This window comes from Cololabis saira, chromosome 16 (genome assembly GCF_033807715.1).
Source record: "Cololabis saira isolate AMF1-May2022 chromosome 16, fColSai1.1, whole genome shotgun sequence".
NCBI lineage: Eukaryota > Metazoa > Chordata > Actinopteri > Beloniformes > Belonidae > Cololabis > Cololabis saira.
The window spans coordinates 43607950-43679666 of NC_084602.1; the positions used below are offsets into that span (position 1 = coordinate 43607950).

The 71717-nt window shown below is 45.1% G+C and overlaps 1 protein-coding gene across 1 annotated transcript; it reads right to left on the bottom strand.

Annotated features, from left to right (window-relative positions):
- Nucleotides 1-8665: 8665 nt before the first annotated feature.
- gsc (goosecoid) lies at nucleotides 8666-24013 on the bottom strand. Its single transcript, XM_061743358.1, has 3 exons — nucleotides 23644-24013; nucleotides 19054-19307; nucleotides 8666-8863 (listed from the first exon to the last, which is right to left on the bottom strand). The coding sequence occupies exons 1-3, from the start codon at nucleotides 23927-23929 to the stop codon at nucleotides 8666-8668; spliced, it is 738 nt and encodes a 245-aa protein (XP_061599342.1). The 5' UTR covers nucleotides 23930-24013.
- Between the last annotated feature and the right edge of the window lie 47704 nt (nucleotides 24014-71717).

Sequence of the window (71717 nt, forward strand, 5' to 3'; positions counted from 1 at the left end):
ACACTAACTAGAGGTTTACTAACACTAACTAGATGTTTACTAACACTAACTAGAGGTTTACTAACACTAACTAGAGGTTTACTAACACTAACTAAAGGACTAGAGATCCAGTTTGATCCAGAGCAGAAATAAACATTTACAAACCGTTTTGGTCCCAGTCTCTTGATTTCTTTTCATTGTGAATACTTTTGTGCGACGCTTGGAGAGTTTAGATAGACCATTCATTTATTTCTAATGTGATTGATTGACAGTTAGCTCAGCCAATCACTTCCTGGTCTGTCGTCTCCGCGCCGCGGCTGCAAAGTTAGCAGCATTAGCCCACAAACGCAACACTAGTTTGTTATTCCACCGTTTTGTCGACATATTAGACGGTATATCAGCCCTAAATGTGGCGGCAGCTCTGCAGATGTTTCGCTGGGGATCAGCTTTGATTGTGAAGAACAGGCTCCAGTCCACCTTCTAGGAACTAATGGGTCATGTGACGTATAGAGGGTATGCGTTGATGTCACTTCCCCACTGGACCACGTCCCTTACTCTGGACCACGCCCCCTCACTCCCACTGAGTGGCAGAAACATCTGCAACTATTGTGTTGGACGGGATTACAGCGGATTCTGGGCTTAAATTAGCGTCAGTGGGACTTAACAGTGACCCGTACAGTTACCAAGAACCAGTGGTCCATGGACATTAATATTTGGTACAGTTACCAAGAACCAGTGGTCCATGGACATTAATATTTGGTACAGTTACCCCAAGAACCAGTGGTCCATGGACATTAATATTTGGTACAGTTACCAAGAACCAGTGGTCCATGGACATTAATATTTGGCACAGTTACCAAGAACCAGTGGTCCATGGACATTAATATTTGGTACAGTTACCAAGAACCAGTGGTCCATGGACATTAATATTTGGTACAGTTACCAAGAACCAGTGGTCCATGGACATTAATATTTGGTACAGTTACCCCAAGAACCAGTGGTCCATGGACATTAATATTTGGTACAGTTACCCCAAGAACCAGTGGTCCATGGACATTAATATTTGGTACAGTTACCCCAAGAACCAGTGGTCCATGGACATTAATATTTGGTACAGTTACCAAGAACCAGTGGTCCATGGACATTAATATTTGGTACAGTTACCCCAAGAACCAGTGGTCCATGGACATTAATATTTGGTACAGTTACCAAGAACCAGTGGTCCATGGACATTAATATTTGGTACAGTTACCAAGAACCAGTGGTCCATGGACATTAATATTTGGTACAGTGAACCAGTGGTCCATGAACATTAATATTTGGTACAGTTACCCCAAGAACCAGTGGTCCATGGACATTAATATTTGGTACAGTTACCCCAAGAACCAGTGGTCCATGGACATTAATATTTGGTACAGTTACCCCAAGAACCAGTGGTCCATGGACATTAATATTTGGTACAGTTACCAAGAACCAGTGGTCCATGGACATTAATATTTGGTACAGTTACCCCAAGAACCAGTGGTCCATGGACATTAATATTTGGTACAGTTACCAAGAACCAGTGGTCCATGGACATTAATATTTGGCACAGTTACCAAGAACCAGTGGTCCATGGACATTAATATTTGGTACAGTTACCAAGAACCAGTGGTCCATGGACATTAATATTTGGTACAGTTACCAAGAACCAGTGGTCCATGGACATTAATATTTGGTACAGTTACCCCAAGAACCAGTGGTCCATGGACATTAATATTTGGTACAGTTACCCCAAGAACCAGTGGTCCATGGACATTAATATTTGGTACAGTTACCCCAAGAACCAGTGGTCCATGGACATTAATATTTGGTACAGTTACCAAGAACCAGTGGTCCATGGACATTAATATTTGGTACAGTTACCCCAAGAACCAGTGGTCCATGGACATTAATATTTGGTACAGTTACCAAGAACCAGTGGTCCATGGACATTAATATTTGGTACAGTTACCAAGAACCAGTGGTCCATGGACATTAATATTTGGTACAGTTACCAAGAACCAGTGGTCCATGAACATTAATATTTGGTACAGTTACCCCAAGAACCAGTGGTCCATGGACATTAATATTTGGTACAGTTACCCCAAGAACCAGTGGTCCATGGACATTAATATTTGGTACAGTTACCCCAAGAACCAGTGGTCCATGAACATTAATATTTGGTACAGTTACCAAGAACCAGTGGTCCATGGACATTAATATTTGGTACAGTTACCAAGAACCAGTGGTCCATGGACATTAATATTTGGTACAGTTACCAAGAACCAGTGGCCCATGGACATTAATATTTGGTACAGTTACCCCAAGAACCAGTGGTCCATGGACATTAATATTTGGTACAGTTACCAAGAACCAGTGGCCCATGGACATTAATATTTGGTACAGTTACCAAGAACCAGTGGCCCATGGACATTAATATTTGGTACAGTTACCCCAAGAACCAGTGGCCCATGGACATTAATATTTGGTACAGTTACCCCAAGAACCAGTGGTCCATGGACATTAATATTTGGTACAGTTACCAAGAACCAGTGGTCCATGGACATTCATATTTGGACAGTTTCCTGATATTTCTATGTACTTAATTTCTTGTTTAGGTCCCGTCAAGGTCCAGTTACATAACATCTAGAATATCTAGTTTAGCAAAATAAAATCTAGTAAACAAAGTTTAGTTTAATTAACAAAGTTCAGTAAAATAAAGTCAAATTAAGTAAGGTCTAGTTAAAGTCCAGTTAAAGAAAGTCCAGTTAAACAAAGTCTAGTTAAAGTCTGGTTAAATAAGGTCCAGTTAAATAAAGTTTTGTTAAAGTCATGTTACATAAAGTCGAATTAAATAAGGTCTAGTGAATAAAGTCTAGTTTAAAGGTTTAGTTAAAGTCCAGTAAAAGAAAATCTAGTTAAAGTCCAATTAAAGAAAGTCCAGTTAAAGAAAGTCTTGTTAAAGTCCAGTTAAAGAAAGTCTTGTTAAAGTCCAGTTAAAGAAAGTCCAGTTAAAGAAAGTCTTGTTAAAGTCCAGTTAAAGAAAGTCTAGTTAAAGTCCAGTTAAAGAAAGTCTAGTTAAAAGAAGTCTAGTAAAAGAAAGTCCACTTAAAGTCCAGTAAAATAAAGTTCAGTAAAAGAAAGTCTTGTTAAAGTCCAGTTAAAGAAAGTCCAGTTAAAGTCATGTTACATAAAGTCGAATTAAATAAGGTCTAGTGAATAAAGTCTAGTTAAAGTCCAGTAAAAGAAAGTCTGGTTAAGGTCCAGTTAAGGAAAGTCCAGTTAAAGAAAGTCCAGTTAAAGAAAGTCCAGTTAAAGGAAGTCCAGTTAAAGAAAGTCTAGTTAAAGAAAGTCCAGTTAAAGAAAGTCCAGTTAAAGAAAGTCTAGTTAAAGAAAGTCCAGTTAAAGAAAGTCCAGTTAAAGAAAGTCTTGTTAAAGGAAGTCCAGTTAAAGAAAGTCCAGTTAAAGAAAGTCTAGTTAAAGAAAGTCTTGTTAAAGGAAGTCCAGTTAAAGAAAGTCCAGTTAAAGAAAGTCTAGTTAAAGTCCAGTTAAAGAAAGTCCAGTTAAAGAAAGTCCAGTTAAAGAAAGTCTAGTTAAAGTCCAGTTAAAGAAAGTCCAGTTAAAGAAAGTCCAGTTAAAGAAAGTCCAGTTAAAGAAAGTCTAGTTAAAGAAAGTCCAGTTAAAGAAAGTCCAGTTAAAGAAAGTCCAGTTAAAGAAAGTTTAGTTAAAGAAAGTCCAGTTAAAGAAAGTCCAGTTAAAGAAAGTCTAGTTAAAGAAAGTCCTGTTAAAGAAAGTCCAGTTAAAGAAAGTCTAGTTAAAGAAAGTCCAGTTAAAGAAAGTTTAGTTAAAGAAAGTCCAGTTAAAGAAAGTCCAGTTAAAGAAAGTCTAGTTAAAGAAAGTCCTGTTAAAGAAAGTCCAGTTAAAGAAAGTCTAGTCAAAGAAAGTCCTGTTAAAGGAAGTCCAGTTTAAGAAAGTCTTGTTAAAGTCCAGTTAAAGAAAGTCTTGTTAAAGAAAGTCCAGTTAAAGAAAGTCCAGTTAAAGAAAGTCCAGTTAAAGAAAGTCTAGTTAAAGAAAGTCTTGTTAAAGTCCAGTTAAAGAAAGTCCAGTTAAAGAAAGCCCAGTTAAAGAAAGTCTTGTTAAAGTCCAGTTAAAGAAAGTCCAGTTAAAGAAAGTCTTGTTAAGGTCCAGTTAAAGAAAGTCCAGTTAAAGAAAGTCCAGTAAAAGAAAGTCCAGTTAAAGAAAGTCCAGTTAAAGAAAGTCTTGTAAAGAAAGTCTTGTTAAAGTCCAGTTAAAGAAAGTCTTGTTAAAGTCCAGTTAAAGAAAGTCCAGTTAAAGAAAGTCTTCTTAAAGTCCAGTTAAAGAAAGTCCAGTTAAAGAAAGTCCAGTTAAAGAAAGTCCAGTAAAAGAAAGTCCAGTTAAAGAAAGTCCAGTTAAAGAAAGTCTTGTTAAAGTCCAGTTAAAGAAAGTCTTGTTAAAGTCCAGTTAAAGAAAGTCCAGTTAAAGAAAGTCCAGTAAAAGAAAGTCCAGTTAAAGAAAGTCCAGTTAAAGAAAGTCTAGTTAAAGAAAGTCTTGTTAAAGAAAGTCCAGTTAAAGAAAGTCCAGTTAAAGAAAGTCCAGTTAAAGAAAGTCTAGTTAAAGAAAGTCCAGTTAAAGAAAGTCTAGTTAAAGAAAGTCTTGTTAAAGTCCAGTTAAAGAAAGTCCAGTTAAAGAAAGCCCAGTTAAAGAAAGTCCAGTTAAAGAAAGTCCAGTTAAAGAAAGTCTTGTTAATGTCCAGTTAAAGAAAGTCTAGTTAAAAGAAGTCTAGTAAAAGAAAGTCAACTTAAAGTCCAGTAAAAGAAAGTCCAGTTAAAGAAAGTCCAGTTAAAGAAAGTCTTGTTAAAGTCCAGTTAAAGAAAGTCCAGTTAAAGAAAGTCCAGTTAAAGAAAGTCCAGTAAAAGAAAGTCCAGTTAAAGAAAGTCCAGTTAAAGAAAGTCCAGTTAAAGAAAGTCCAGTTAAAGAAAGTCTTGTTAAAGTCCAGTTAAAGAAAGTCCAGTTAAAGAAAGTCTTGTTAAAGTCCAGTTAAAGAAAGTCCAGTAAAAGAAAGTCCAGTTTAAGAAAGTCCAGTTAAATAAAGTCTTGTTAAAGTCCAGTTAAAGAAAGTCCAGTTAAAGAAAGTCTTGTTAAAGTCCAGTTAAAGAAAGTCTAGTTAAAAGAAGTCCAGTTAAAGAAAGTCCAGTTAAAAAAAGTCCAGTTAAAGAAAGTCCAGTTAAAGAAAGTCCAGTAAAAGAAAGTCCAGTTTAAGAAAGTCCAGTTAAATAAAGTCTTGTTAAAGTCCAGTTAAAGAAAGTCCAGTTAAAGAAAGTCCAGTTAAAGAAAGTCTTGTTAAAGTCCAGTTAAAGAAAGTCTAGTTAAAAGAAGTCTGGTAAAAGAAAGTCCAGTTTAAGAAAGTCCAGTTAAAGAAAGTCTTGTTAAAGTCCAGTTAAAGAAAGTCCAGTTAAAGAAAGTCCAGTAAAAGAAAGTCCAGTTAAAGAAAGTCCAGTTAAAGAAAGTCTTGTTAAAGTCCAGTTAAAGAAAGTCCAGTTAAAGAAAGTACAGTTAAAGAAAGTCTTGTTAAAGTCCAGTTAAAGAAAGTCCAGTTAAAGAAAGTCCAGTAAAAGAAAGTCCAGTTAAAGAAAGTTCAGTAAAAGAAAGTCTTGTTAAAGTCCAGTTAAAGAATGTCCAGTTAAAGAAAGTCTTGTTAAAGTCCAGTTAAAGAAAGTCTAGTTAAAGAAAGTCCAGTTAAATAAAGTCCAGTTAAAGAAAGTCTAGTTAAAGAAAGTCCAGTTAAAGAAAGTCTAGTTAAAGAAAGTTCAGTTAAAGAAAGTCCAGTTAAAGAAAGTCTTGTTAAAGTCCAGTTAAAGAAAGTCCAGTTAAAGAAAGTCCAGTTAAAGAAAGTCCAGTAAAAGAAAGTCCAGTTAAAGAAAGTCTGGTTAAAGTCCAGTTAAAGAAAGTCTAGTTAAAAGAAGTCTAGTAAAAGAAAGTCCACTTAAAGTCCAGTAAAAGAAAGTCCAGTTAAAGAAAGTCCAGTAAAAGAAAGTCCAGTTAAAGAAAGTCCAGTAAAAGAAAGTCTTGTTAAAGTCCAGTTAAAGAAAGTCCAGTTAAAGAAAGTCCAGTTAAAGAAAGTCTAGTTAAAGAAAGTCTAGTTAAAGAAAGTTCAGTTAAAGAAAGTCCAGTTAAAGTCCAGTTAAAGAAAGTCTAGTTAAAAGAATTCTAGTAAAAGAAAGTCTTGTTAAAGTCCAGTTAAAGAAAGTCCAGTTAAAGTCATGTTACATAAAGTCGAATTAAATAAGGTCTAGTGAATAAAGTCTAGTTTAAAGGTTTAGTTAAAGTCCAGTAAAAGAAAGTCTTGTTAAAGTCCAGTTAAAGAAAGTCCAGTTAAAGAAAGTCCAGTTAAAGGAAGTCCAGTTAAAGAAAGTCCAGTTAAAGAAAGTCCAGTTAAAGAAAGTCCAGTTAAAGAAAGTCTAGTTAAAGAAAGTCCAGTTAAAGAAAGTCCAGTTAAAGAAAGTCTAGTCAAAGAAGTCTAGTTAAAGAAAGTCCAGTTAAAGAAAGTCCAGTTAAAGAAAGTCTAGTTAAAGTCCAGTTAAAGAAAGTCCAGTTAAAGAAAGTCCAGTTAAAGAAAGTCTTGTTAAAGTCCAGTTAAAGAAAGTCCAGTTAAAGAAAGTCCAGTTAAAGAAAGTCCAGTTAAAGAAAGTCTTGTTAAAGTCCAGTTAAAGAAAGTCCAGTTAAAGAAAGTCCAGTAAAAGAAAGTCCAGTTAAAGAAAGTCCAGTTAAAGAAAGTCCAGTTAAAGAAAGTCTTGTTAAAGTCCAGTTAAAGAAAGTCTAGTTAAAAGAAGTCTAGTAAAAGAAAGTCCAGTTAAAGAAAGTCCAGTTAAAGAAAGTCCAGTTAAAGAAAGTCCAGTTAAAGAAAGTCCAGTTAAAGAAAGTCTTGTTAAAGAAAGTCCAGTAAAATAAAGTCCAGTTAAAGAAAGTCCAGTTAAAGAAAGTCCAGTTAAAGAAAGTCCAGTAAAAGAAAGTCCAGTTAAAGAAAGTCCAGTTAAAGAAAGTCTAGTTAAAGAAAGTCCAGTAAAAGAAAGTCCAGTTAAAGTCCAGTTAAAGAAAGTCTAGTTAAAAGAAGTCTAGTAAAAGAAAGTCTTGTTAAAGTCTAGTTAAAGAAAGTCCAGTTAAAGAAAGTCCAGTTAAAGAAAGTCCAGTTAAAGTCCAGTTAAAGAAAGTCTAGTTAAAGAAAGTCCAGTTAAAGAAAGTCCAGTTAAAGAAAGTCTAGTTAAAGAAAGTCCAGTTAAAGAAAGTCCAGTTAAAGAAAGTCTAGTTAAAGTCCAGTTAAAGGAAGTCCAGTTAAAGAAAGTCCAGTTAAAGAAAGTCCAGTTGAAGAAAGTCCAGTTAAAGAAAGTCCAGTTAAAGAAAGTCCAGTTAAAGAAAGTCCAGTTAAAGAAAGTCCAGTTAAAGTCCAGTTAAAGAAAGTCTAGTTAAAGAAAGTCCAGTTAAAGAAAGTCCAGTTAAAGAAAGTCTAGTTAAAGAAAGTCCAGTTAAAGAAAGTCCAGTTAAAGAAAGTCTAGTTAAAGAAAGTCCAGTTAAAGAAAGTCCAGTTAAAGAAAGTCTAGTTAAAGTCCAGTTAAAGGAAGTCCAGTTAAAGAAAGTCCAGTTAAAGAAAGTCCAGTTAAAGAAAGTCCAGTTAAAGAAAGTCTTGTTAAAGGATGTCCAGTTAAAGAAAGTCCAGTTAAAGAAATTCTTGTTAAAGGATGTCCAGTTAAAGAAAGTCCAGTTAAAGAAAGTCCAGTTAAAGAAAGTCTTGTTAAAGTCCAGTTAAAGAAAGTCCAGTTAAAGAAAGCCCAGTTAAAGAAAGTCTTGTTAAAGTCCAGTTAAAGAAAGTCCAGTTAAAGAAAGTCCAGTTAAAGAAAGTCCAGTTAAAGTAATGTTAAATAAAGTCTAGTTAAAGTCCAGGTAAAAGTCAAACAGAAACCAGTTTTAATCCAGTTTATTGCAAATGAACTGCTAAAATTCCTGAAATCCTTTTCATATCTGACTTTAATTTCTTGTTTTTCCTTGTTTTTCTCGGTTCTTTTTAGAACCGGGTCAGGATCAGGTTTTAGATGGAAACTTTTATATGTCACTTCATCCATCACTTTACGGAAGCAGCCTGACACACACATGCACACGCACACGCACGCACACGCACGCACGCACGCACGCACGCACGCACGCACGCACGCACGCACGCACGCACGCACGCACGCCGCACGCACGCACGCACGCAGGCAGGCAGGCAGGCACACACACACACACACACACACACACACACGTGCACGCCCGTCATAAACACACTCGTCTCTTTGACTTTAATGAGTTTATTACATGCGCTCGTGCGTGTATCCTCTCACACGCACGAGCGTAACGTCTAACATCACGGTCACATGACAACATGACGTCACTCGGACACGCCCACCGCGTCCCGGCGCCAGAAAAACGTTACATTTCATAAAAAACAAAAGATCCAACGTTTAAATTAAATATAAATAAGAGTCACGTGATCAGTCCTTGACGCAGATATATGTACACCTGTGCAACGTCACCAGTCCAAGCCCCGCCCCCCTGTGCAACGTCACCAGTCCAAGCCCCGCCCCCCTGTCTCCAAGCCCCGCCCCCTTCTCTATCAGCTGTCGGAGTCCCGCAGGACCCCCGTCTGCGCGGCCGGCTCCGCGTCCCGATCCGCGTCCACGTCCACGCTGCCGCTGCTCCACTTCTGCTGCTCCGTGTCCTCCGCCGGGACTCGCTTCTGAGCATGCTCAGACTCCTCCGACGAGGAACGCTTCTGTCTCCGCCACTTAGCGCGGCGGTTCTTGAACCAAACCTGGAAAACAGAGGACAAATGTCAGACCCGCGTTTCTATCCAAAAACTATAAAAAATATAAAAACTATAAATAACAATAAAAACAACTAGACACAAAATTCCCTTCACAAAAGTGCCACGGGACTACTGCCGGATGATTGAGATTTTGATGATGATTTTGATGATTTTGATTTCCTATATCAAACATTCAAAAGTTATTGCAGAAAATAGAAACTATCACATATCGACCAATCAGAAGAAGCAGCGGGGCCAATTTGCACTAATTATGGTCAAGGACTCAATACCGAGTCCAATGACACCACCCACGACTCTCTATGTCAAACCATTCAAAAGTTATAGCATTTACTCTGGGTTATTTACGGTGTGTGTGTGTGTGTGTGTGTGTGCGTGTGTGCGTGCGTGCGTGCGTGCGTGCGTGCGTGCGTGCGTGCGTGCGTGCGTGCGTGCGTGCGTGCGTGCGTGCGTGCGTGCGTGTGTGTGTGTGTGTGTGAGGGGGTGTATTTAATATATATAAAATATATATTTTTCACAGAATTCACAGAATTCTTTGAGCCATCTCCATTTTACAGGTTAAAGTATCGGTGCGTCCGAAATGCCATACTAAACAGTATATACTAAAAAGTATACTCAAATTCGGCACACTTTTGAGTAAATGTAGTGTGCATTAATTCGGACGTACTATTAAGAGCGCACACGGCACTTCCTGCCGTTGGGAAGGGGGGGGGGGGGGGTTGTTACCATGGTAACCTGTCACAGCAGCGGTAGCAGCTCCGCTATTTCCTGTTTATTCTGGCCCAAACAAGATGACATTATATAATATTATTAAATACGAATATTATAATATTAATATTATATAATAATATTATTATACTTAAAGGAGCTGTCTGTAAGAAATGTCCAAAACTGGTACTGCAGTCACTTTCAAAATATTGTTGAGCGGCGTGTACCCTCCCCCTCCTCCCCCCGACCAGAGGTTGCTAGGTAGGCTGCAGAATGCAGCAGGAACGTAGGCTGCCATGGCTGCTATAATTAGAGCCGAGCTGGCAACCCCACACTAAAAAAATTCTCCGGAATGAGTATGGATAGTACATACTATTGAGTACGTTCTAATTTTTCGGACGCACTAAAAAATCTCACACACTCATTTTGCATACTCATTAGGGTGGAAGTGTGCGATTTCGGACGCAGCCCATATGAAGTCTTTATTGACTGAGTCATCTGACCAGTTCTGGCTGAATGAGTCCGCAGCTGACTTCTGGTTGCCCCGGCAACAAGAACCTCTCTTCAGAACCTTCCGGTTTGGCTATGAGAAAAACCCAGATTTTGGCTTCTGACAAGTTCTCAAATCACTCAGATTTGTAATCAAACCGTAGCTCGTAGCAGAAAAAAAAAAACATTGTGAGAGACACAGAAGCCGGCAGATTCTGACAAACTTAATTTTATTCAGATATTCCTTAAAATGTGAGTAAGGTCAGTGCGAAGTCAGAGTGAGATTCTTTTGAAGAAAACGTTTGATTACATTACAGTCAATGGGGACTGAGGTAGGTAGGACCAGGTATTGGCGCCGCTCTATCCCTCCCCGTTTAAATTTTGTGCATACCCCGCCTGTCAAAGTCATATTTTATGAATCCCAACACCTATGTCTACATTCTGACCAAAGATTATTTGTCTCCTTTTTACGGTTTGGCTGTGAGCTCGAGCTACAAATAAAAATTCAGGTTATTTTTTTACTGTTTCTCCCACTCGAGCAACCGACATCCGCACTCTAGATTTGACGAAAAAGTGATTTCCAGTCCTCGCTTGAGTGCTCATATCTTGAAAAGTTTACATCTTAGGAAAAAACTGTTTGGGGTTTGGAGAGGGAAGAGAAGTTTTCCTCCGTTTTGAAGTTTGAATGACATTTCTACATGCAAGTATGAGAAAGTTAGATGACTCAGAAAAAAGGTGAATTTTGGCTTTTTTTACCTCATCCCATCCACAGTGTGATATTCCGCACCACACACATACATGGGAAAATCTCCCCATTAGTTTGGAAATTTGGAAATGTTTTTGCACTTCGTGCCAAAACTATTTGTGCGATCGCTCTGAAAATTCACAGGACTGTAGTTAAATTCAGGGCCTACAACTTTCTAAATCGGTTCAGAATTTTTCAAGTAACGGTGTGCGAGTGGTGAGCGCAGAGGCATTCCTCCTCCATTGCTATGGCATAGCTATGGAGGAGGAGTGCCTCGTGTCGCAGCCGTGGCACTAATAAAAACAAGGTTCTGAATCAGAATCAGAATCAGCTTTATTGGCCAAGTTTGAACATTGTCCAACAAGTAATTTGACTCCGGTTATTTCGCTCACTGTACCCAGATTTAAAAATAGAAAACAGTAAATAAACAGATGTGGCACTTATTAACATATATACAATTTAAAAGTGAAAGGTGCAGCAGTATGAGGCAAACATGATTATTGTTGGAAGGTGCGTTGTTACAGCATATGATAGTGTTATTAAAATTACTGTTATTATTAGGGCCCGAGCACTTACAGTGCAGGTACACACCTGCATCATGTCACAACTTAAAGAAAAGTCTCTTGGTGCCATGGCCCAAACCCAACAGGAAGTCGGCCATTTTTAATTAATCGTGTAATTTTGGCGTTAATACGGCCCGAACCGTAACGTGCACCCAGGTGTGTTATACATCAAAATGTGCGTCTCCATCCTGCGACAACGTGCATTACTTTTCTCTTTCAAAAGTGTTACCGTGGCGACGCTAGACGCCAAAAAGCGCACCCCCCCTTCATCTGATTGGTCCATATTTGATAGTTCCTACTTTCTGCCATAACTTTTGAATGGTTTGATATAAAGAGTCATGGTGGTGTCATCGGACTCTGTTTTGAGTCTTTGATCTTTATGGGTGAAAATTGCACGCGCGAGGGCCCGTTCATCGCTGCTTGCAGCTTTAATTATTTATTGTTATTATTGTTATTGTTATTATTGCACAGTGATTGATTCTCTGAGACTCTATTAATTGTGAGATTCATCAGAGGGAGAAGAAACTGTCTCTGTGTCTGGAGGTTTTAGCATACAGAGCTCTGTAGACCTGGTCCTGGTCCTGGACCGGTACAGGTCCAGGTCCTGGTCCTGGATAGATGGCAGTTAGTCCCAGTTCTCTGCAGACCTGATTCTCCTGTCCAGTCTAGTTTGGTGGATCTGAACCAGACAGTGATGGATGTGCAGAGAACAGAATGGATGATGGAGAGTAGAAGGTGAAGGTGAAGGAGACAATCGTTCTGTTTAGACCCCAGAGATCCATCTCTGCTGGAACCCGGAACTCTGAGATCCTCCAGACCTCTACATACCTCCAGACCTCCAGACCTCTACAGGACCTACAGACCTCTACAGGACCTCCAGACCTCTACAGGACCTCCAGACCTCTACAGACCTCCAGACCTCCAGACCTCTACAGGACCTCCAGACCTTTACAGGACCTCCAGACCTCTACAGGACCTACAGACCTCTACAGGACCTCCAGACCTCTACAGGACCTCCAGACCTCCAGACCTCTACAGGACCTCCAGACCTCTACAGGACCTCCAGACCTCTACAGGACCTCCAGACCTCTACAGGACCTGCAGACCTCTACAGGACCTCCAGACCTCCAGACCTCTACAGGACCTCCAGACCTCTACAGGACCTCCAGACCTCTACAGGACCTCCAGACCTCTACAGGACCTCCAGACCTCTACAGGACCTCCAGACCTCTACAGGACCTGCAGACCTCTACAGGACCTCCAGACCTCCAGACCTCTACAGGACCTCCAGACCTCTACAGGACCTCCAGACCTCTACAGGACCTCCAGACCTCCAGACCTCCAGACCTCCAGACCTCTACAGGACCTCCAGACCTCTACAGGACCTCCAGACCTCTACAGGACCTCCAGACATCCAGACCTCTACAGGACCTCCAGACCTCCAGACCTCCAGACCTCCAGACCTCTACAGGACCTCCAGACCTCCAGACCTCTACAGGACCTCCAGACCTCCAGACCTCCAGACCTCTACACATTTGTTGTCTTTGGACGGGCTGAACTGGAATGTATTTTGTTGTGACAATGACTACGTTTCCAGCATCAATAATCCTTTTCTAACCGGAATATCAGCAATAACCCGGTTCCACGGCCATGTAAACACCAATAACCCCTTTGAATAACCGGAATTTGCTCATATTCCGGTTTCTAAAAACCCCAATATGACCCCTGGGTTCCTCCTTTTCTAACTGAAAATTTAGTTTAGTTTTTGATCCGTTTCCGCTCTACTTCCTAAGTCCTCCCGTTGTGCAGAGTGGTGACATTGCTGTGACAAAGAGAAACTAAATGGATATTTCGCAGAAGGAAAGTGGTTGGGGAACGACGTGTGCGGTGGTTGGTTGAAAGAACTGGAGAAAGCACCTGAACGAGTGGTTGGATAGAGATTAGATAGGTTATATAGAGAGTTCTACGACCACAAACCAGCTACGAAGATCAACGTCCAAGCCTGATACCGACTCGGAATCAAGGACCTGGCTGAAAGCATTGAATCTAAAAAAACCACTGTGCAACATTTTCTGTTCGCATCACTTTGTTGGCAAAAAACCAACAAAGGATAAATATTTCCCTGAGCTGTGATTGGTTACAATCGCTCTCCCCAGCCAGAAAGGAGTAAACTCTCCCGGCAGATCCGCTGCCCCCCCCCCCCGGAGAAACAAACACTTGAATCTGAGGGAAAGTTCAGCAACTTTAGCTATGAAGCTACAATACTGTTAAATACTATATACTATACTAAATACAATACTGTTAAATACTATATACTATACTAAATACAATACTGTTAATAATGAAAAAGTTTCATACACTAACATTGATACTGGTATTTTGCTAAGGCAGTTGATGGTTTTGGAGACAAACAATCACCATAGCTACGTTAATTGTGTGCGTGTGCGTGTGTGTGTGTGTGTGTGCGCGTGCGTGTGCGTGCGCGTGTGCGTGTGCGTGTGCGCGTGTGTGTGTGTGTGTGTGTGCGTGTGCGCGTGTGTGTGTGTGTGTGTGCGTGTGTGTGTGTGTGTGTGCGTGTGCGTGTGCGTGTGTGTGTGTGCGTGTGTGTTAGTCTACATCATAAATACAATACCGTGTAGCAGGCTGTTATGATTGTGTCTCCACCAGTTTTGGGCTAGTTACTGAAAAATAGTAACTAGTTACCGTTACTAGTTACTTCATTAAAAAGTAACTCAGTTACTTAGACCAAAAAGTAATGCATTACTATGAAAAGTTACTTTTTAGTTACTTTAAATAAAAACATTATTTTAAATGCTCCCATTAATCCCCTCTAACCTTCATTCCAGCAGGTTCTGTATGGATTTTTATTGTGCATCGTGTTCTGCATTCTGATTGGCTAAACAGTCTCCCCGCTTCTTCACTTCCTGTGTCAATAGCGTTGGTTGCTTAGCAACAAGCTGAGAACGGCCAATGAGCTTCAGCAGCAGCTCAAGAACGGCCTTTGATGAATCGTTCATTACAGTCTCAGATATAACCAATGGTGTTGGTTTAGAAGAAGAGAAAAGAGCGACAACAACGACCCATAACTATTTTCTTGTCTGGTAAAAACACTCCTGCACCGAAGCTTTAGGAGAAAAAGATGTTACAGAGTCGGGATGCAGCAGCTCAGAAGAGAAATACGTGCTGTTCTTTGCTATTTGAACCTTCTATAATAATTGTAAAAAGAATTTCACTTATCACGGGTTCTTTTTGGAACGTAACCCCCGCGGAAAACCAGGGATTACTGTAATGACAATGTAATGTAATGTAATGTAATGTAATGTAATCTCCACGTTGGAAACTCTCCTTCTCTTGGCTCATGACCGTCATGTTTTTGAATACACACACACTACGTTTCCTCCGGTCTCTCTGGGGGAAAAAAGCTTCACTGTAGCAGAAATAACGCAGTAACGCACCCTTGGTAACGGTAACTGCGTTACTGAATTTAAAAAGTAATGCATTAGTGTATTAGTTACCGCAAAACTAACAGCGTTACTGTAACGCGTTACTGAATAACGTGTTAATCCCAACACTGTTGCCCACCATAGCTACATCATTCATCTATCATAAATTTGCCTCAGAGGTTTTCAGATTGTCCACTGCTTTTCCATCTACTGCCCTGGATTGGAAGTGGGAGCAGATCTGTCTGTCTGTCCGTTCTGCTGCTGGCGTCACGTTCTCCTCCCAGTTCTGCTCTGAACTCTGGTGGAGAGAGTAACGCCATCTCCAGTCACGGTAGTACAACCGTGTTCCTATGGCAACGACATAGTTGTGGACATTAAAAGCTCAGGAGCAGCGAGTCTTTGCTTTAGCTTAGTGTCCACGCCGCTGCGTTTACACCGGTAGACGCTGCACAAACCCCTCCCAGGAAATGATGTGCATTCGTGTAGGTGATGGCAGCGCCAGGTCTTGGTGCGTAAAACTGTCTATAGACTAACGGGACTTCCCCATAAAAAGGAACAGGAATTTGTTTTCTGTTCTGTTCACAAGGAATTCTGGTCTTTTGAGTCCAGGAAGTTCTTCTAAACACGGAGAAACCAAGACCAGGAGGAGACTAATCACTTCATAAATGTAATGAAGGATATGAACATTTCTGCATTTGTAGACGGTAGAAAAGTACCGGGATAGAAGATTTACAAGAAGGTGAGAGAAAAGTTGGTTGAAGCAGCATTTGTAGGAATGCCAGACCAGATCAAGCTCCGCTGGAAGACGCTGGAAAAAGGAGAACTACAGGACCGAGAAACAAAACCACTTCTACAGGGCTGTGGATTTTCCTCCGTGCTGCTGTTATTTTTGTTGTTGTTTTGGATTTGGATACAGGAAGAAGAAGCAGAAATGACGGGAATTACGTCATGATGTTCTCCGTGCGTCGCTGGTTTGATCCAGATGAATGATTAATCACCATGGATACAGGGATAACCCTGTTAGGTCAGCATGGAAACACATTATTCCCAATGTTTCCGGAATATTGACCTTAACCTGAATTTTGACTGATGGAAACGTCGTCATTGACAACTGAAGAACGTTCAGATGAGGCTGAACTTCCAGCAGATGTAAAACCTGCTGCTGAACCAGGATAGGGAATAAAGACTGGAACACCATTGAGATTTAACGAATAATTCTCTAACAAATCCTGAAAACGTTCAGAGTTTTTGAATTGAAATTAATTTTGAACGTTACTTTTTTGTCCTCATTTTTTTCCCTAAAGCCATAACAAACAAAATGAACAAAATGTGAATGTCTTCAATTACTGTTTTTTACCGTGCAATACTTGTTCTCGGCCTAACTGTGCAATATTCCACCACATGTGTAGTTATATGTTATTATACTGTAGGATCTCAGGTCTTGATTTCACTATTCAAAATGCACCTTAACCTTTTTATATTATTTATAATTCTTATCTGTTTGCACTGTTTTGCGCTGGAGAGGTGATGCTTTTAATCTCACTGCACCCATGAATAATGACAATAAAGTATTCTATTATATTCTATTCAAATTAAAATGGTTTAACAGCCAATAAACATAAAGCAACTTGGTCTCTCATTTTCATAATAAGTATTTTTGGAATTAAAATGTAAATATTAAGTAACACAAATCATTTATTTTTTGAATGTATTAAATGTTGGATTTTCTTCTTCAAACAGAAAAGTTCCACCAGATTTTTTTTCTTCAGAAAACCCCGTTTTTCTTTATATTTGCGTCTTTATTTTCCGTCTCAGACTTTATTTTGCAGCAGCCGTTTCCGCCTAAACCTTTTATATTTAGTAAAAATGTTTATTTACTTAAATGCGTTGTTTCTTTTCACCGTCGCGATGACAATAAAGTCGCATCTAAACTGTTTTGAATTATGATTACAGTAAAATAACTGATCGGACTCTTGTTTGTATTTATTTTGCCAAAATAATTAGTTTGTTTTCAGCAGTAAATTGTAAAATATAAATTCAGAAAATAATCCGATAAAGTGAATCCACACTGAACGGAATTTCTCAATCCAACTAAATTCTAATGTTCTAATTCTTATTCTATTTATCAAAACCATACAAAATATCTTATTAAAATAATATTATTTAAATTTTACATTATTTTAAATTTCTAAAAATGTATCGACACACTTCAAAACAAAAGAATTAAAATTGTAAATTGTAAAATTGCGTCGTGGCCGCGGCGGCACCGCGACTCCCGGAGCTCCGTCTGCGCATGCGCAGCCGCGGCCTGTTTCATCCTTCTAAATGTTCTTTAGCAAATTTAGTCAGTCTTGAAATGTAATAATTTCTTATACTTATTAAACATTTTATTTTACATTTCTGCAGATTTAATTGAGAAAAATCGAACATTATTCTTATTTTACCTAAATTCAAAAGCTGTTTTAAAGTTTAACATTATGACATTTTTCAGTTTTTTTCTCAAAATTAACGATTATTATTTAGTTATAAAAATAACAAATTACACCTAACAAACCATTATCATTATGACTTAGATATGAGTCAGTATCAATATTAATTTAAGTTGTTTCTTTTATCAATCATAAAATGCAGCAGAATTAGATTTAATTTAATTGATTAAAATGTTCAACTTTCGGCAGATTGTCGTTTTATTGTTTCTACACAAGACTAACATCAAATATTTCACTCAAATACGAGTTAATTTGACATAAAATTAAAAACATCATTATTATTATTATTATTATTATTATTATTATTATTATTATTATTATTATTATTATTATTATTATTATTATTATTATTATTATAAAACATGCCAAATTGAAAGTCTGAAAATAAAACATATACATTATATTTTTCATGAAAATGCGCAGTATAAAAGATTAATCAGGATTTTTAGTTTTGAGAAACTAAAATAGAATAAAACCTGAATCTTTTCTATTCGAGTTAATGTTATTTTGTCTTTTTAAATGTTTATTGGATTCAAATTAAAACCCGCCCGAATCTGAGTTTGGTTTATTTGTAGTTAAAATAAATACGAGATCAATTTCAAGTTTACTCCTGTGTGAGCTTAAAACTAAAAGTAAAAAAAGAGTGTTTAGTCAATTTTAAGGTCCAATTCCCGACTCTGATCGGGTTCTGGTCGCGGTCCGAACTTTGTTGTTTCAGATCAAAACTGAAAAGAGAAACGGACTCAGGTCGGCGGACCGAACCGACCCCGCCCCGGGGGTTCCGGAGGTTCTGGGGGTTCTGGAGGTTCGGGAGGTTCTGGGGGTTCCGTCTCTCCGGTCCAGAGAACCGGACCGAACCCGCTCCGGAGGTTCTGGAGGTTCTGGAGGTTCCGTCTCTCCGGTCCGGGGGCCCGGGGTTCTGTCCATTTCTGCTGCTTTGTCATAAAAAGCTGCCGCCGCATAAACCGATAGCGTCTATCCGTCGAAAAATGCTCCCTAATGGTTTTCTACCTTTGTAGAGCTACAATTTGACTGTATTTTACTCCCTAAACCACTTCCTTGTCTCTTGCCAGGCCGTCATTGTAAATAAGAATGTGTTCTTAATGACCTGCTGGTTAAATAAAGGAGAATGACTGAATGAATATCAAATAAAGCCATAGAATTGTTGTTTTTCTCTTTTTATCGTATAATGTTCACAAAGTGTAATGAATTCATGTCATGGGTCGTGTATTTTGAAGGATCAAATACTCAACATCCCATATTATCAGTTTTAAATCAATATTTCAGCGGTAGCATCATCTGATAGTCCAGTCATCCTATCTAATAATGCTCCCGTCACTTAATGCATTCAGGTAATTAGACACTAATCACCTCACTACTGCAGGATGAATGTCAGCAAACTTACACCCACCAATTTATCAATTTTAAATCAATATTTCAGGGGTAGCATAATTCGATAGTCCAGCAACATCCTATTAAATAATGCTCCCGTCACTGAGAGAAAAGGAGAAATCTGGTCACGGGAAGAATCTAAAAGTATAAAAGTATCTCTGCTGGCCTGATACTGCCGCAAAATATCTAAGATATCTATTAGATATATTTATTTATATATATATATATGTATATATTTCTGAGCCTGTTTACTACAACAGTATAATAAAGTCCTGTAATGATAGATTTTAGTTTTGGCCCCCCCTAGGAGCCGCCCCTGCGCGCATGCGCCCCCCGCCCCCTCACTCACCTCCACCTTCTCCTCGCGCAGGTGCACCTTGCGCGCCAGCTGCTCCCGGGCCCCCACATCCGGGTACTTGGTCTGCGTGAACAGCGACTCCAGCGCCTCCAGCTGCTCGTCCGTGAAGATGGTGCGGTGACGTCGCTTCCGGCGGCTCTGCAGTGACGTCAGCAGCTGCAGCTCCGTGCGCGACAGGCCCTGCGCGTGCACGTAGGGCAGCAGGTGCGCGGGCAGCGCGGGCACGAGCACGGAGCTGTCGTAGCCTGCGCATGCGTGAGACAGACAGACAGGTTTATTATGTTATTATTATGTTAAAGTTTATTAAGTTAGTGCAGGTTTTTTTTTTTTTGGTTTCTGAGCAACAACAACAACAAACTCTAAACAGTTAAACGGTAAAGTTCCGGTTCCGTCACCGAGTCCGAGGTTATTACAAGTAATTTAATTAAAATCTGCAGATTTTATGATGTTTAGAAGAGAAATGACGTCACGCTGGAGTCTGGAGGCTGAAAATAGTTTTTAAGTTTTTACAGAACAGAAAATCAGACAAAGTTTTAATCCACGAGTCCAGATCCTGACCCGAGTTTCTGACCAGAACCAGCTCTGATCCCCAAACCCGCTCTGAAACCGAGCTTTAACCCGAACCAGCTCTGATCCAGAACTTTAACCAGAGTCTCTGATCCAGAACTTTAACCAGAATCTCTGATCCAGAACTTTAACCAGAGTCTCTGATCCAGAACTTTAACCAGAGTCTCTGATCCAGAACTTTAACCAGAGTCTCTGATCCAGAACTTTAACCAGAGTCTCTGATCCAGAACTTTAACCAGAGTCTCTGATCCAGAACTTTAACCAGAGTCTCTGATCCAGAACTTTAACCAGAATCTCTGATCCAGAACTTCATCTCGTCGTTTCTAAATTAAGTCTTTCTTGGATCCAGATGACGTCATTGCATTTAGAACATTAATATCATTGTAAATATGCTCTGATTTTATTCTTTAAACGGATTAAAGTTTAAAACGGTTTAATTTTTAAATCAAACTCCGAACTAACTCAGTTTCTGCAGTTATTTACGCTGAAAATGTGAAATTAACGGATTTTTGTCTTGAAGGCGCAAAAAAAACCAACCTGCTCCGAACCATAATAAACCTGATCAAACCTGGATACAACTTGGATTAAAACCTGGATAAAACCTGGATAAAAACCTGGATAAAACCTGCTCCAAACCTCTGATTTATTCTCGTTTCTTCCGCGTCTTTCACCTTTTTTCTTCAGCGTCTGATTCGGGAGTTATTTTTACTCCGAACCGCCGGTTCGGCTGGAAGTTCTGGTTTTAATTCGCCATAAAATCCTGTTTGAGGGAAATTGTTTTGTTTTCGAATAATGACGCATAAAAACTTGAGTTTGAGCCGCAAACATCTGTAAACATCTGTAAACATCTGGATGAAAACGTGAGAAATACCAGACGATGACGTCAGTAAATCACTCGCGTTTTCAGATTCTAAAGATCCGCTTGTTTAAAAGAAATACAAATAGCCTATAATAAAAGTACCGCGGGTTTTCTAAGTATTTCATTATAAAGAGATCAAAAAATGTACAATAAAATGTAATAAAATATAATAATCAATAATAATAATCAATAATAATAACCAATTAAAATATTTTGCAGAATCCGATCAGATCGATAATCCGAGCCTGTTTGAGGTTTTTTTAGACATAAATAAACAAACTAACAACCAAAAACAGGTTGTTTTGTCTCCGGCGGGTTAAAGATTCACAAAATTAGGATCATATCAGAACCAGAACCAGAACCAGGACCAGAACCAGAAGGACCAGAACCAGAACCAGAACCAGAACCAGGACCAGAACCAGAACCAGAACCAGAACCAGAACCAGAACCAGAACCAGATCTTTCTCCGCTGCTTCACCTGCAGGACGCGGATCCATCAGCTGATTATTGATTATTGATCAGCAGGTGCTGATCAGGGATTCCCGGTCACGTGAGCTGAAAGATCGATTTTTAATAGAAATCTAACAATCTAACTGACGTCATCATGACCGTCATGACCGCGTGCTGCTGCAACACCAACATCTGATTATTGTGTTAGATATATATATATGTTAGATATAGATATATATATATATATATATATATATATATATATATATATATATATATATATATATATATATATATATATATATGTATATATATATATATATATATATATATATATATATATATATATATATATATATATATATATATATATTATTATTATTATTATTATTATTATTATTATTATAAATAAAAAGGAAATAAAAATAACGTTAAGGCCCCGCGACACGCGCGCATGCGCTCACGGGCCGCGGGTTCTGGTTCATCGATCTGTCAGTGACTTTACAAACACTTATCAGTTCTCCTGGATTAAATCCTGGTTCTGGTTCTGATTAAATCCCGAATCCCGAACTAAGATGAGCAGAAGCTTCCGCTGGATCAAAACTCCCACCTGAACATTTACAGGAAGAAAAAACTCCCTGAAAACAAACATTTAAAGGCCTCGCTAAGTTACAGTTACAGACGCGCTTCCGGTCCTGATCAACACGCTCAGTCTGAGGGAATCGATCTGACCTGATCACATGATCGATATTTAGCTTTGATGGGAGAAGTTGTGAAGAAATCTAATGTTTTATACATTCAAAAGCAAGAATGTGGGATAATTAACCCCCAAACCCGGACCAGCGGGTTCTGGAACTATGGACCTCTTTAGAGATGTGTTTAATAAAGGGTGAATTGAATTGAATTGGATTGAATTGAATTGGAGAACCAATCAGATCACTCCGATGGATCCGGGGATCGATACAGATCTGCAGCGGGGGATTACAGCCTTTAGAATTTGCACCAATCACCAAAACAAATTCCTTGTGTGTGAAACAAACTTAGCATTAAACCTATTTCTGATTCTGATTGTGATTTAAACAGTTATTACAGTCAGAATTACAGTCAGAACACGCAGTCATGTTGAATATCTGCCAGATATTGAAAGTTGAAGTTTAAAAAATGGGCAGGAGAAACTGATTCTTTGCACATTTGACAATTTCTACAGCCATAAAATCAAACTAAATCAAAGTAAATCCAGTCGGCCTGAATGTAATTATTAAACCTGTTAACCCTCATATAACTGCAGTTATAGGAGGGTTAACAGGTTTAATGTGTAAAACACTCCAAACATTATGGGGGAACCAGGGACAAGTGGACCAGAGGAAAACCAGCAACTCTCTGGAGGGTCAGAACCTCCTGTCGGGACCAGAACCACCAGAACCAGCAGAACCAGCAGAAACCGGGACGAACCGGGACGTCTAACGCCAGAAAACGTCGTTTCTGCATCAAAATCCAGAGGGAAAGTCTCCTAAACCGGGAAACCCGCGGGTTGAGGCTCCTGCTGCTTTCACTTCTTTAGTTTTATAAATGTTAATAAGAGACACGTTTGTTTATTTACTGTTTTGCTACTTTTTAATCTACAGTGAGTGAAATAACTGGAGTCAAATTCCTTGTCGGGCCAAAGTTCAAACCTGGAGAATAAAGATGATTCTGGTTCTGATTCTGATTCTGATTCTGGTTCCTACTGGACCCTACCGGACCGGACTGCTGGTTCCTGCCAAACCGGGTCCGAACCTCCGCATTGAGGAGTAAAACCAGCGGTTCTGGTTCTGCGACAACGGAACTCCGACCGAACGGATCAATCAATCTGGACCGTTTTTAAAAGGGAAAAAAGCCCCAAAAGTGGGTGATTAAAGACTTAAATGATGAAATAAATGAAATGAGCGACAATCTGCAGATTTGAATGTTTGACATGTTGGAAAAACAAGAAGAGCTTTTTACGCAAAAAACGATTAACGGTTTTTGTTCTGGCAAACATATACACTTCACGGGAATGCGACATTTTCATGGATACAAATACATATATATGTATATGTATATGTATATGTATATGTATATATATATATATATATATATATATATATATATATATATATATATATATATATATATATATATATATATATATATATATATATATATATATATATATATATGTAATCCTGTTTCGGGGTTTTTAACCGCAAAATCTTTTTACGCGTCAAGATTAAAATCCAGCTGTTGCTTCCATCACGGTTTCTATAGCCTATGTATGTATATATATGTGTATATATTTATATATACATATACATATATATATAAATATACACATATACATATACATACATAAACATTGTGCTCGAAGCAAGAGCTGGATTTTAATCTTGACGCGTAAAAAGATTCGAGTTTTTGCGGTTTAAAAATCCTGAAACGGGATTTTCAGGAACCAAAAATGACCCAAACTCCGCGAGTTCTGCAGAACCGAGCCCAGGAGGAGGAACCGCAGTTTTTTTACTCTCTTGCATCATTTGGGGAAGAAAAGTCCCGAACATTTCACTGCGGACGGACCAGGACGCGCGGACGGAACCGCGGACTCCGCGGGTTCCGGACCTCGTCCAGGTTCGGGACGAGGTCCGGCGGAACCAGAACCGGCTTTTCTGGGTTTATAAACTCTAAACTCTCACCTGGAGGAACGCACGGGCACGGGTGCGCGCCCAGGCCGGGCACGGCCCCGCAGCACGGCGGGGGCGCGCCCGCGCCGGAGCCGCTCTGGAGCTGCACATGTCCGTAGTAGAAGCCGTTAAATCCCAGCCGGGTCCCCAGCGCGGGCCCGGGCCCGGACCCGGGGCTCGGGCCCGCGTACAGCCCGCTGTAGTCGAACACGGAGTCGGCCAGGAGCAGCGGGCCCGCGCTGCGAGGGCCCGGGGGCGCGCCGGGCCGGCCCGACAGGATGCTGTCGATGCTGAACATCCCGGTCCTGGTCCTGGTCCTGGTCCTGGTCCTGGTCCTGGTCCTGGTCCTGGTCCTGGTCCTGGTCCTGGTCCTGGTCCTGGTCCGGGTTAGGGGGACATGGTTCCTCCACCGGGACCGGCTGAGTTTGTGCAGAACCCGCGGCCGCGGGGCTGGTCTAGTAGCCGTGACGTCACGGCCCGGGTCCGAGGGGTGTGTGTGTGTGTGTGTGTGTGTGTGTGTGTGTGTGTGTGTGTGTGTGTGTATTCAGCATTAATTGAATTAAGATAATCGCCCCCCCCCCCCCCCCCCCCTCCCACCCCCCCTCATCATCACCAGACACTCGCGCTCTTCTTCCTGCAGAGTAATCAGATTACTGACACCAGCTCAGATTCTCTTGTATTTGGTGATCAGGGACCTACATATCTGTACATATTAATAAACACGTGTAAATATTCATGTTTAACCAGTAAATGCCAGTAATTTCATCCCCGCGGTGAATTAATACCAGACACAGAATCAGAACCAGCAGATATAACATTCATACCAACAAAAACACAGCATTAAAAGGTACAACTGAGCTGGATAAAAAACATTAAGCAATAAAACATGTTACCATTGATAAACCAGTAATGAAGTGACCTAAAGTTAAAGTGCTAGTTTGTAAAGTGCTGGTACAGATTCCACATCTCTCCACTGCTGCACCTTCACTTCTTTAATTGTATAAATGTTAATAAGTGTCACATTTGTTTATTTACTGTTTGCATTACATTTGCATTAAATCTGGTTCAGTGAGTGAAATAACTGGAGTTAAATTCCTTGTTGGACAATGTTCAAACCTGGAGAATAAAGAAGATTCTGGTTCTGGTTCTGAGTCTGATTCTGATTCTGATTCTGGTTCTGGTTCTGATTCTGGTCTAACAGGTGATTTAACCTGAGCTGCTCAGGTAACATCACCTGTTAGACCCGACCAGGACACCGAGCCTGGAACAGAACCTCCAGAACCTCCCAGACCAGACCAGACCAGACCAGACCAGTACCAGTAGTAACCGCCCCCCCCATTATAGCAGATAATCGGCCATTATCACCTCCATTCAGGCCGTTAAAGAGGAGATGAGCGAGTTTACCTGCGGGGGGATGAGAGGGTGAATGTGGATTCAGACCCCACATTTACCCCCCTAACCCCTCCCGTGATTACATTTCCTCTGAGCGGACAGATACGAGATTACATCCGATCAGAGTTCAGGTTTACGCAGGGAACGCACGGGCACGGGTGCGCGCGCAGGCCGGGCACATTCACCCCCCACCCCCCGCAGGAAGACGCGCTCAGCTCCTCTTTAACGGTTTAACGGCTTGAATGGAGGTGATAATGGCGATTATACATGTTTATTACACATGTAACATGCTGAAACCACGCACTTCCAACAATAATCATGTCTACATTCTGTTTACATGACATTCACCTTTCACTTTTTGATTTTATACATGTTCATAAGAGCCACGAGCGAAATAGCCGGAGTCAAATTCCTTGTTGGACAATGTTCAAACTTGGAGAATAAAGATGATTCTGGTTCTGGTTCTGGTTCTGATTCTTTGGGGGGGGGGGGCATTTACTGCTAGTTACTGGTTCTGGTCTGGGAGGTTCTGGTTGGTCTGGAAGTTTAAACTGTTTTTATTTGTATTTTTATTTTTAAATCATGTCAGTAAACCAGAATATTCTGGGCTGTAAATAAAAACAGCTCCGGTTTCAAACTCAGTTTGATGGATTAAACATCAGCAGAAACTCCGTTTATAAAAGGTTTTTTATTTGTTTAATTTGTCACATTTTGAAGTGAAATGAATCAAATTCATAATGAATGTGTTGTTTTAATTCTGTTCATTAATTCTAAACTCAAATATGACTTTTGGAAATTTGATTTTTTGTTTAATTTATGTTTTAAATAAAAAACTTTTGCAGCTTCAATAAAACACATCCAGACCTGTAGGTCCAGATCCAGACCTGCAGGTCCTCTACAGACCACTAGGGTCCAGATCCAGACCTGCAGGTCCTCTACAGACCACTAGGGTCCAGATCCAGACCTGCAGGTCCTCTACAGACCACTAGGGTCCAGATCCAGACCTGCAGGTCCTCTACAGACCACTAGGGTCCAGATCCAGACCTGCAGGTCCTCTACAGACCACTAGGGTCCAGATCCAGACCTGCAGGTCCTCTACAGACCACTAGGGTCCAGATCCAGACCTGGGTCTGGGTCTGGGTCCGGGACCAGCCTCGGTCCTGGCTGCGCGTGCCCGGCGGCGGCGCGGGGCCGCGGGGGCGCGCACAGCTCGTGTTTCAGGCTCGCATGAATATAATAATGTAAAAGCTGCAGGAGAAGCAGAAACATCATCATCCTGGATGTTTCTGGATGTTTCTGCTTCTCCTGCAGCTTTTACATTATTATATTATTATTATTATATTCAGATGTCACCGCTCATTTTCTACTTAAATGGTTTCAATTCAGCGCGAAACGTCCTGCTGTCAGGGACGCGAGCGCGGGGGCGCGCGTCCGCTTTCAGCGCTCATCAATCACCCAAACCCCCCCATCAATACCCCCCCCCTAAATACCCCCCCCGTCACCAGGATCCATCAGCCGCTCCTGTAATTACTGATTACAGCGGCCGCTCAGGATCAGGCCGCGCACACGCACACGCACACGGCCGGGAATCAGAAACACATTTCCACATTAGCGGGTCTGAGATGTGTCCCCCCCCCCGGCCCCCCCGGGCCCCCCACGCCCACCGAGCTGCTACTTAGCCACTTTAGAATTATAAGAAATTCAAATGAGCTCGGCGGGCTGGCAGCCGCAGAATATACCCCCGAATTATCCTATCAAAACAGAGGAGCTGTCTGCACACACACACACACACACACACACACACACACACACACACACACACACACACACACACACACACACACACACACACACACACACACACACACACACACACACACACACACACTTTAACACACCTCTAACATGTCCTTAACATATCCACTCTGAGCTGTCACGACCCACGATCAGACCCGTCACGGCCCGTCTCCTCCTCCGCAGTAAACCAGATCCAGATCCAGTAAACACAGATTTATGCTGCAAGCAGCGATGAACGGGCCCTCGCGCCTGCAATTTTCACCAATAAAGGTCAAGGACTCAATACCGAGTCCGATGACTCCACCACAACTCTTTATGTCAAACCATTCAAAAGTTATGGCAGAAAGTAGGAACTATCACATATCGACCAATCAGAGGAAGGCTGGGCGCGTTTTTTTGGCGTCTATTGTCGCCACGGTAACGCTTTTGAAAGAGAAAAGTAATGCGCGTCGTCACAGGATGGAGACGCACATTTTGATGTATAACACACCTGGGTGCACGTTACGGTTCGGGCGAAGAAACGGCCGAAGAAATGGCATAAATTGCGCCAAAATTACACGATTAATTAAAAATGGCCGACTTCCTGTTCGGTTTCGGCCATGGCTCCAAGAGACTTTTCTTTAAGTTGTGACATGATACAGGTGTGTAGCGATTTTCGTGCATGTACGTCAAACCGTATCGTGGGGCTTGAGGAACAAAGTTTTCTAGGGGGCGCTGTTGAGCCGTTAGGCCACGCCCATTAATGCAAAACATTAAACATCACATTTATCACCAGGCCTGACTTGGTGATAAATTTGGTGACTTTTGGGGCACGTTTTAGGGGGAAAAAAGACCCTTATTTCACTGGAAAAATAAAAACGAGAAAAACAATTCCTACAGATACAATAGCCTATAGGGCCCTAGCACTGTCAGTGCTCGGGCCCTAATAAATTTAACTTCAAAAGAGGTCGTTGAATGACATCCAGTCAAACTCACAAACACAGGAAAATTAAAATACTTTTTGGCTTAACCTTAAGCCTGAATTATGGTTCTGCGTCAAATCTACTTCGTGCCTACACCGTCACGTGACGCCGTCGTGAACCTTCGGACTTCTCCGTCACTACATTTCTCCGCGGTGCAGTACCCCCCGTGACCGCTAGTTAGCCATCTTTTCCTGAATGGTTTATCCGACTTTTCCGGTCACAGTGAATCAAAGAGATAAGGACAACTATTGTGCAAAAAACCAAAACAAAAAAAAATCACACATACACCGTCCTGGATGCGCCGGTTCCTGATGTTGACCAGCTGCTGGAGCAGTGCTGCGCTGGGGAGGGGGTGGTCCTGGGGCATCTCCATAAGATTCCGTCGGCCCCTCGGCCCAGTCCTGAGAACGGCCCTCTCGCCTGTCGGCCCGACCCTGAGGGCGACCCCCCCTGAACTGTCTCACCGGTCGGCCCGGCCCCGAGGGCGACCCCCCCCTGAACTGTCTCACCGGTCGGCCCGGCCCCGAGGGCGACCCCCCCTGAACTGTCTCACCGGTCGGCCCGGCCCCGAGGGCGACCCCCCCGGACTGTCTCACCGGTCGGCCCGGCCCCGAGGGCGACCCCCCCGAACTGTCTCACCAGTCGGCCCCGAGGGCGACCCCCCCCGGACTGTCTCACCGGTCGGCCCGGCCCCGAGGGCGACCCCCCGAACTGTCTCACCGGTCGGCCCGGCCCCGAGGGCGACCCCCCCAGAACTGTCTCACCGGTCGGCCCGGCCCCGAGGGCGACCCCCCCGAACTGTCTCACCGGTCGGCCCGGCCCCGAGGGCGACCCCCCCGAACTGTCTCACCGGTCGGCCCGGCCCCGAGGGCGACCCCCCCAGAACTGTCTCACCGGTCGGCCCGGCCCCGAGGGCGACCCCCCCGAACTGTCTCACCGGTCGGCCCGGCCCCGAGGGCGACCCCCCCAGAACTGTCTCACCGGTCGGCCCGGCCCCGAGGGCGACCCCCCGAACTGTCTCACCGGTCGGTCCGGCCCCGAGGGCGACCCCCCGAACTGTCTCACTGGTCTAACCGGCCCCGAGGGCGACCCACCCCCGAACTGTCTCACCGGTCGGCCCGGCCCCGAGGGCGACCCACCCCCAGAACTGTCTCACCGGTCGGCCCGGCCCCGAGGGCGACCCCCCCGAACTGTCTCACCGGTCGGCCCGGCCCCGAGGGCGACCCCCCAGAACTGTCTCGCCGGTCTAACCGGCCCCAAGGGCGACCCCCCCCCCCAGAACTGTCTCTCCGGTCGGCCCGGCCCCGAGGGCGACCCGCCCAGAACTGTCTCGCCGGTCTAACCGGCCCCGAGGGCGACCCCCCCCAGAACTGTCTCGCCGGTCTAACCGGCCCCGAGGGCGACCCCCCAGAACTGTCTCACCGGTCGGCCCGCCCCGAGGGCGACCCCCCAGAACTGTCTCACCGGTCGGCCCCGAGGGCGACCCCCCCCCGAACTGTCTCACCGGTCGGCCCCGAGGGCGACCCCCTGAAAGATTCACAATTCTCCCACGAATCCCCGTGTCCTCTCCCCTGCCGGTCGACCCCGGTAGCACCAGACTGCTACGCTAACAAGTCATTTATAAAACTGAACCAAACACTTTTTTATGAGGCCTAAATGTAACAATTAATGGCTGAAGCCTAAACTATGATTTACTGCTGAAACCTAACCGTTCCAGAGAACTTTAACTCCCACTAAAGTTCTCCACGGTGACGGTACTAAAGCGTGTTTTTCTTAGACGTTGACTCGGGGGCTGGAAGTGCGGCGGCTGCTCGCCAACATCCCGCCGTCCCAGCGGGCTGAAACAGGGCCAGCCTGTCCGAGGTTTTACCCAGCAGCACCTGGGGCTGCGTGGCGGTAACTCGACCCCGGAGCTTAGCTCTGGCGCTAGCGCTGCTGGCAGAGGCTCCGCTAATCCGGGACAGGTGCCAGCAGGGCCGGCTGTGCAGGGGGGGCCAGGGGGGCCACCCAGCCCCTAAATACACTGTATTTACTAACTGTTACGTAACTGGGAATTAAAAGGTTCATTTAATTTTTTATTTATTCCAATTATGGAAATATGCAAACAGAAAAAACAAAAAACAGTAAAATAACAACAAGACAATCACCAACTAAAGCAGATTCCATAACCAGAAAGGAGCAGGAAGAAGAAAATCTTATTCTACCTGCCCCTCCCAAAAAAACTAAATTGAACAATAATAACAGATGCACAATTACAATTACTTAGTTAACATCACAAAGAAAGGAAAACAAAAAAATCAAAGATAGATTGTCTGTCTCCATACGCATATATTATAAATCTTAACTATTTCATTTTTTTAAACTGAAACATGTTTATACAGCCCTTTAAATCATCATGTAATGAATTCCATAACTTAATTCCAACAATAGAAACATCATCTGCTTTAAAGTTGTTCGGGCAAATAGATGTTTAAAATTAAAATTTCTTCGACTATCTTCATTATTTGAACTGAAAGTAAACATGTATTTTAAATTTTCTAGTAATGCTTTACATTTCTGTACTTGTCTGTTACTTAACCAAATCATCGACTTTCAGTAAACTTGATTCAATAAATAATCTGTTGGTTTGCGTCCGTATTGAACCAATACGGACATTTATTATTATGCTCTTATTTATTGATGTCATAATATACAGGTGAACGTCCAAAAATTTGAATATTTTGCAAAACTTCATAAATTATTTCCTGCTACATTCAAAGTGATGGGATGACCACAGGGGGGTGGGGCCGCAGGCAGGTGGAAGCAGCAGCGGGATGACCAGAGGGAGGGGGGTCGCAGGCAGGTGGAAGCAGCAGCGGGACGACCAGAGGGGAGGGCAGAACGCAGCTCCTGAGGCTCCGGCCTGCAAACATGCACAAAAGAGAAAAAAGGGGAGCCAGCAATAGAAGTGGGTGCAATTCATCGATGTGTCGATGCATCGCGATGCGTCACGTGACCATTTGGAATCAATACATTTTTTTTTTTTTTTATCCTATCCAGATTCCAGACTGAATAAGCTGCTGAATCATTTCATTTTCAAGAATGCATATTTCTTATTGTTCACTGTAAATATGGCAGATATGTTTACACTAAGTACATATATCTAGTTTACTTGAATTAATTAATCATTAAATCCAGGGCTTGACCGTTTTCAGTGTTTTCCACCAATAGAGGGCGCTCTCATGCAAGTGCAGCTTTCCCTGGTCAAAGTTAAGGAAGTCACAGAGCAAATGTTTACATAGTCATAAAATACATTATTTTGTGTCTTTGAAAAATACATGTCAAATGTTCAAAAAACCTTGTTATTTATTAATGAGTGTTGTTAGAGGAACTGAGTTCATTGATTGGCTATTTATTTACAAATGTAGCCACAGATGAAGACAAAATCAATCTTGTTTGGAAAAAAGCATTAATAATCACAATAATCCAAGAATCGTGGCACCAATAATCAAAATCGAATCGTGAGGTTCCCTTGTTTGCACACCCCTAGCCAGCACAAGAAACTACAGGAACGATGGACAAAAATGATAGTTATGAGATATTTATAATAAATAAAAATGGAGATGGAGAAGAGAGGAAGGGAAGAGGAGAGGAGAAGAAGGGTGAGAGGCACCGCCCAGCGGATCATGTCCCCCCTGCAGCATAGGCCTATAGCAGCATATCTACCACCAAGCTATATTTGAGACTAGAGTTTAAGTTCAATGCTATTAAAGCACTTTAAACTTTAAATCAAAGCATTTTGTTTTTTCAGATAAAATAAATACATTTTTATGCAGTTCAGAAGTTTTGGGGATGTCCCTGCGATGCTGAAATCGGGGCGTCGCTCATTTCTGTTTCTGAAAGGCGGCGACCCTAAGGCTATGCTAACATGCTAACATGCTAACACATGCGTGTTTTCCTACATGCTTGTTTAGAAAGTTTCAGTGTGAAAGACGGCAGAATGATGTTCCTGCTGATATTCTTTTCAACAGAATCATGTAAATCCCTTAAGAAGCTGCAGGTCTTATGAGGGATTGATACCGCACTTAAACCCTCGGCTGGGGGCCGGGGGGGGGCCCGGGGGGCCCGGGGGGGCCGGCCCGGGGGGGGGGGCTCCCTCAACAGGGCCACCATTGTGATTCACACATCGTTTGACTTCGTGGCTAAAAACCTTTAATATCCACTGATGACAGAATGGAATTAGCCGCATATTTCCCTCTAAAACTTTCCATTTTCTCCTCGCTGGTGTTTCCCGGCCCGTAATCCGTCTCCGTGTGTCCGAGCAGCGACCCGGTCAGCGCCGGGCTGCAGGTCCGCGGGCCGGGGGCTCCTCCAGAACTGGTTCCTGGGGGGGCCGGGGGGCCGGGCTGCAGGTCCGCGGGCCGGGGGCCGGTCCGGTGAGAGGCTGGGGGGGCCGGGGGGCCGGGGGGCCAGGATCCGGGGAACAGGGGCTCCTCCAGAACTAGTTCCTGGGGGGCCAGAGGGGGCCACTTCAATTCTTGGGGTGGAACCAAAACTAAAAGCCGTCATTACAGGATTTTATTGTACTGTTGTAGTATACAGGCTCAGAAATACTTTTTTTTTAACGTAAACCTAAGGCATATGTATATATATATATTTATATATGCACTTTTTATATATATCATATATATTTTAATATATCATATGTTTATTTTATTTATATATTATATATATGTAATTTACAATTTTTTTTGTACATATATATATTTTTTTTACATATATATTTATATATTTTATTAGGCTCAGAAATACTTTTTATACTGGTTAATACCATGTTGGTAAAAACCTAAGGCATATATATATATATATATATATATATATATACATATATATATATATATATGTATATATATATTTTTTTCTTTTTTTTTAATATATATATATGTATTTTTTTTATCATTAGGCTCATAAATACTTGGCCAGCAAATTTACAGGGGGGACCCCCTCCCTGGTCACGCCACTGCAGCGGGGGGTCCTGGTCCAGGACCAGGTCCAGGTCCAGGACCAGGTCCAGGTCCAGGTCCAGGTCCAGGTCCTGGTCCAGGACCAGGTCCAGGTCCAGGACCAGGTCCAGGTCCAGGTCCAGGTCCTGGTCCAGGTCCAGGTCCAGGTCCAGGTCCAGGTCCAGGACCAGGTCCAGGGGGGGTCCTCCCTCCAGGAGGTAATAATGAGGTGATTAGGGGGCAGCGGAGCGTGCAGATGCAGCCGGAGCTGCAACGCTGCCGTCCAGGACTCACTAATCCTGGAAAATCCTGGAAATGCATATTAACATTCCCCTGCAGCTGAAAGCTGTCAGAGTCCGGGGTTTACCGGGTCAAACCCCCCTAAAACCTCCCTAAAACCCCCCTAAACCCCCCTTAAACCCCCCCCACCAGCTCCAGAGACTCCCAGCAAAATCCAATAACCGCCCTCGTTCCTCCGCAGCTCAAATAATCACGACAATGTATTTTAATCAGACAGACAAATGTTGTTGGAGGAAGAAAAACAGAGGCCTTTAATGAGCGGCTCCGGGACGCGGACGAGAAGCAGCTCCCATCAGCCTGACGGATGGAATTTAAACCACTTCATGCCTGAAATCGACACAACAGCTCGTTAGAGAAGTCGTATCTGCCGTAATAAACAATGGCTGGTAATGCTTTAAAACCTTTACTCAACCCCGAACTGCAGGATCCTCAATTAGAGCCTTCAGCATGTTGTTGTTGGCTCGGAGAAGCAGCCGCAGATTTCTATCGCAGCTCCGTAACTCAATAAGCGTGAGGGCATTTTCAGCTGCAGCCTGTTCTGCTTAGACGGAAAACACAGTTTTCAGCAGTTTATGGGAAAAATCTGGGAGATGTTGCAGATAAACGAGTATGGAATCAACCAAGCTTTTTCTCTGGACGGAGAAGGAAACCTTCTGGAGACCTGATGGCTCAACAGCGCCCCCTAGAAAACTCAAGCCCCACGATACGGTTTGACGTACATGCACGAAAATCGTTACACACCTGTATCATGTCGCAACTTAAAGAAAAGTCTCTTGGCTAATTTTGGCGCAATTTATGCCATTCCTTCGGCCGTTAATACGGCCCGAACCGTAACGTGCACCCAGGTGTGTTATACATCAAAATGTGCGTCTCCATCCTGCGACGATGCACATTACTTTTCTCAGTCAAAAGCGTTACCGTGGAGACGCTAGACGCCAAAAAGCGCGCTCATCTGATTGGTCCATATTTGGTCCTACTTTCTGCCATAACTTTTGAATGGTTTGGTATAGAGAGTCGTGGGTGGTGTCATCGGACACGGTTTTGACTCCTTCACCTTAATTGGTGCAAATTAGCCCCGCCCCTTCTTCTGATTGGTCGATATGTGATAGTTCCTATTTTCTGCCATAGCTTTTGAATGGTTTGGTATAGAGAGTCGTGGTGGTGTCATCGGACCTGGTATTGAGTCCTTGACCTTCATTGGCCTGAATTAGTTACGATGATAAGTTGAGTTTTATGTGAACAGCAAAGGCACTTTTTGTAGTATTATTGACCTAGGAATGTGGGGGGCGGTGGCCGTGAGTGCGAGGGCCCGTTCATTGCTGCTTGCAGCTTTCATTATTATTATTATTATTCATATTAATAACCTCCAGACAACGTCTTCTTCTTCATTATTATTATTCGTTTTGATAACCCCACTTCCCTCACTTCTCTAATCCAGGTTCTTCTGATCATGGAGGAGTTGGAGGTGTAGTAGTGGGTGCAGTAGTGGGTGTAGTAGTGGGTGTAGTAGTGGGTGTAGTAGTGGGTGCAGTAGTGGGTGTAGTAGTGGGTGTAGTAGTGGGTGCAGTAGTGGGTGCAGTAGTGGGTGTAGTAGTGGGTGTAGTAGTGGGTGTAGTAGTGGGTGCAGTAGTGGGTGCAGTAGTGGGTGTAGTAGTGGGTGTAGTAGTGGGTGTAACAGTGGGTGTAACAGTGGGTGTAGTAGTGGGTGCAGTAGTGGGTGCAGTAGTGGGTGTAGTAGTGGGTGTAGTAGTGGGTGTAGTAGTGGGTGTAGTAGTGGGTGTAGTAGTGGGTGCAGTAGTGGGTGTAGTAGTGGGTGTAGTAGTGGGTGCAGTAGTGGGTGTAGTAGTGGGTGTAGTAGTGGGTGCAGTAGTGGGTGTAGTAGTGGGTGCAGTAGTGGGTGCAATAGTGGGTGCAGCAGTGGGTGCAGCAGTGGGTGCAGTAGTGGGTGTAGTAGTGGGTGCAGCAGTGGGTGCAGCAGTGGGTGCAGTAGTGGGTGTAGTAGTGGGTGCAGCAGTGGGTGCAGTAGTGGGTGCAGTAGTGGGTGTAGTAGTGGGTGTAGTAGTGGGTGCAGTAGTGGGTGTAGTAGTGGGTGTAGTAGTGGGTGCAGCAGTGGGTGCAGTAGTGGGTGTAGTAGTGGGTGCAGTAGTGGGTGCAGTAGTGGGTGCAGTAGTGGGTGTAGTAGTGGGTGTAGTAGTGGGTGTAGTAGTGGGTGCAGTAGTGGGTGCAGTAGTGGGTGTAGTAGTGGGTGTAGTAGTGGGTGCAGTAGTGGGTGTAGTAGTGGGTGTAACAGTGGGTGTAGTAGTGGGTGTAGTAGTGGGTGCAGTAGTGGGTGCAGTAGTGGGTGTAGTAGTGGGTGCAGTAGTGGGTGTAGTAGTGAGTGTAGTAGTGGGTGCAGTAGTGGGTGGGTGTAGTAGTGGGTGCAGTAGTGGGTGCAGTAGTGGGTGTAGTAGTGGGTGCAGTAGTGGGTGTAGTAGTGGGTGCAGTAGTGGGTGCAGTAGTGGGTGCAGTAGTGGGTGTAGTAGTGGGTGTAGTAGTGGGTGTAGTAGTGGGTGCAGTAGTGGGTGCAGTAGTGGGTGTAGTAGTGGGTGTAGTAGTGGGTGCAGTAGTGGGTGTAGTAGTGGGTGTAACAGTGGGTGTAGTAGTGGGTGTAGTAGTGGGTGCAGTAGTGGGTGCAGTAGTGGGTGTAGTAGTGGGTGCAGTAGTGGGTGTAGTAGTGAGTGTAGTAGTGGGTGTAGTAGTGGGTGCAGTAGTGGGTGTAGTAGTGGGTGCAGTAGTGGGTGGGTGTAGTAGTGGGTGTAGTAGTGGGTGCAGTAGTGGGTGTAGTAGTGGGTGTAGTAGTGGGTGCAGTAGTGGGTGTAGTAGTGGGTGTAGTAGTGGGTGCAGTAGTGGGTGTAGTAGTGGGTGCAGTAGTGGGTGTAGTAGTGGGTGTAGTAGTGGGTGTAGTAGTGGGTGTAGTAGTGGGTGCAGTAGTGGGTGTAGTAGTGGGTGCAGTAGTGGGTGGGTGTAGTAGTGGGTGTAGTAGTGGGTGTAGTAGTGGGTGCAGTAGTGGGTGCAGTAGTGGGTGGGTGTAGTAGTGGGTGTAGTAGTGGGTGCAATAGTGGGTGCAGTAGTGGGTGTAGTAGTGGGTGTAGTAGTGGGTGCAGTAGTGGGTGTAGTAGTGGGTGCAGTAGTGGGTGGGTGTAGTAGTGGGTGTAGTAGTGGGTGCAGTAGTGGGTGTAGTAGTGGGTGTAGTAGTGGGTGTAACAGTGGGTGTAGTAGTGGGTGTAACAGTGGGTGTAGTAGTGGGTGCAGTAGTGGGTGTAGTAGTGGGTGCAGTAGTGGGTGTAGTAGTGGGTGCAGTAGTGGGTGTAGTAGTGGGTGTAGTAGTGGGTGCAGTAGTGGGTGTAGTAGTGGGTGTAGTAGTGGGTGCAGTAGTGGGTGTAGTAGTGGGTGCAGTAGTGGGTGTAGTAGTGGGTGTAGTAGTGGGTGCAGTAGTGGGTGTAGTAGTGGGTGTAGTAGTGGGTGTAGTAGTGGGTGGGTGTAGTAGTGGGTGCAGTAGTGGGTGTAGTAGTGGGTGTAACAGTGGGTGTAGTAGTGGGTGCAGTAGTGGGTGTAACAGTGGGTGTAGTAGTGGGTGCAGTAGTGGGTGTAGTAGTGGGTGGGTGTAGTAGTGGGTGCAGTAGTGGGTGGGTGTAGTAGTGGGTGTAGTAGTGGGTGTAACAGTGGGTGTAGTAGTGGGTGCAGTAGTGGGTGTAGTAGTGGGTGGGTGTAGTAGTGGGTGCAGTAGTGGGTGTAGTAGTGGGTGCAGTAGTGGGTGGGTGTAGTAGTGGGTGTAGTAGTGGGTGTAGTAGTGGGTGCAGTAGTGGGTGTAGTAGTGGGTGTAGTAGTGGGTGTAGTAGTGGGTGGGTGTAGTAGTGGGTGCAGCAGTGGGTGCAGCAGTGGGTGCAGTAGTGGGTGTAGTAGTGGGTGTAGTAGTGGGTGTAGTAGTGGGTGGGTGTAGTAGTGGGTGCAGTAGTGGGTGTAGTAGTGGGTGCAGTAGTGGGTGGGTGTAGTAGTGGGTGTAGTAGTGGGTGTAGTAGTGGGTGCAGTAGTGGGTGTAGTAGTGGGTGCAGTAGTGGGTGGGTGTAGTAGTGGGTGTAGTAGTGGGTGTAGTAGTGGGTGTAGTAGTGGGTGCAGTAGTGGGTGTAGTAGTGGGTGCAGTAGTGGGTGGGTGTAGTAGTGGGTGTAGTAGTGGGTGTAGTAGTGGGTGTAGTAGTGGGTGCAGTAGTGGGTGCAGTAGTGGGTGTAGTAGTGGGTGCAGTAGTGGGTGTAGTAGTGGGTGCAGTAGTGGGTATAGTAGTGGGTGTAGTAGTGGGTGTAGTAGTGGGTGTAGTAGTGGGTGCAGTAGTGGGTGTAACAGTGGGTGTAGTAGTGGGTGCAGTAGTGGGTGTAGTAGTGGGTGCAGTAGTGGGTGGGTGTAGTAGTGGGTGTAGTAGTGGGTGTAACAGTGGGTGTAGTAGTGGGTGCAGTAGTGGGTGTAGTAGTGGGTGGGTGTAGTAGTGGGTGCAGTAGTGGGTGTAGTAGTGGGTGCAGTAGTGGGTGGGTGTAGTAGTGGGTGTAGTAGTGGGTGTAGTAGTGGGTGCAGTAGTGGGTGTAGTAGTGGGTGCAGTAGTGGGTGGGTGTAGTAGTGGGTGTAGTAGTGGGTGCAGTAGTGGGTGTAGTAGTGGGTGTAGTAGTGGGTGCAGTAGTGGGTGTAGTAGTGGGTGCAGTAGTGGGTGTAGTAGTGGGTGTAGTAGTGGGTGTAGTAGTGGGTGCAGTAGTGGGTGCAGTAGTGGGTGTAGTAGTGGGTGCAGTAGTGGGTGCAGTAGTGGGTGTAGTAGTGGGTGTAACAGTGGGTGCAGTAGTGGGTGCAGTAGTGGGTGTAGTAGTGGGTGCAGTAGTGGGTGTAGTAGTGGGTGCAGTAGTGGGTGTAGTAGTGGGTGCAGTAGTGGGTGTAGTAGTGGGTGCAGTAGTGGGTGTAGTAGTGGGTGTAGTAGTGGGTGCAGTAGTGGGTGCAGTAGTGGGTGCAGTAGTGGGTGTAGTAGTGGGTGCAGTAGTGGGTGTAGTAGTGGGTGCAGTAGTGGGTATAGTAGTGGGTGTAGTAGTGGGTGCAGTAGTGGGTGTAGTAGTGGGTGCAGTAGTGGGTGCAGTAGTGGGTGTAGTAGTGGGTGCAGTAGTGGGTGTAGTAGTGGGTGTAACAGTGGGTGCAGTAGTGGGTGTAGTAGTGGGTGCAGTAGTGGGTGCAGTAGTGGGTGTAGTAGTGGGTGCAGTAGTGGGTGTAGTAGTGGGTGCAGTAGTGGGTGCAGTAGTGGGTGTAGTAGTGGGTGTAACAGTGGGTGCAGTAGTGGGTGCAGTAGTGGGTGTAGTAGTGGGTGCAGTAGTGGGTGTAGTAGTGGGTGCAGTAGTGGGTGTAGTAGTGGGTGCAGTAGTGGGTGTAGTAGTGGGTGCAGTAGTGGGTATAGTAGTGGGTGTAGTAGTGGGTGTAGTAGTGGGTGTAGTAGTGGGTGTAGTAGTGGGTGCAGTAGTGGGTGCAGTAGTGGGTGCAGTAGTGGGTGTAGTAGTGGGTGCAGTAGTGGGTGTAGTAGTGGGTGCAGTAGTGGGTATAGTAGTGGGTGTAGTAGTGGGTGTAGTAGTGGGTGTAGTAGTGGGTGTAGTAGTGGGTGCAGTAGTGGGTGCAGTAGTGGGTGCAGTAGTGGGTATAGTAGTGGGTGTAGTAGTGGGTGTAGTAGTGGGTGTATTAGTGGGTGTAGTAGTGGGTGTAGTAGTGGGTGCAGTAGTGGGTGTAGTAGTGGGTGTAGTAGTGGGTGTAGTAGTGGGTGTAGCAGTGGGTGTAGCAGTGGGTGGAGTAGTGGGTGGAGTAGTGGGTGGAGTAGTGGGTGCAGTAGTGGGTGTAGCAGTGGGTGTAGTAGTGGGTGCAGTAGTGAGTGGGTGTAGTAGTGGGTGGGTGTAGTAGTGGGTGGGTGTAGTAGTGGGTGCAGTAGTGGGTGCAGTAGTAGTGGGTGTAGTAGTGGGTGCAGTAGTGGGTGCAGTATTGGGTGCAGTAGTGGGTGTAGTAGTGGGTGTAGTAGTGGGTGCAGTAGTGGGTGCAGTAGTGGGTGCAGTAGTGGGTGTAGTAGTGGGTGTAGTAGTGGGTGTAGTAGTGGGTGTAGTAGTGGGTGTATTAGTGGGTGTAGTAGTGGGTGTAGTAGTGGGTGCAGTAGTGGGTGTAGTAGTGGGTGTAGTAGTGGGTGTAGTAGTGGGTGTAGCAGTGGGTGTAGCAGTGGGTGGAGTAGTGGGTGGAGTAGTGGGTGGAGTAGTGGGTGCAGTAGTGGGTGTAGCAGTGGGTGTAGTAGTGGGTGCAGTAGTGAGTGGGTGTAGTAGTGGGTGGGTGTAGTAGTGGGTGCAGTAGTGGGTGTAGCAGTGGGTGCAGTAGTGGGTGCAGTAGTGGGTGCAGTAGTGGGTGTAGTAGTGGGTGCAGTAGTGGGTGCAGTATTGGGTGCAGTAGTGGGTGTAGTAGTGGGTGCAGTAGTGGGTGCAGTATTGGGTGCAGTAGTGGGTGTAGTAGTGGGTGTAGTAGTGGGTGCAGTAGTGGGTGTAGTAGTGGGTGTAGTAGTGGGTGCAGTAGTGGGTGCAGTAGTGGGTGCAGTAGTGGGTGTAGTAGTGGGTGTAGTAGTGGGTGTAGTAGTGGGTGCAGTAGTGGGTGCAGTAGTGGGTGTAGTAGTGGGTGCAGTAGTGGGTGTAGTAGTGGGTGTAGTAGTGGGTGTAGTAGTGGGTGCAGTAGTGGGTGTAGTAGTGGGTGTAGTAGTGGGTGTAGTAGTGGGTGTAGTAGTGGGTGCAGTAGTGGGTGTAGTAGTGGGTGTAGTAGTGGGTGGGTGTAGTAGTGGGTGCAGTAGTGGGTGTAGTAGTGGGTGGGTGTAGTAGTGGGTGTAGTAGTGGGTGTAACAGTGGGTGTAGTAGTGGGTGTAGTAGTGGGTGCAGTAGTGGGTGCAGTAGTGGGTGTAGTAGTGGGTGTAGTAGTGGGTGCAGTAGTGGGTGTAGTAGTGGGTGCAGTAGTGGGTGTAGTAGTGGGTGTAGTAGTGGGTGGGTGTAGTAGTGGGTGCAGTAGTGGGTGTAGTAGTGGGTGGGTGCAGTAGTGGGTGTAGTAGTGGGTGTAGTAGTGGGTGTAGTAGTGGGTGCAGTAGTGGGTGTAGTAGTGGGTGCAGTAGTGGGTGTAGTAGTGGGTGTAGTAGTGGGTGCAGTAGTGGGTGTAGTAGTGGGTGCAGTAGTGGGTGTAGTAGTGGGTGGGTGTAGTAGTGGGTGCAGTAGTGGGTGTAGTAGTGGGTGGGTGCAGTAGTGGGTGTAGTAGTGGGTGGGTGTAGTAGTGGGTGTAGTAGTGGGTGCATTAGTGGGTGTAGTAGTGGGTGGGTGCAGTAGTGGGTGTAGTAGTGGGTGGGTGCAGTAGTGGGTGTAGTAGTGGGTGGGTGTAGTAGTGGGTGCAGCAGTGGGTGCAGTAGTGGGTGGGTGCAGTAGTGGGTGTAGTAGTGGGTGGGTGTAGTAGTGGGTGTAGTAGTGGGTGCATTAGTGGGTGTAGTAGTGGGTGGGTGCAGTAGTGGGTGTAGTAGTGGGTGGGTGTAGTAGTGGGTGTAGTAGTGGGTGGGTGTAGTAGTGGGTGCAGCAGTGGGTGCAGTAGTGGGTGCAGTAGTGGGTGTAGTAGTGGGTGCAGTAGTGGGTGCAGTAGTGGGTGCAGTAGTGGGTGTAGTAGTGGGTGTAGTAGTGGGTGCAGTAGTGGGTGTAGTAGTGGGTGCAGTAGTGGGTGCAGTAGTGGGTGTAGTAGTGGGTGTAGTAGTGGGTGCAGTAGTGGGTGCAGTAGTGGGTGTAGTAGTGGGTGCAGTAGTGGGTGTAGTAGTGGGTGTAGTAGTGGGTGCAGTAGTGGGTGCAGTAGTGGGTGTAGTAGTGGGTGTAGTAGTGGGTGTAGTAGTGGGTGCAGTAGTGGGTGCAGTAGTGGGTGCAGTAGTGGGTGCAGTAGTGGGTGTAGTAGTGGGTGCAGTAGTGGGTGCAGTAGTGGGTGCAGTATTGGGTGCAGTAGTGGGTGTAGTAGTGGGTGTAGTAGTGGGTGCAGTAGTGGGTGTAGTAGTGGGTGTAGTAGTGGGTGGGTGTAGTAGTGGGTGCAGTAGTGGGTGTAGTAGTGGGTGGGTGTAGTAGTGGGTGTAGTAGTGGGTGTAACAGTGGGTGTAGTAGTGGGTGTAGTAGTGGGTGCAGTAGTGGGTGCAGTAGTGGGTGTAGTAGTGGGTGTAGTAGTGGGTGTAGTAGTGGGTGCAGTAGTGGGTGCAGTAGTGGGTGTAGTAGTGGGTGTAGTAGTGGGTGCAGTAGTGGGTGTAGTAGTGGGTGTAGTAGTGGGTGCAGTAGTGGGTGTAGTAGTGGGTGTAGTAGTGGGTGGGTGTAGTAGTGGGTGCAGTAGTGGGTGTAGTAGTGGGTGGGTGCAGTAGTGGGTGTAGTAGTGGGTGGGTGCAGTAGTGGGTGTAGTAGTGGGTGGGTGTAGTAGTGGGTGCAGCAGTGGGTGCAGTAGTGGGTGCAGTAGTGGGTGTAGTAGTGGGTGCAGTAGTGGGTGCAGTAGTGGGTGCAGTAGTGGGTGTAGTAGTGGGTGTAGTAGTGGGTGCAGTAGTGGGTGTAGTAGTGGGTGCAGTAGTGGGTGCAGTAGTGGGTGTAGTAGTGGGTGTAGTAGTGGGTGCAGTAGTGGGTGCAGTAGTGGGTGTAGTAGTGGGTGCAGTAGTGGGTGTAGTAGTGGGTGTAGTAGTGGGTGTAGTAGTGGGTGCAGTAGTGGGTGCAGTAGTGGGTGTAGTAGTGGGTGTAGTAGTGGGTGTAGTAGTGGGTGCAGTAGTGGGTGCAGTAGTGGGTGCAGTAGTGGGTGCAGTAGTGGGTGTAGTAGTGGGTGCAGTAGTGGGTGCAGTAGTGGGTGTAGTAGTGGGTGTAGTAGTGGGTGCAGTAGTGGGTGCAGTAGTGGGTGTAGTAGTGGGTGCAGTAGTGGGTGCAGTAGTGGGTGCAGTAGTGGGTGCAGTAGTGGGTGTAGTAGTGGGTGTAGTAGTGGGTGCAGTAGTGGGTGCAGTAGTGGGTGTAGTAGTGGGTGCAGTAGTGGGTGTAGTAGTGGGTGTAGTAGTGGGTGCAGTAGTGGGTGCAGTAGTGGGTGCAGTAGTGGGTGCAGTAGTGGGTGTAGTAGTGGGTGTAGTAGTGGGTGCAGTAGTGGGTGCAGTAGTGGGTGTAGTAGTGGGTGTAGTAGTGGGTGCAGTAGTGGGTGTAGTAGTGGGTGCAGTAGTGGGTGTAGTAGTGGGTGTAGTAGTGGGTGGGTGTAGTAGTGGGTGCAGTAGTGGGTGTAGTAGTGGGTGGGTGTAGTAGTGGGTGTAGTAGTGGGTGTAACAGTGGGTGTAGTAGTGGGTGTAGTAGTGGGTGCAGTAGTGGGTGCAGTAGTGGGTGTAGTAGTGGGTGTAGTAGTGGGTGTAGTAGTGGGTGCAGTAGTGGGTGCAGTAGTGGGTGTAGTAGTGGGTGTAGTAGTGGGTGGGTGTAGTAGTGGGTGCAGTAGTGGGTGTAGTAGTGGGTGGGTGCAGTAGTGGGTGTAGTAGTGGGTGGGTGTAGTAGTGGGTGTAGTAGTGGGTGCAGTAGTGGGTGCAGTAGTGGGTGTAGTAGTGGGTGTAGTAGTGGGTGTAGTAGTGGGTGCAGTAGTGGGTGTAGTAGTTGGTGTAGTAGTTGGTGTAGTAGTGGGTGCAGCAGTGGGTGTAGTAGTGGGTGTAGTAGTGGGTGCAGTAGTGGGTGTAGTAGTGGGTGTAGTAGTGGGTGTAGTAGTGGGTGTAGTAGTGGGTGCAGTAGTGGGTGTAGTAGTGGGTGTAGTAGTGGGTGTAGTAGTGGGTGTAGTAGTGGGTGCAGTAGTGGGTGGGTGTAGTAGTGGGTGTAGTAGTGGGTGCAGTAGTGGGTGTAGCAGTGGGTGTAGCAGTGATGACCAGGGGTGGGGACCGCAGGCCAGCACACAGCTCCCGAAGCTCTGGCCCAATCATCAAGTCCCAGGTTGGGGTGCAGGGTCAGGAAAAGGTTGAGAAGGGGCAGGGCCAGGGAGAGGAGTCTTGAGGGACAAATCTCTCCCCCGCCTGACCGGGCCGTTACCTTGCCCCTCTCACTCCCACGCTGCAGGATCCGGTGTTTTGCATTCAGAGATGCTCTTCGCCGCCAGCAGAGGATGCTGCACCATGTACAAAAGAGAAAAAAGAGAAGAAAAGGGGGAGCCAGCACAAGAAACTACAGGAACGATGGACAAAAACGATAGCTACGAGATACTTATAATAAATAAAAATGGAAATGGAGAAGAGAGGAAGGGAAGAGGAGAGGAGAAGAAGGGTGAGAGGCACCGCCCAGCGGATCATGTCGTTCCCCCTGCAGCATAAGCCTATAGCAGCATATCTACCACCAAGCTATATTTGAGACTAACTATTATAGTCTTGTTCTATAGCTGCAACTATGACTACAGACTCTAACACACTAGAGTTTACACTACCTAGAGATTTACCAACACCAGCTAGAGGTTTACTAAACACTAACTATAGGCTTTACTAAACAGAAAGGTTTTAAGTTTAGTTTTAAAGGTGGAGGTGGTGTCAGCCTCCTTAACCCAGATTGGAAGTTGGTTCCATAGTAATGGTACCTGATAGCAGAACGCCCGCCCTCCAAATCTACATTTAGATACTCTCGGAACTACGAGTAAACCTGCACTCTGAGAACTGAGAGCTCTGCCAGGAACATAAGGCACTATCAGGTCTTGCAAATAATGCGGAGCTAAGCCGTTTTGGGCTTTATACGCAAGTAATAACATTTTAAATTGAATTCTGAATTTTACAGGTAGCCAATGGAGCGACCCTAGCACTGAACCCTGCGGAACACCTAACAGACCCTTGACTGTTCTGAAGAAACTTCATGTACATGAACAAACTGGAACCTGTCAGATAGATATGATTTAAACCAACATAGAGCTGTCCCTTTAATCCCAACAACATGCTCTAGTGAGGGCAGCAGTGGGTGCAGTAGTGGGTGTAGTAGTGGGTGTAGTAGTGGGTGTAGTAGTGGGTGTAGTAGTGGGTGCAGCAGTGGGTGTAGTAGTGGGTGTAGTAGTGGGTGTAGTAGTGGGTGTAGTAGTGGGTGCAGCAGTGGGTGTAGTAGTGGGTGTAGTAGTGGGTGCAGCAGTGGGTGTAGTAGTGGGTGTAGTAGTGGGTGTAGTAGTGGGTGCAGCAGTGGGTGCAGCGGCTGGTTCCACCTGCAGCTGAGTCCACGTGCAGCAGGAGGATCAGCAGGAACTAATGAGGGTCTTCTTCAAAGACACACGAGTCCCTGAGACGAGGGGGGGGGGGGGGGGGGTAAATATCCCCAAATCCATCCAGCTTGTCTTCTATTAAATCACTGGTGAAACTCCAGCGTTCATGGAGGATAAAGGATAAAGGCCGGGATAAAGTTTCTGTGTCGCTGCTTTGTGGTGTCGAACGCTGAAATCCTCAAGTTCACTCTCTGCCGAACAGCGAGGGTCGGGTTTCAGCCTGAATCCCTCAGAATCAGAGAGACTTGATCCAGCAGGATTCCCACGATGGCCGGGACGAGGAAGACGAGGGGTGAGGAAGACGAGGGGTGAGGAAGACGAGGATCTGCTGGTCTGCAGGACGATTTTCAGAGTCACGTGAGAACGCCGAGCAAGATGGCGGCGCAGTAGACGAGCTCCGCTCACCCACAGATATTTACCATATACTGCATGAAAACCCACAACTTTTTACAAAATAATAACCCTTGGTGTTCACGACTTATATTTAAGTAAGCCAGAGTGTTTTTGTTTTTTTCTGACCTCAATGGTGACCACATCGAAATACTTCAAAGACCTGGCCCACATGGCTACCAGAGAAAATCCCCCCGCCGGCCGAAGGAAGGAGAACTTCAAACTTCAAATGGTGATGGGATTAAACATTTTCAACACCAACGAAGACGCAGAGACAGAAACATCCTCAGGTTTCCCAAGAGACTTGTTTAGTGGCCACTGGCCCCGCCCCCTGGCCCCGCCCCCTGGCCACGCCCACTGGTCACGCCCACTGACTCCGCCCACTCCGGTGGATCCACAAATGGGAAACGCCCAACTTCTAATTTGACTTCTTATTTCTCATTTTTGCTCAGTCGAGTTATTTATTTTAGCTAAACATTTGCTAACCTTCTTCATTGCATATTTATTTGATGATCCAATATTATGATGTTTTATCTATAGATGATCTCATGCTGGACTAATTTGTCTGATCGTATTTCTCGTTGTGCGACGTTGACGGGTCTTGATCGTATTTCGTGTTCTATGAAGTTGACGTGGGTCTTGAGAGCGTCAAGCGTCTTGAAAGCGTCAAGCGTCGAGTGTTTGAGTCATTTTCAGTAAATAGAATCCAAGTTTCCTCCAGAAGCAGCGAGTTTGTAACGTGATCCGGAGGAACGAAGACGGAACGCAGACTCCTCCGGATAAACGCTAGCAGGCCTGGGGGGGGGGGGGCACTAGCTGGGGGGTGGGGGGGCGGACCACCGGCTGATCCACCGGCTGACGCCCCCCCCCCCCCCCCGTCAGCCGGTGGTCCGTCCCCCCCACCAGAGAGGGGGCTGGGGGGGACCACCGGCTGACAGGGGGGGGGGCCGTCAGCACCAGATAGGTCTCAACACGTGTAGGGGAACTGAGCTTGTCAATCACTGAAACACAACCGACATCAAGTTCAAGTTCAAGTTCAAGTTTATTTGAGATACATCATTGCATAACAATATAAATAATGATGTACCAGGGGTACCGGACGGTTATGTGGGGGTACCAGGGGTACCGGACAGTTATGAGGGGGTACCAGGGGTACCGGACGGTTATGAGGGGGTACCAGGGGTACCGGACGGTTATGAGGGGGTACCAGGGGTACCAGACGGTTATGAGGGGGAACCAGGGGTACCAGGGGTACTGGACAGTTATGAGGGGGTACCAGGGGTACCAGACGGTTATGAGGGGGTACCAGGGGTACCAGACGGTTATGAGGGGGTACCAGGGGTACCAGACGGTTATGAGGGGGAACCAGGGGTACCAGGGGTACTGGACAGTTATGAGGGGGTACCAGGGGTACCAGACGGTTATGAGGGGGTACCAGGGGTACCAGACGGTTATGATGGGGTACCAGGGGTACCAGGGGTACCAGACGGTTATGAGGGGGTACCAGGGGTACCAGACGGTTATGAGGGGGAACCAGGGGTACCGGACGGTTATGAGGGGGTACCAGGGGTACCGGACGGTTATGAGGGGGAACCAGGGGTACCAGGGGTACTGGACAGTTATGAGGGGGGTACCAGGGGTACTGGACGGTTATGAGGGGGTACCAGGGGTACCAGACGGTTATGAGGGGGAACCAGGGGTACCGGACGGTTATGAGGGGGTACCAGGGGTACCAGACGGTTATGAGGGGGAACCAGGGGTACCGGACGGTTATGAGGGGGTACCAGGGGTACCGGACGGTTATGAGGGGGTACCAGGGGTACCGGACGGTTATGTGGGGGTACCAGGGGTACCGGACGGTTATGAGGGGGGTACCAGGGGTACTGGACGGTTATGAGGGGGAACCAGGGGTACCAGGGGTACTGGACAGTTATGAGGGGGTACCAGGGGTACTGGACGGTTATGAGGGGGTACCAGGGGTACTGGACGGTTATGAGGGGGAACCAGGGGTACCGGACGGTTATGAGGGGGTACCAGGGGTACTGGACGGTTATGAGGGGGTACCAGGGGTCCGGACGGTTATGAGGGGGTACCAGGGGTACCAGACAGTTATGAGGGGGTACCAGGGGTCCGGACGGTTATGAGGCTCCCTGAGACTAATAACCATGTCCTTAGTCTTCACAGCATTGGCTGCAGGACATCAGGTCTGACCGCGGGCTGTAACTGCATCTGTCCTGGCAGGAAGCCATGAGGCGTTCCCTGAGAGTCAAATCATCTGCATATTTTATTGGCTCGACACTAGTTGGTAACAAATGATCAAGAGAGTTCATGCAGAGAACAAACAGGAGAGGGGATAAACCCCCCCTTGTTGGACACCAGCTAAAACTGCCTGCGGCTTAGGAAGATGGCTGTCTGCTTTCTATCCTCCAGGTAGCTGCTCACTGTTAGCCACATGTTCAGGTAGCTGCTAGCTGTTAGCCACATGTCCAGGTAGCTGCTAGCTGTTAGCCACATGTTCAGGTAGCTGCTCACTGTTAGCCACAAGTTCAGGTAGCTGCTAGCTGTTAGCCACATGTCCAGGTAGCTGCTAGCTGTTAGCCACATGTTCAGGTAGCTGCTCACTGTTAGCCACAAGTTCAGGTAGCTGCTAGCTGTTAGCCACATGTCCAGGTAGCTGCTAGCTGTTAGCCACATGTTCAGGTAGCTGCTCACTGTTAGCCACAAGTTCAGGTAGCTGCTAGCTGTTAGCCACATGTCCAGGTAGCTGCTAGCTGTTAGCCACATGTTCAGGTAGCTGCTCACTGTTAGCCACAAGTTCAGGTAGCTGCTAGCTGTTAGCCACATGTCCAGGTAGCTGCTAGCTGTTAGCCACATGTTCAGGTAGCTGCTAGCTGTTAGCCACATGTTCAGGTAGCTGCTAGCTGTTAGCCACATGTTCAGGTAGCTGCTAGCTGTTAGCCACATGTTCAGGTAGCTGCTAGCTGTTAGCCACATGTTCAGGTAGCTGCAAGCTGTTAGCCACATGTTCAGGTAGCTGCTAGCTGTTAGCCAGATGTTCAGGTAGCTGCTAGCTGTTAGCCAGATGTTCAGGTAGCTGCTAGCTGTTAGCCACATGTTCAGGTAGCTGCTAGCTGTTAGCCAGATGTTCAGGTAGCTGCTAGCTGTTAGCCACATGTTCAGGTAGCTGCTCACTGTTAGCCAGATGTTCAGGTAGCTGCTAGTTGTTAGCCACATGTTCAGGTAGCTGCTAGCTGTTAGCCACATGTTCAGGTAGCTGCTAGCTGTTAGCCACATGTTCAGGTAGCTGCTCACTGTTAGCCACAAGTTCAGGTAGCTGCTAGCTGTTAGCCACATGTTCAGGTAGCTGCTAGCTGTTAGCCACATGTTCAGGTAGCTGCTAGCTGTTAGCCACATGTTCAGGTAGCTGCTAGCTGTTAGCCACATGTTCAGGTAGCTGCTAGCTGTTAGCCACATGTTCAGGTAGCTGCTAGCTGTTAGCCAGATGTTCAGGTAGCTGCTAGCTGTTAGCCAGATGTTCAGGTAGCTGCTAGCTGTTAGCCACATGTTCAGGTAGCTGCTAGCTGTTAGCCAGATGTTCAGGTAGCTGCTAGCTGTTAGCCACATGTTCAGGTAGCTGCTCACTGTTAGCCAGATGTTCAGGTAGCTGCTAGTTGTTAGCCACATGTTCAGGTAGCTGCTAGCTGTTAGCCACATGTTCAGGTAGCTGCTAGCTGTTAGCCACATGTTCAGGTAGCTGCTAGCTATTAGCCACATGTTCAGGTAGCTGCTAGCTGTTAGCCACATGTTCAGGTAGCTGCTAGCTGTTAGCCAGATGTTCAGGTAGCTGCTAGCTGTTAGCCACATGTTCAGGTAGCTGCTAGCTGTTAGCCAGATGTTCAGGTAGCTGCTAGCTGTTAGCCAGATGTTCAGGTAGCTGCTAGCTGTTAGCCACATGTTCAGGTAGCTGCTAGCTGTTAGCCACATGTTCAGGTAGCTGCTAGCTGTTAGCCACATGTTCAGGTAGCTGCTAGCTGTTAGCAGATGTTCAGGTAGCTGCTAGCTGTTAGCCACATGTTCAGGTAGCTGCTAGCTGTTAGCCAGATGTTCAGGTAGCTGCTAGCTGTTAGCCAGATGTTCAGGTAGCTGCTAGCTTGTTAGCCACATGTTCAGGTAGCTGCTCACTGTTAGCCACATGTTCAGGTAGCTGCTAGCTGTTAGCCACATGTTCAGGTAGCTGCTAGCTGTTAGCCACATGTCTCAGGTAGCTGCTAGCTGTTAGCCACATGTTCAGGTAGCTGCTAGCTGTTAGCCACATGTTCAGGTAGCTGCTAGCTATTAGCCAGATGTTCAGGTAGCTGCTAGCTGTTAGCCACATGTTCAGGTAGCTGCTAGCTGTTAGCCAGATGTTCAGGTAGCTGCTAGCTGTTAGCCAGATGTTCAGGTAGCTGCTAGCTGTTAGCCACATGTTCAGGTAGCTGCTAGCTGTTAGCCACATGTAGGTAGCTGCTAGCTGTTAGCCACATGTTCAGGTAGCTGCTAGCTGTTAGCCACATGTTCAGGTAGCTGCTAGCTGTTAGCCAGATGTTCAGGTAGCTGCTAGCTGTTAGCCACATGTTCAGGTAGCTGCTAGCTGTTAGCCAGATGTTCAGGTAGCTGCTAGCTTTTAGCCACATGTTCAGGTAGCTGCTAGCTGTTAGCCAGATGTTCAGGTAGCTGCTAGCTGTTAGCCACATGTTCTTCGATACTCCAGGTATTTTCAGTGAGTGAAGGAGATGATCGTGGTTGATTGTGTCAAAAGCACAATCCACGTCCAATTTAGGTTTTGCGTCGACAACATCATGCCAGCTTTGCAAAATATGCAATAAGGCTGAGACAGTAGATTTATTCTTCATAAACCCATGCTGAGAATTAAGTTTAGCCTTTTCAGTTTCCTCAATCAGGTGATCAATCAGTTGTGTATCTAACATGTCTGTTTCAATCAGGTGTTTGTTTATTATTAACGATATAATAATACAAACGTAACAATATAATCATAACAACGTAACAATATAATTCAGATTCAGATTCAGATTCAGAATCACAAAAACTTTATTTATCCCCAACTGAGCAACTGAGCAGCAAAACGTTGAAGGTATCAAATATTATAATAAAAAAATAAATAAAAATAAAATAAAATAAACAGATAAGTGGGACATGTCTCATATGTACAAGAAATGTGCAAAGAAAAAATGTACAAAAAAATATATAAATATAAGAATGTCAGAAAAAATGTACAATAGAATGACTGTGGTTTAAATAAAATAAAATATAATGATACAAACGTAACAATATAATCATAAAAACGTAACGATATAATAATACAAACGTAACAATATAATGATACAAACTTAACAATATAATAATACAAACGTAACAATATAATGATACAAACATTACGATATAATAATTAAAAAGGTAACGATATAATAACACAAACGTAACGACCGTGAGTCAGCATCAGACACCGTCGTTACACACTCTGTAATAAACAGAACAACAGCAAACACACTCAACGCTAACCGCTCTAAACCAACAACAGACACAAGTCTCATTCACTGTGTGATTTATTTGGTATTACAGACTTTCTGATTTATTTGGTATTACAGACTTTCTGATTTATTTGGTATTACAGACTTTATGTCCACGTTTGCTACAGAAACAACCCCTGCCCAGCCCCCCCCCCCCCCCCCCCCCCCCCCCCCGGACTGTCAGCTGATGCTGAACAGGCTCAGACTTGGACGTATTTGTCGTCTCTGATTTCTCCATCTTCAATCTGGACTCTGATCTTCTCTGTTCCGCATGTGTGTGAGTGTTTTATCAGAGCGTTCATCGCTGGAGGACGTTAACATCTCTGTCGTATCTAAACCGCAGGTCGCATGTAATGAAGCAGCTCTGCATAAGTTCCCCCTAAACGCAACCATGTGGCGTTTCCTCGCGTCGTCACGTTAATGGAGCTGTAGGTTCCAGTGTTCCGCTAACTTCATCATCTCTGGCCTGCAGGTCTGACGGCTCTGACAGGTCGCTGCTGCGGCAGCTGCAGACTCGGACCCGGGTAGGAAACAGAACCAACACTCAGACTCAGACCCGGGCAGGAAACCGCTCAGCAGGCCCGGTTCTACGAGGGTGCATCAGCATTCACCCTCAGTTTATGTGTTTGCTCAGATGAAAAGACGAAAAGAAAATTGACAAATGCGCGAGCGTTAAGCCTGATTTATGGTTCCGCGTTAAATTGACGGCGTAGCCTACGGCGTAGGGTACGCGGTGTCGCGCACAGTACGTTCGCGTCCCCGCGTATCCTACGCCATAAGCTCTGCGTTGGTGCAACGCGGAACCATAAATCAGCCAGTGTCCGTCACTGATATGCTTCCAGCAGTTTCCTGCACCAGCAAGATGCTGCTCTCTGCTGCTCCGTTAAAAACTACCAGGTTCTTATGGGACGGTAGTGATTGTTCCAGGTATTAGTCAGACCCTCAGGTATTAAAAACTACCAGGTTCTTATGGGACGGTAGTGATTGTTCCAGGTATTAGTCAGACCTTATGGGACGGTAGTGATTGTTCCAGGTATTAGTCAGACCCGATCAACCTGATCTCACAAAAATCCGTGAAATGTCCACGACCTCTCACCACTATTTTCCGTGGCACCAACACGGAAATGGTATAATTCCGTGTGAGCACCACGGATATTGTACCATGCAAAGTCAATGGGATCCGTTGTCGTGATATATACACGGATTATGACATTATTATTATTTATATATTATTCTTTATTATAGCGGCTAAGTTATGAGTTTTTGACGCACAGGGTACTGTTTGTTACTGTCAGTTTGTAAAAGCATGTTTTTAACGCTGTTTTAACAGTGTTTTAATGGTGTTTTGATGATTTGTAACGGTATTTTGACGGCGAGTATTTAACCGTGTTTTTTAGTATTTAACGCAAATTTGAGTACTTACCGTATTTTCTGGACTATAAACCGCTACTTTGTTCATAGGTTTTCAACCAGCGGCTTATACAAAGGTGCAGCTATTCTGTGGATTTTTCTTCCACCACTTGGGGGCGCTCTAACCGGAATTAGAATCAACACTAAGACAAAATAAATGCAAAGAAGAATACGCTACTTCTTCTTTAGCAGATAAAAGTAGAAGCAGATTTCAAACAGATAAATAAATACTGGTTATTTTCTCTTGGTTCTGAGTTCAAAATGGTTCTGTACATGTAGTAAATATCGAATCTAACAACATAAATATCTGCGGCTTGCATATCTTTTTTTCTTTTAAATAGAGTGGATGTGGCTTGTATATCTTTTTTTAATTATTTTTTTTAGAATAGAGCAGATGCACATGTTAAAGTACAGTCAACGGAATGCAGTTCTAACCAGAAGTACTTATGTGGTGAAATAAACACGTAAAAACACACACACACATATATATATATATATATATATATATATATATATATATATATATATATATATATATATATATATATATATATATATATATATATATATATATATATATATATATATATATGTATGTATGTACATAGTGCAGATGAATAAAGACTGTTGTTATAAATTGCAAGTCAGACATGAATGAATGATAATATTTGTATATTATGAACAGATGAGATGTGATATCTTCACTGTTAATTCCAGATATTCAAACTTATCCATTAAATGTTAAAACATCCGTAGACGCCTCGTTGCAAACAGAAGAGTTCACTAACAGCGTGTCGGCGGTTGGAGATAAAACATATTTATTTGTGGTCGTCGTCTCCCAGCTGGATCAGGCGGTTCTGCAGATGGAGAACTCATTTTATTCTTTATTTCATTCAGATGGAGAATTACGGGGACGAGTTTCCTGCTGGCGTCGTTATGACGACGGCGCCGCCGCTCCGCGTGGAAGCTGAAATCACCTGAAATCATTTACGCTTTCACTAAACGTGATCATCGTCAGGAAGCCGAGCTCCGCTCAGACGCAGGACCCGGAGACTCGTGTCGCTCGTGGGGAAATTACTTTTTAAACCCTTAAAAACTTGTAACTTGTTTCTTCCGATATGAATGTTTCTGAAATGGATGTTTTTGATGAAAACCAAAGTTTTGAAAGATTTGTGTGGGAGTGGTGGAGCGGAACGCTGGACCGCTGTGAAGGTCACGGGGAGGTCACGGGGAGGTCACGGGGAGGTCACGGGGAGGTCACGGGGAAGCGGGATGTTCAACACATTCAGAACATTAACAGTTTTCACTTTATTTTGTGTAGAGCAACATTGTACATTAATAAACAAACAAAATGTAAATATACCGAACTGTAGCCAAAAGGCTAATTAGCATTAGCAGTCTCCCTGCAAGACGCAGTGAAAAGATACAAGCAACATTAACACGACACACAATATCAACAACAATCAAAAATCCCACGACACTGCAATAGTTAACACAATTAAAGCTGCAGCAGCGATGAACTCACAAAACACTCAGGCGTGCAATTTCCACCAATTATGGTCAAGGACTCAAAACTGAGTCCGATGACACCACCATGACTCTTTATGTCAAACCATTCAAAAGTTATGGCAGAAAGTAGGAACTATCAAATATGGACCAATCAGATGAAGGGGGGGTGCTTTTTGGCGTCTAGCGTCGCCACGGTAACGCTTTTGACTGAGAAAAGTAATGCGCATCGTAGCAGGATGGAGACGCACATTTTGATGTATAACACACCTGGGGGCACGTTACGGTTCAGGCCGTATTAACGGCCGAAGGAATGGCATAAATTGCGCCAAAATGACACGATTAATTCAAAATGGCCGACTTCCTGTTGGGTTTGGGCCATGGCTCCAAGAGACTTTTCTTTAAGTTGTGACATGATACAGGTGTGTAGTGATTTTCGTGCATGTACGTCAAACCGTATTGTGGGGCTTGAGGTACAAAGTTTTCTAGGGGGCGCTGTTGAGCCGTTAGTCCACGCCTATTAATGCAAACCATGAAATATCACATTTTTCACCAGGCCTGGCTTGGTGCAAAATTTGGTGACTTTTGGGGCACGTTTAGGAGAAAAAAGGCCCTCATTTGGTTGGAAAAATAAAAACGAGGCCCGAGCACTGTCAGTGCTCGGGCCCTAATTAACAATTAATGATCACAGATTTGAGACGTTTTAAGCCGCTCCTTGAGATTTCCCTTAAAGGAAGAGTATGAGGGACAATCCCTTCTTGTAGTTTGAAGGCTGGTCCAGATTTTCCCGGCTACAACAGATAAACTTTCACCCCAAAGGTCAGTAGGTCAGTTGTTATTAATGTTTGTAACATTTTCAAAAAACGTACATTTTTAAGCTTCCAAAAGGTTAAAACCTTCAGATATGCGTGAGCTGTGTACCAAACCCTTCATGGTCTCGCCCCAGCGCCGCTGGAACAGAAGGATCAGTGGTACGAAACTCAGGCGTGTGATAAAGGTGACTGTACGGAAGAGCCAGGGCCAGGCAGGAGAATAAACATAATACTTTAGAGGAAGAAGATTTTTTTTTTATTATGTCGAAATGTCGAGAAAAAAGTCAAAATGTCGAGAAAAAAGTCAAAATGTCAAGAAAAAAGTTGAACAACAAGATTCAGAATACAAGAATTGAGATTAATGAATTGAGATTAATGTTGATGTACAATTTCGAGAAAAATGTCGAAATGTTGAGAAAAAAGTCACAATTTCGTGAATAAAGTTGAACAACAAGATTCAGAATACAAGAATTGCACATATCAACATATGCAGTTGCATAACTTCAGAAACTTAACGTTCCACTCCAAGGATGTTAGTTAGTTAGTGAGTTAGTGAGTTAGTGAGTTAGTGAGTTAGTGAGTTAGTTAGTTAGTTAGTTAGTTAGTTAGTTAGTTAGTTGTTGTTCGTTCGTTCGTTCGTCCGTCCGTCCGTCCGTCCGTCCGTCCGTCCGTCCGTCCGTCCGTCCGTCCGTCCGTCCGTCCGTCCGTCCGTCCGTCCGTCCGTCCGTTCGTTCGTTCGTTCGTCCGTCCGTTCGTTCGTTCGTTCGTTCGTTCGTTCGTTCGTTCGTTCGTTCGTTCGTTCGTTAGCTGTCAGTCGCTCTAACTGGATTTGATGGACCAGGGGAGACATTTACACTTTATACTCGAAATTTGGGACTTGTATTTCAACATTCTTCTTCTTCTTCTTCCGTTCTCTCTCTCTCTCTCTCTCTCTCTCTCTCTCTCTCTCTCTCTCTCTCTCTCTCTCTGACATAAAAGCTTCAATGAGATTCTTCTTTCCGGCATTTCTGTCAATTCAGTTCAGTTTCATTTATTTAGCGTCTATTACGATACAAATAGTCTCTCCAGGATCTTTCTGGAGGTTGTTTGAAATTCCTTCCATGGTTTTTTCAATCATGTGGTGACAAAGTGGAGGTTCCAGGTCCACGTTTCTTCAACCATGGACTGCTTTTGTCCTCGCTACAATCACCTGTTGACGTCACCTTTCTTAATCTTATACAACTTCACTGTTGTTTCCGTCTCTTTCTGAGCTCTGAGTTCCTGCTTCGTCTCCCGCCGACCTCGTCATGGTGGAACTTTAAACTGGAATCCTGGAAACCTCACGTTTCCTCCCGTCGTCTCCTCCAGTTCTCCCTCCAGAGTTAATGGTCCTGTTTTCTGCTTCAGCTGCGTCCTAGTCGAACCTCGGAGGTTTCTAAAGACCTCACAGGTTCATCTGACTCGTTTCATTACACGATAACCGTCCTGCAGCCGTCGTGCTGGTCGGAGACGCAGCAGCGACTCAATCTGAGCGGGAAACGAGGAGCTGATTGATTTCAGCCTCGCTGGGACTTGATGGTAGACTGAACTAATGCCAGCAGCATCGTTTTACTGGGAAAAACACGCACGTTCACTCCGCTCCTCCGACTTCTAGGAAAGTTTGAATTACAATTAAGCCGTAATTTAAGTGAAACTCACTCTGGACATTATCATAATAAATAATCATAGTTGGGGAGCAGCAACTCGACCCCCAACAACCAGGACTGAGACAGAAGACGGAGCAGAATCTGCAGCCCAGCGGTGGAAACGGAGGAGTTCTGGGAGACGCCGTGACGTCATTCCCTGCTCGGAATATGGCAACGTTTAACAGCTAGACTGGATATGTGTTGCAGATATCCGTGATTTAATTCTTCCTAGTCAAAAAGAGGATTTCAGATATTTACAATTACATTCTTCCTGTCCACAATTATCATCTCAGATATCAACAACGTCATTCGGCCTAGGAAAAATGACGTCACTTTTGCCATTCGTTTGTTTGGGGTTTCCAAATAGAGATATCTACATTTCAGTTGCAGATATCTGCAATTTAATTCTGACTAGACCTAATTCCAGTTCAATATAGCTTTAATTCCCCTCAATTCAAGATATCTACCATCATCCTTTTTAGATATCTTAAATTAAGTTTTGACTAGTCAAAACCAAGTTGTAGATATCTTGAACTGGAATTACGACTAGTCAAAATGACGTTGTAGAAATCTCAAACTGGAATTACGGACAGTCATAATTTAATTGTAGATATCTATAATCAAGTTATAGATACAGTATCTTGAAATTAATTTTAATTAGAGATATCTCAAATTGGAGATATCTTTAACTTCCATTCTGCCTAGATATCTTGAATTAGAGTTCTGACTAGTCAAAATGACGTTATCGATATCTTGAATGACAATTCTGACTAGTCACAATGTAATTACCACTAGCCGAAATGCAGTTGTAGATATGGATAGTCAAACTTAGCCATTACATGTTAAAACGGCTTGCCATACTCTGAACCGGAGACAGAGATGAGCTGTGACGTCACCCATGGGTGAGCGGTTAGTGAAGGGTTTTCTGGGACCAGTACGTGACACTAAATCATTTAGTTCACATTCATTCCGATCAGATCTGTCTTGGTCCAGGTTGCAGCCGTCGGCCGTGATGGAGGATGTTACGGCCTACAGGGGAGCCGAGCGATTCCAGGAGAGTCCATTATCCACTGATTCGCAAAATTGTCATGAAAACACTGTTTTCTCATTCCCACGTCTCTGGCAGCGCTGGATGTGACGTAGCCGGTCGATCTAAAGTCATCACGTCTGGTTTCAGCTATGTTTTCCTCATTAATACGTAACCTTAATCATGTCATGCTGCCCTGCTGTGATGAGTGAGTTCACTCACCCTCTCATGTCCAGCACCTGTTTGGTCGGCTGCAGCTCCTCGCTGATCATCGTCAGACGTTTAAGCTGTATGGAGGCGTCGTTCAGTGCCAGATTGTTTTCCCAGCATGCACTGCTTTCCAGTAGGGATGGGAATCGAGAACCAGTTCTTGTTCAGAACCGGTTCCCAGTGTTTCAATTCCTTGGAATCGTTGGCCTTTTTTGCAAACGATTCCCTTATCGATTCCAGTGGGCTCGAATGACGTCACTGCGCACGCTGCGTAGTTACGCAACATGCGGTGTGACGTCATTTGTGTCCAGCAGGAAAACCTGGGGACGAAGCGGCATAAACGCTCAAAGGTTTGGTTACATTTTACCAAAAAGGATGACAAGGCGACTTGCAATGTGGACATTTCAACAAAGGGAGGAAACTGTTAGGGCTTTTCTCCGCAACCTGGTCGCGCTGGGAGAGGAGTTATGGAGATACGGGGAGTTATGGAGATACGGGGAGTTATGGAGATACGGGGAGTTACGGAGATACGGGGAGTTATGGAGATACGGGGAGTTATGGAGATACGGGGAGTTATGGAGATACGTGGAGTTACGGAGATACGGGGAGTTATGGAGATACGTGGAGTTATGGAGATACGTGGAGTTATGGAGATACGTGGAGTTACGGAGATACGTGGAGTTATGGAGATACAGGGAGTTATGGAGATACAGGGAGTTATGGAGATACAGGGAGTTATGGAGATACAGGGAGTTATGGAGATACGGGGAGTTATGGAGATACAGGGAGTTATGGAGATACGGGGAGTTATGGAGATACGGGGAGTTATGGAGATACAGGGGAGTTATGGAGATATGGGGAGTTATGGAGATACAGGGGAGTTATGGAGATACGGATAGTTATGGAGATACGTGGAGTTATGGAGATACAGGGAGTTATGGAGATACGGGGAGTTATGGAGATACAGGGAGTTATGGAGATACAGGGAGTTATGGAGATACAGGGGAGTTATGGAGATACAGGGGAGTTATGGAGATACGGGGAGTTATGGAGATACAGGGGAGTTATGGAGATATGGGGAGTTATGGAGATACAGGGGAGTTATGGAGATACGGATAGTTATGGAGATACGTGGAGTTATGGAGATACGTGGAGTTATGGAGATACAGGGAGTTATGGAGATACAGGGAGTTATGGAGATACAGGGAGTTATGGAGATACAGGGAGTTATGGAGATACGGGGAGTTATGGAGATACGGGGAGTTATGGAGATACAGGGGAGATACGGGGAGTTATGGAGATACAGGGGAGTTATGGAGATACAGGGGAGTTATGGAGATACAGGGGAGTTATGGAGATACGGGAAGTTATGGAGATACAGGGAGTTATGGAGATACAGGGGAGTTATGGAGATACGGATAGTTATGGAGATACGTGGAGTTATGGAGATACAGGGAGTTATGGAGATACGTGGAGTTATGGAGATACAGGGAGTTATGGAGATACGTGGAGTTATGGAGATACAGGGGAGTTATGGAGATACAGGGGAGTTATGGAGATACGGGGAGTTGTGGAGATACGGGGAGTTATGGAGATACAGGGGAGTTATGGAGATACAGGGGAGTTATGGAGATACGGGGAGTTATGGAGATACAGGGAGTTATGGAGATACAGGGGAGTTATGGAGATACGGATAGTTATGGAGATACGTGGAGTTATGGAGATACAGGGAGTTATGGAGATACGGGGAGTTATGGAGATACAGGGAGTTATGGAGATACAGGGAGTTATGGAGATACAGGGGAGTTATGGAGATACGGGGAGTTATGGAGATACAGGGGAGTTATGGAGATATGGGGAGTTATGGAGATACAGGGGAGTTATGGAGATACGGATAGTTATGGAGATACGTGGAGTTATGGAGATACAAGGGAGTTATGGAGATACAGGGAGTTACAGGGAGTTATGGAGATACAGGGAGTTATGGAGATACGGGGAGTTATGGAGATACGGGGAGTTATGGAGATACGGGGAGTTATGGAGATACAGGGAGATACGGGGAGTTATGGAGATACGGGGAGTTATGGAGATACGGGGAGATATGGAGATACAGGGGAGTTATGGAGATACGGGGAGATATGGAGATACAGGGGAGTTATGGAGATACAGGGGAGTTATGGAGATACAGGGAGTTATGGAGATTCTGGAATTACAAGAATTAAGCTTATTCAAAAAACAGCGGTGAGTGGAAGCACCAATCTCTGCAGTGTTGCCTTCATAGAACTTTCTTTTGCAGAAAGACTGTACTAAATATGATATAAAGAAAATATCCAGACCGTGGTGGTCTGTAGAGGACCTGCAGGTCTGGATCTGGACCCTAGTGGTCTGTAGAGGACCTGCAGGTCTGGATCTGGACTCTAGTGGTCTGTAGAGGACCTGCAGGTCTGGATCTGGACCCTAGTGGTCCCTGGAGGTTCTACAATGTTCTGGGACTTCTAGCAGGAAATAGTCACTTGTAATTTGAAAAATAAACCAAACATTTCATGAAATCCTGACTGATCTAAAACCCTCAACGTCAGCAAAGTTTCTGTCTTTTGTGCACAACATTTAAACTTTTTCCTGGTGCTTTTTGCTGATATTTATATGTCTTTAATCTGAAGTCTAAGACCTGAAGGTTTGATGAAAACACAGTTATGCCGTCTGGGTTCTTCCAGGAGCCAAGCGGAGCTCAGGAAAAGCAGCAGGACCAGAGTTTCCATCCCACCTACCACGCGTTGCCCTCCACAGCTGCATTTATCGTATTACAACCAATCTGCTGGGATCCACTTTACTCGCTCACAGTCGGAAAATATGCAACGCCACGAAACTGACAAGGAGCCACAGTTGTGGCGGGCGTCAGGTTTTTCCTTCCAGACGCTTCAGACTGACTTAATACCTTTATATCAAATCCTCCTAAAAGCGTATAATTTCTGGTGATTGCTCACACTTGTGGCCCGACTTCCCCTCGCAGTGACGGCTCGCGCTGGCGGCCGTCCAGAGAACACAGTCTGCTGCTAAATCTGTTCAGGGGGGGGACTCTGGGAACTCTGGAGGAACTCTGGGAGGAACTCTGGGAGGAACTCTGGGAACTCTGGGAGGAACTCTGGGAGGAACTCTGGAGGAACTCTGGGGGAACTCTGGAGGAACTCTGGTGGAACTCTAGGAACTCTGGGGGAACTCTGGGAGGAACTCTAGGAACTCTGGGGGAACTCTGGGGGAACTCTGGAGGAACTCTGGTGGAACTCTAGGAACTCTGGGGGAACTCTGGGAGGAACTCTGGTGGAACTCCGGAGGAACTCTGGGGGAACTCTGGAGCTGCTTCAGGCTCCTCAGCTTCACGGACGTGAGTCAGACGTCCACCGTCTTCAGGTGGTGCAGGGATGCAACACTCCCAAAGCTTGACCTGCATGCAGGGGCGGAGCAGGGGTTCCCTAACGCAGACCTTAAGATATAAGTATCAAACTGGAGATAAAAATCAAATGATGTGGGATTCAATACAGGCGAGTAGCACAATTCAGACACACGTGTTCAACCTGCACGACAACAGGTTACAACGACGACATGTATTTAACACAATCAGACACGGCGTCAAACAGCAACAAACAAGATAGGAAAGGCCATTTATTCAGCATTATGACAGTGTTATCAGAAATAATTAATATTGTGACAGTTTACCAATGATGGTTTCATCCAGCGGTGAGCAGAGAACCACAACAATCATATTTACCTCTGCTGGACCCGGGCCGGCAGCACCTCGCCTGGACCTGGGCCCGGAATGTTTACCGAGCTCCGGGGAAAACGGTTCCAGAACTTTCCAGGAGGAACCTGGTGCTGCTCAACACCTCCAGAACCAAGAGGTCTGCTCCGGTCTCATGGTTCTGGAGGTTCTGGAGGTTCTGGCATCTCAACCAGGTCCAGCTCTGGACTCTGACCGGGTCTTTCCAGAACCTTTTCCAGTGTGTGTGTGTGTGTGTGTGTTTGTGTGTGTGCTTGTGTGTGTGTGTGTGTGTGTGTGTGTGTGTGTGTGTGTGTGTGTGTGTGTGTGTGTGTGTGTGTGTGTGTGTGTGTGTGTGTGTGTTTTTATGTACATTGTGGTCACACTGATAGAAATAGGTTTTCAGCTAGATTGTATGAATTCCCTTTAAATTAATTACCAATTAATTGAACTAATAAGATAACATGTTACTATGTTATTACAGAATTACCAATAAAATTAAAGCTGCAAGCAGCGATGAACGGGCCCTCGCACTCACGGCCACCGCCCCCCATAAGCATATCAGAAATGACACCCCCCACGACTCTTTATGTCAAACCATTCAAAAGTTATGGCAGAAAATAGGAACTATCAAATATCAACCAATCAGAAGAAGGGGCGGGGCTAATTTGAACCAATTATCATCAAGGACTCAAAACCGAGTCTGATGACACCACCCACGAGTCTTTATGTCAAACCATTCAAAAGTTATAGCAGAGAAAAGTTTTCTAGGGGGCGCTGTTGAGCCATCTTGCCACGCCCATTAATGCAAACCATGAAATATCAAATTTATCGATTTAACATCCGCTCATCTCACTTGGAGCACAGATGCATACTAGAAGACATGACAATTCCTGGTGCCAACAGGTGGCGCTACAACCGATCCTGAATATTCCACCACAGATGGGTTCAGGCTCAGTCTACAATCATACACATACGTTTTCAACCACATCAAATCATGTATTGCTGAATTACAGCCAATTGATGTTTCATGGCGAGCCTTACAAATGACCTCAAACTTCGCCGGATCACTACGGTCACGCCCTCTGGTAAAAACTTAAAAGCTTCGCAATTTAGCGTCAACCATGTGTCTAGATTGTATAAACCAAGTTGTGAGATAATCTGATAAAATCTCTAGAAGGCGTTTGTTAAAATACGAGGCCTGGAAATGACCAGAATTCATAAAAAATGACATTTTCTGTTCAAAATGCCGGACTTCCTGTGTAATTTAGAGCATGGGTCCAGGAGACTTTTTTGTAAAGCTTTGTCTGATATAATAGACACATAAAGGACATTGCTGTAAGTCAAACCATATTATGGGGCTCTTCAAAAAACATAAAATAGGTGGCGCTATAGAGCCCATTCTTGTGGACCCATGCCTGTCGCCCATAAAATACGTCATTTTTCGCGACTCTGGAAGCGTGTGCAAAATTTGGTGAGTTTTCGAGCATTTTAAGGCCTCCAAAAAGGCAATTTATTTCCGGCGAGAATAATAATAATAATAATTAAAGCTGCAAGCAGCGATGATCGGGCCCTCGCACTCCTGGCCAACGCCCCTCCCTCCAGGCCCCCCCAAAAAGAGAATATTAAAAAAAAGATTAAACAAGATTTATCTTCTCATTACAAGCAAAAAAATATTGTTCCACTGGCAAATTTTTCTACTTATAAGAATAATAATATCCATCCATCCATCTATCCATCCATCCATCCATCCATCCATCCATCCATCCATCCATCCATCCATCCATCCATCCATCCATTGTCCACCGCATTATCCGAGGTTGCGGGGGCAGCAGTCGGAGCAGGGATCCCCAGACTTCCCTCTCCCCGGACACTTCCTCCAGCTCTTCCGGGGGGAGTCCAAGGCGTTCCCAGGCCAGCCGAGTGACGTAGTCACTCCAGCATGTCCTGGGTCTCCCTCGGGGCCTCCTCCCGGTGGGACATGCCCGGAACACCTCCCTAGGGAGGCGTCCAGGGGGCATCCTATCCTCCGTTCTCCCCTCACTCGTGAACAAGACCCCAAGATACTTAAACTCCTCCACCTGAGGCAGGAACTCTCCCCCGACCTGGAGGGTGCAAGCCACCTTTTTCCGGTCGAGAATAATAATAATAAGAATAATAAACATCACAGATACATTAGGGTCCTCGCACCTTCAGTGCTCGGGCCCTAATAATAAAAATCCCATAAACAACTGATTTCCTGTTGAAAGATGACGTTTACCGGCAGGTTCAGTCTCTATGGAGCCACCTGGTGGAACAACAGGGTCATTACAGGTAATAAAGTCTGGACTACAAGGAGATCAATGATCCTGGAGACCTGACCAATGATCCTGGAGATCTGGATCATTGGTCAGATCTCCAGGATCATTGGTCAGATCTCCAGGTCCATGTGAACAATGATCCTGGAGATCTGACCAATGATCCTGGAGATCTGACCAATGATCCTGGAGATCTGACCAATGATCCTGGAGATCTGACCAATGATCCTGGAGATCTGACCATTGAACGTGGAGATCTAACCAATGATCCTGGAGATCTGGATCATTGATCAGATCTCCAGGTCCATGTGAACAATGATCATGGAGATCTGACCTAAAGTGGATACATTTGAATCTGAGTTGGAGCCGGTGGTGTTGTGTTCTTGAGCTGATTAAACCAGTTTCATGATCGATACATGGAGCAGTTTAGTGATCGATACATGGAGCAGTTTAATAATCGATACATGGAGCAGTTTAATGATCGATACATGGAACAGTTTAATGATCGATACATGGAGCAGTTTAATGATCGATACATGGAGCAGTTTAATGATCGATACATGGAGCAGTTTAATGATCGATAGAGGGAGCAGTTTAATGATCGATACATGGAGCAGCGGTGAGTTCGGTTTGGGCACCTTTAGACAAATCTACAGACTGTTGTAGACGACATTGAGGGGTTGGAGATGTGATTGATCAGTGTCCTGGTAGACGACATTGAGGGGTTGGAGATGTGATTGATCAGTGTTCTGGTAGACGACATTGAGGGGTTGGAGATGTGATTGATCAGTGTTCTGGTAGACGACATTGAGGGGTTGGAGATGTGATTGATCAGTGTTCTGGTAGACGACATTGAGGGGTTGGAGATGTGATTGATCAGTGTCCTGGTAGACGACATTGAGGGGTTGGAGATGTGATTGATCAGAGTTCTGGTAGACGACATCAGCACCAGCATGTTCAGGTTCTCCTGAGGTTCCTTTGACTCCGAGCGGCGACCTCCAGGAGGACGACCCCTCCTGATGAGAGCAGATCGGTAGACCGGTAGAATCGCGGCCATCGCAGGATTCCAGCAGCTTCCAATGATGAGACCCCCCTCCCCCTGCAGTACCAGGTACAGGTAACCCCCAGGTGACCCCCAGGTGACCCCCAGGTGACCCCTCCCCCCCCTCCAGGAACTCCAATCATCCAATCATCAGCTTCTCGTTGACTCAGGACGTCAAACTGATAAGACGCTGCTCCTGCGTCGCTACGGTAACCAATAACACGGCAGTAATCAGGGCAGGAGCTGCACTTCCTCCGTTACCTCAGCACCAGTAATTGTCCAACTCTGCAGGGACGTTTCTGAGCGAAGGCCTCGCCCGGCGGGTCGGGGCTGTAAATTGTGAGTGCTGCTCGCGGCGGAGGGATGGAAACGGAGGAAAACGGAGGAAAAGGCAGGAAAACGCAGGTTCAGGCAGAGTGCAGACCTGACAAGAGCCTGCAGCCACTTCTGGCTTTCATCTGCTGCTGCAATAAAGAAAACCAGAGAGAAACCTGCTGGAACACGGGCCGGTCAACCAGGGCCGGTCCGCCAGGGGGGGCCAGAGGGGGCCACGGGCCGGTCAACCAGGGCCGGTCAGCCAGGGGGGGGCCAGGGGGGGCCACGGGCCGGTCAACCATTTTTAATTTATAATATATATCATATATATTTTAATATGTCATATATTTATTTTATTAATACATACATATTATATATTTTTTAATATATATATATATATATATATATATATATATATATATATATATATATATATATATATATATATATATATATATATATATATATATTTATTTTAATGAGAGCGCACCCCCCTTTGTCAAAAACACTGGATAGCAGCTGCAAAAAAGCCGTTTTGATCCCACTTAGCAGAAGGGGATATTTTTTTAGCCTTTTTATTTTCCTCAATATGACGTTAGACATATTTACATGGAAGATTTAAGTGACTAAAGCACTTCTTGTACAATGTTTGTGATGCATATGGTTAATTGTTTTACCTTGAGCTGTTTAAAAAAACAAGGAACCACGATTATTATTATCATTTTATATTAAATATTATAATAATTGGCGAGCCAGCCAGGAGCTCGTGTTAAAACTGCAGCATAGACGGTTTAACTGATGATCAGCTGACCCTGTTACTCTAAAATAACTTAAGTTGAGCTGTTTAAAAAAACAAGGAATCTTAAGTTAGTGTTTACAAGTGTAAAGTTGGAACTACATTGTGCTTGTATTTATGAAGGAACGTTACATTCAGGTCAAAAGATTTTTTTGTGGAAAGTTGAATAAACATTCGCATAAAGTAGCATATTTACCCTTTCTCATGTCGTTAACAGTATTAAAAACATTTAAAAATACCTTGAGGTTATTTAGAACAGCACAAAATGTGTGAATATGCAATAAATATGCAATAAATATGCAATAAATATGCGATTAATTAGTTAATTACCGAAATCATGGATTCATTAATATTAAAAATTTTAATCGTTGGCCAGCACTAATACAATAATAATTTATGAGCCTAATAATTAAAAAAAAAAATAAATATATATATATATATATATATATATATATATATATATATATATATATATATATATATATATATATATATATATATATATATTTATCTTTTTAAAAAAAAAATTATTATTAGGCCCATAAATACTTAACGCATAACTGGCGATAGAATCTATGTGACCGGCAAGTGTTTTTTTTTATTGAGGCTAGTGGGGGGGCCATGGCCACCCCTGGCCCCCCCCTGGTGGCACCACTGGCCTTGGACCGGGCGGGTGGACCCGGGTGTCCCTGGACGGGTTCCAGCTGGACCAGCGGAGGAAACACAACACGACCACAATCTGGACGGGCGTGCAGGTTGTGCTTGTGTTTCCTCATCGCCAGCTCGTCTCACAGCAGATTAAACCCAGCTGAGAATGTTAGCCCCCCCCCCACCCCCCCTTCCCCCCCCGGCCCCCCGGCCCCCCACCACCCCAGGGAATACGCAGGAACCTGGACTTGGCCCGGCCCGCGACGGCTGAGAACTGCCATGCACTCGTACGGGAGGACGGGGGTTCAGGTGGACCGCGGGTAATTTGGGGTTATTTAGAATGATCTATTAAACCCCTGAACTTTAATCAGGGCTGCTACCACACTGACAGCTGTGATTTACCTCCAGCCCCGTGTAGGGGGGCCGGGGGGGGCCGGGGGGGGGGGCAGGAGCACTTCACTTCTCCTGGATCAGTTTAAACCCCCAACCCCCGTGTCCTTGTCCCCCCAGAAAACCCCACACAGGGAGATTGACAGCCGTCTTGAGTGTTTTCTATCTTTAACACTGGCCACGGTTACATGATGTTTCTTAATTCGGAATTAATTATTCCCAATTAAATAATTCCGATTTTTTTTCCAATAATTCCGATGCGAAGGCCGTATTGTATCTGTAGGAATTTTTAACGTTTTTCTTCCGACGAAATTAGGGCCTTTTTGCCTCCCTAAACGTGCCCCAAAAGTCACCAAATTTTGCACCAAGCCAGGCCTGGCGAAAAATTTGATATTTCATGGTTTGCATTAATGGGCGTGGCCTAACGGCTCAACAGCGCCCCCTAGAAAACTTTGTGCCTCAAGCCCTACAACACGGTTTGACGTACATGCACGAAAATCGGTACACATCTGTATCATGTCACAACTTAAAGAAAAGTCTCTTGGCGCCATGGCCCAAACCCAACAGGAAGTCGGCCATTTTTAATTAATCGTGTAATTTTGGCGCAATTTATGCCATTTCTTTGGACGCTTTTCACCCGAACCGTAACGTGCACCCAGGTGTGTTATACATCTAAATGTGCGTTTCCATCCTGCGACAACACGCATTACTTTTCTCAGTCAAAAGCGTTACCGTGGCGACGATAGACGCCAAAAAGCGTGCCCACCCTTCATCTGATTGGTCCGTATGTGATAGTTCCTACTTTCTGCCATAACTTTTGAATGGTTTGACATAAAGAGTCATGGTGGTGTCATCAGACTTAGTTTTGAGTCCTTGACCTTTATTGGCGAAAATTGCACGTGTGAGGGCCCGTTCATCGCTGCTTGCAGCTTTAATTTCTGTTTATAGCTGCAGAGCAGAATAGATTAACTGCAGGTTTTCCTTCATAACGGCTCAGCAGCTTAAACACCTTTGCTATTTTCCCGAACCAAACAAGATGCACATTCAGGTGTCTGTATTCCTAGAACATACTTCTCTTTTGGCAAGTGTTACGAAGCAACCTGAGGAAGAAGATCCCCAGTAATCTGTGCGAGTACGTGAAGCCGGACAGCTGGAGCTCATAAACGGCTGCTGAACCCTATAAAAGCTTTTATAAGTTCCTGAACAGAGAGGAGAAGCAGGAGTAGGAACCGGGATGAACTCCGATAAATCTGCACGGATTAGGCCTCGGAACAGGGATCACATGTTTACTGTCAGACGGAGTCGGCGCTGTCTTCCGTCACGGCGGGCCGGACGGCCGCGGTGTCGACGGTACGAAGCCGCCACACAGAACGCAGTAAAGAAAAACAAACCTCGGGGCCGTTGGCGAGCCGTTGCCGAGGGTTTAAGTGCTCCCACCAGAGAGTAACGAGATGTAATGGCAGGAGAGAGGAAACCTAAGCAGCACTTGGTGCAACGTTCCAACCCAAACAGCCACCATGGACTTGGCAAACACCTCGCTGAAAGAGCTTTACGAGAGTGTGAGCCGAATTAACAAATCGCAACGTAAACTCGAAACATGCCTGGAGTGAAAACAAGGTGACGTGTCTGTCCGGGTTCCAGAACGACCCTCCGAAGATCGACCCCCCTTAAGTTTATGACGCTGCGTAGCTGCTGAGAGCCAACCGACCCGCGCACCGACCCGGCTGGTGCCGCCGGTGATTGGCCGAGGTCACGACCCGGCCAGGCGTTACGTATTGTTATTTTTAGGGCCCGAGCACTGACAGTGCTAGTGCCCTATTGTATCTGTAGGAAATGTTTTTTTCCGACGAAAGGAGGGCCTTTTTTCCCCTAAATGTGCCCCAAAAGTCCCCAAATGTTGCACCAAGCCAGGCCTGGTGAAAAATGTGATATTTAATGGTTTGCATTAAAGGGCGTGGCCTAATGGCTCAACAGCGCCCCCTAGAAAACTTTGTGCCTCAAGCCCCACAATACGGTTTGACGTACATGCACGAAAATCACTACACACCTGTATCATGTCACAACTTAAAAAAAAGTCTCTTGGTGCCATGGCTCAAACCCAACAGGAAGTCGACCATTTTGAATTAATCGTGTAATTTTGGTGCAATTTATGCCATTCCTTCGGCAGTTAATACGGCCCGAACCGTAACGTGCACCCAGGTGTGTTATACATCAAAATGTGTGTCTCCATCCTGCGACGACGCGCATCACTTTTCTCTTTCAAAAGTGTTACCGTGGTGACGATAGATGCCAAAAAGCGTGCCCCCCCTTCATCTGGTTGGTCCATATTTGATAGTTCCTACTTTCTGCCATAACTTTTGAATGGTTTGATATAAAGAGTCATGGTGGTGTTTAAGGTGGTTCTGGTTGTGTTTAAGGTGGTACTGGTTGTGTTTAAGGTGGTACTGGTTGTGATTTCTAAGTCTCATTGTTATTTTTTCCATTCCATATATGTCATTTACAAGATCCTTCCATTTAGAATTAACTAAATTATCATCCTAAAAACAAGTGAGTTTCTTTCCTCTTCATTTCTTCTGGTGTTTTTCCAAAGTCATAACACCAGTGGATTTTTATCAAAAGAAACACCAAAAATATTCTCCAATTTTCTGACAGAGTTTTCCCAAAATTCACTTCTAACTCTACATGACGTATTATTACGGGACGACGGCTCAGTGAAAGCAGCAGTCGGGGGTTTTTCTCCCCACCTTTCACTCGGCGTCTGGACTCCGTCAAAATCAGGACTCGGCCCAACTCTGTTGGACATTAATTCAGCAATGGAAGTTTTCACGAGACTGAGAGCAGAGCACAAGATGACGACTGAGGAGGTGGAGGGGGGGGGGACAATCCCAGAGCTACCAGAGAACACAAAAGGTTCCAGAGACCCCAGAGATACCAGAGATCCCAAAGGTCCAAAAAGGTCCCAGAGATTCCAAAGGTCCCAGAGATCTAGAAGTTCCCAAAGATCCAAGAGACCCCAGAGATACCAGAGACCACAAAGGTCCTGGAGATCCTGGAGATCCTGGAGATTCCAAAGATCCCAAAGATCCCAGAGATACCAGAGACCCCAGAGATACCAGAGACCCCAGAGATACCAGAGACCCCAGAGATACCAGAGACCCCAGAGATACCAGAGACCCCAGAGACCCCAGAGATACCAGAGACCCCAGAGATACCAGAGACCTCAAAGATCCCAAAGACCCCAAAGGTCCCAGAGATCCAGAAGGTCCCAGAGATCCAAGAGAGACCTCAAAGATCCCAAAGATCCTAAGAGTCTCAGAGATCCAGAAGGTCTCAAAGATCCTGGAGATCCAGAATATCCTGGAGATCCCAAAGGTCCCAAAGGTCCCAGAGATTCCAAAGGTCCCAGAGATCTAGAAGTTCCCAGAGATCCAAGAGACCCCAGAGATACCAGAGACCACAAAGGTCCTGGAGATCCTGGAGATCCTGGAGATTCCAAAGATCCCAAAGATCCCAGAGATACCAGAGACCCCAGAGATACCAGAGACCCCAGAGATAGCAGAGACCCCAGAGATAGCAGAGACCCCAGAGATAGCAGAGACCCCAGAGATACCAGAGACCCCAGAGATACCAGAGACCCCAGAGATACCAGAGACCCCAGAGATACCAGAGCCCCCAGAGACCCCAGAGATACCAGAGACCCCAGAGATACCAGAGACCTCAAAGATCCCAAAGACCCCAAAGGTCCCAGAGATCCAGAAGGTCCCAGAGATCCAAGAGAGACCTCAAAGATCCCAAAGATCCTAAGAGTCTCAGAGATCCAGAAGGTCTCAAAGATCCTGGAGATCCAGAATATCCTGGAGATCCATAAGGTCCCAGAGACCTCCCTCTGGACCGGTCTGTGGGGGGGAACCTGGACTTGTGGAGTCCCACTAGTCCCGAGTTCATAAACATTTGCAGCCTGTTTACTTCTCTCAGTAAAAAAGCTCCACGTAAACGGAAACCGAGCCTCACAAATCACACGGCGGCCAATTCATAAAACATATGTGAACAAGTGCAAATGTCCTAAAGACGGAGGAATCTTAATGAGGTATTTGGAAACGGCCATCAGGAGCGAGTCAGACTGTTTGATGATGAATGCTCCCTCTGAATGACCCCCCAAAAAAAACCAAAAACCTGCCCGTCCACCGGCGTGATCTGTGGACTATTACTGATAACTCTGCTTGTAGAGCAGCTTTTGCATAAGTGGATAAAAAAGTCCCAGAGAGAGCTATCAGATATCCTGCTGGAAACCAGACCTCCGTTTATTCATGCAACACTTAATCCCTCCTTCCATCGTGAAGTTAATGCGTGCAGTTTTTATCTCAGGAAACACATCACAACGCCGGTGATTTGTGACCAAAACGAATTAAAGCGCAGTACCGTCTAGAAAATACCTGGTACTTTCCTAAAGGTCCCGTTTCCAAATCACCTGGGGGGCTGTTTTCAGACATGAATAAAAGATTAATTTAGTTCATTTTAAACTGCTTCAAATTTCTGTAAATACTCATGTGCAAGAGTTAGTACCGGTGGGGGCAACAACATGGAAATATGAATGAATGAAGTTTATTCAATCATGACAACACAAAAACAACACAACACCAAAAACATTGTGGACAACATTGACTTTTCACACAAAACCAATAATTATGTGTTGAACAATGACTGAAAAGGTTTATAAAAGCCTGTCCTTTATTATCTACTTTCTTTTTTTGGCTACCGACCTCCAGAAAAGCAAAGAGACGATAGAAAAGAGAAGAAACATTAACAGATAGTCAATCGCACTTATAAGCTTCAAAAATAGCTTTACAAACCATTTTCTTAAAAACCAAAAGAGAATGACATGTTTTTAAATGTTTTTAAATGTATGTTCATCATTCCAGAGTTTAACTCCAGTAACGGAGACACGTCTCCTTTTCAGACCTTTTTTATCTTTTTGTTCAGTAAAATTGCAGACACTTCTAAGATTATAACGAGTCTCCTGAATTGAAAAAACCTCTGTATTGAGTCAGAGAGGATTTCTGATTTTGCTCTGAACATAATTTGCATGATTTTATGATAAAACAAATCATAAAATTTCATAACTTGAGAATTTAGAAAAAGTGTCTCTTGTGTGAGCGAATAGTAATCAGCCTTAGTGATGATACGTACGGCTCGTTTTTGCAGTTTTATTATGGAATATTGTGATGGTTTTGGGTATTAAGACTTGAGATCATTAGCAACTCTAGATTAGTAGAGTTTTAGGCCCGGTTTACACATAGCTGGGTATATTTCCCCCTCTACGTTTTGAAAAATACCATCGTTTACACAAGATCGTTTTCAAAATCTCTTCGTTTACACGGATCCGCATAAATACGCTGTTAACGTCATGCCAGCCAATCAGAATCCTGGAAAAAACATCAACAAATGACACGTGTAACTTCCAGGCTGATTTATGGTTCCGCGTTACACCAACGCAGAGCTTACGGCGTAGGGTACGCGGCGACG

Coding starts and splice junctions, on each gene's coding strand:
- gsc (XM_061743358.1), bottom strand. CDS start 23,929: ATGTTCAGCATCGACAGCATCCTGTCGGGCCGGCCCGGCGCGCCCCCG. Junction 19,308..23,643: donor GTGCCCGTGCGTTCCTCCAG/GTGAGAGTTTAG, acceptor ACGCATGCGCAG/GCTACGACAGCTCCGTGCTC. Junction 8,864..19,053: donor TGCGCGAGGAGAAGGTGGAG/GTGAGTGAGGGG, acceptor TCTGTTTTCCAG/GTTTGGTTCAAGAACCGCCG.